Consider the following 72089-nt stretch of genomic DNA (forward strand, 5'->3'; position numbering starts at 1 on the left):
AGAGTCTGCTGCTCCCCTGAAAGCCTCCAGCCACCGATAGACACGTCTTCCCTCCTGAGCCGTGCTGGAGCGAACACACCACAGAACATCTGTTCGCAAACAGCCCTGATGGAGCTGTACTGACACCGAACGCGCACTCGCCGCCCGCACCTCACCACCCAATTCCCCGGCCGGGGCCAGATGGCGGCCCGCGCAAGCCGCTCCCTCCTCTCCTCATCCAGGACAAATCGTGAGGAAGAATGGCCTGCAGGTACCGCCCCAGGCAGGCCTGTGCCACTCACCGCCGACCACCCTCTGGTGGCTTCCAATGTTCCCTCCTGTCAAAAGACAAATTGTCCAACAGACTGCTCTTTTATGAATTCACCCCGCGGTCCATTTCTCAAAAGAGGTTAAGGAAAATCCTTGGCCTGAGCTGCTCAACTTTGAGACAGAACTCTTGTTCTCTGAAAAGTTAAAGAGGCCTGGAGACGGAGCAAAGCGAGGAGTCCCGGAGCTACTGCTACTTTCCCCACAGCGGATGACGGTTAATCCAACACCTCGCTGCCGTCCGCTGTGCTTGACCTCTGACTTATGTGCACCGCTGCCATCACAAATAGGAACCAAGGTGAGGAAGACGAGAGAGCATATTTTATTTGGGGGGGGGGGGGGGGGGGGGGGGGGGGTGTAATTTACCGTCAGCTTAAAACAGCAAAGCTTATTACTGGAAAATAGAGACACAGACTATTCCCATCTCCTGGCGAGTGTTTATTTAGTGTCAGTCTGGAAAAGCTAAAATTTGAACAGGATAAACACAAATGACTGAGGTTAACCACCAACACTGCTTCGGTTTCTTCCACTGTGCGATAGCGCACACACACACACACACACACACTGACATAGACATCAATCATCAACCGAAATCATCTCATCATCATGAAACCCAGTCGCTCTGTTCTGTGATTCAGCAGCTGCCGATATGCTCTCTCTCTCTCTCTCTCTCTCTCTCTCTCTCTCTCTCTCTCTCTCTCTCTCTCTCTCTCTCTCTCTCTCTCTCTTTCTCTCTCTCTCTCTCTCTCTCTTTCTGGCTACTCTCATGTGTTTGTGGCTTGTTTTCTACGTGCCGGAGCTCACTGGGAGAGCGGGCTGGACTATTTCAGCTCCGCAGTCATCTTTTTTTAACACACACACACAGGTGACCCGGTTAGGGATGCCACCACAGATCACAGATAAGTGTGATTAATCTCCCCTGACAGTCTTATGGCACCTTTTACACAGCGTTTCATCTTGAGGCTGCACAGGAGAGATGTGTGGGAAACAATATATCTCTAATGACGGTAAGAATAACTGCAATATCTGCTCATTTAGGGCTATTTTTGGGGGGTTACCTCAGCTTTTGCTGCAGTTGTAGTTACCGCTAATATCCCTGCTGGATATTCTGAGAGAGCTGAGGATCAAATAGATGAGATGTTTTTTCATGGTGCAAATTGGGCTTTACATGTATGTACAACTGCTTGGGTGTTTACATTATGCAGGTTTTTAATAGGTCACAAGGTAGGTCAGAACGAGGAAAACCAGTAATGCTTTGTCATGCTGTCACAGTAGCATCCTGTATTCTCCTGACAGTTTGGTACAATTCAAAATAAACATTATCTTGCCTTCACTCTTCATTTATGGAACAGGAATCAGGCCTGGAAATACGCCTAACATTGTCATTGAAGCGTATCATAACCCGGCAACATCTCAGTGCTCAATGCAATGGTAATGCTACTACTAATACCAAGTACTTATAAGGTTTGTTCACCCAAAACATATTTCCCACTTACCCCTTGTGGTTTGTAGTTGTGGAGATAGTTCTCAGGGTTTTATTTGTTCAGATTGCTGAGATTATTGCTGGGAATGAATGGTAGTTAATGTGTGTTGCTTCAAAGCATCAAAAGATGACCCCCAAACAACAATGACCCGGTTAACTCTGGACCTGAACCTGAACAATCAATGAGAAAGTGTCCTTAGCAACAGGGACATTGTTTCTACAATGAACTCTCATTGGTGCATTAAGTCATTTTAAAAGCTTTTTGTGCCAAAAGCTAAATCCCTGCTTTATTAAAGTGGCGGCAGAAGTCTCAAAACGTTGCCAAATAAAACCGTTACTGTCTCTATATGTCCAGATAATACCAGGAGTAAATATGTCTTTTTATGGATGAGCTGAACTGAGCTGAGCTAGTTTGTCCTCATCCATTGCAACAATTGCGATTGTGGCGCTGAGCCAAAAAGACCATTCGTTCCTACTGAAAATATAAGGGTGACAAATAAGAGTTGGATTATTTAAAAAAGGTGCAGTAATTCCCTAAAACTGCTGGGCAGTGTAGTTTTTACCAAACCCCACTGAAGCAGGACTAAACAGTCCATTTAAAAACCTCACCACACTTATCCTTTAAGTCAGATTTTCTACACTGTACCTGTGTTAATATTGCTTACGACCATTTCTATACTGTTTTTACAGTTTATGATCCAAATTTTTTTTAACTAGAAAAAGGATGGAGGAGGATTAATGAGTTGAAGTTAAAGCAGAAATAAACTTCCAGTTTCCCTGTCTCAAAAAATGCACCGTGAATGAGTAATCTCAACATATTTATTAAACATGTCCATATCCTGACGGAAGCGTACACAAACATCTTGAGACGCCACCTTTGCCAAGATTACAATTCAAACGCTAAATCACTGGCGTATTGCTGGTGCGGAGATATTCAGATGACAACTTGCATATGTGGGGGAAAACCCAACATCAGCTGATTACATTCTGTGAATCATCTCAGCTGCGTTGCGTTCTGAGAATGTTTGTGAGCGAACGATACGAGGGAATCGACCCGTCAGCCATGTTCTGGCAACCGCATAATCAAATGTTGCCTCTACGCGTTCAAACACTTCTCTCTAAGCTCCATCCGGAGCACAGCCTCTTGACCCCTGCCAGCTGCCGGGAAACATTTGAACTAATATTTACAGCACTTAAGAAGTTCCATAAACATCAAATATCAAGGCCAGCACTGTCGGAGAACCTCCGAAGTGCTCTTAATGAGACGATGCGACTAAATACGGTCGGCTGTAGCTTCACTGGGATGACTCGCCGATTTTGGGACAGCCTCAAATCGACACACGAAGCCTTTCTTCTCTGCTGTTCAAGCATGTTTACAGTAAAACCAGGGCCCTCCAGACACGCCACGCAAGAGCACACTTGACCGTGCGACGCGCTCTCGGAAACTGAGGTAGAAAACATCTTGAACTGAGCCGGCCCCCACGGCGGAAGATCCCCACACCAAATTGCAGTGGTGTTATTCGTCGAGATTGCACTTAATTAAAGCCGTGCTTCATGGAAGAAGAGGTTTGGGGTATTTCTCAAAGCACTCACGAGCCTAATGGTGCAAAGAACTTCTTACCTGATGAGGGCATTCCTACCACAGGTATGTTGTCCCGACTGCCAGCGGCACTGCCGGGCCAAACAGCAATTTAGCACTCTACTTACAAGTGTTTACCCTGCACTTTGGCACTGCGACTTTTTTAATGCACCATGCTGTTTTTTTCTTTTTTTAATATTCAGCGTGTATTTACATTTAGAGGGTGAATTTGAACACTTGCAAATGGTACGACGGGCTCGTACGGCTTCAGCTTGAGCCCCTCCGGGGCCACAGTGTGAGCTCGTCCCTGCAGAGCTGTGGCTGGAGCCCACTCGCTGTCAAGAGTGGAGCCAGTTGGCGCTGCAGGGAGGGCAGGGATAAAGGGAGGGTGTGGGTTGGAGGGGCTGGAGGAGGACGAGGAGGAGGAGGGAAGGGGCTCCTTTGCCTTCAATCCCACATGATCTCACTGGTCCTGGAGAGTATATCAGGCAAAAGCAGTGTGATCATTAAATGCCCGTGCTGCAAATCTTTTTAATTATTCTCCTTCCTCCCTAGCCTTTTTAATGAGAGGAGTATCCACAGATAATGCGGGTAATTGGACAATGGGATTCACTCATTCAATTATTGACCACTGAATCTGCTCAAGAGTTGATGGGCAATTCTCATCGTCGGCTCTGGCTGCGGGGCTCAGCGTTCAGCATCCTGGTATAAAACCAAAGAATGCTCCTTCTGCTGGATTGTATGTCGCTTAAATACGTTTTTTTGGGCTCCATCCAAAAAGCTTATTACATTATAATTTGTTTGAACCTTGAAAAGGGTTAGATCTAAATACTGTGCGGCAGGCCTATCCATAAAATCTCGCTAAGTAACCTCTGGTATGCGACGCTGGCCTTTGCACTTAAACCACACATGCCACTTTCAGTGGGAGAAGCGTACGTTGAGTGACCGGCTTTTGTTTGAAATCCATTGAAATCGGAGATGAGAGTGTACTAGTGATATTAATGGCCTGCTCTGAATCTGGCGGAACAATCAAGCTGCATTCAGAGTGTCCACTGGAATGACATTATATGTTCACGATGAGAGGTGCGGGTCATGAAAGGAATAGCGCGATGTTATGGAAATTGTGCTTTTCTCGCTCTCTTTCTGAGGAATAGATGAGAGGATGGATCCCACTCCCATGTACGGGAAGCTACAGCCTGGAGAGGGTTAGCTTAGCTTAGCATACAGACTAGCGAAAATTCATCATCTGTGCTCCACATGTAATATAGTTTGTTTTTGGTTATTTCTATTGTAGCAAAATGGGAGAACAAAATGCGCAACCCTGTTGTACAATGACAGTAAATGACGACGATGTGGTTTTTCATTTGTGATGAGTATCATTCATGTTTGTTTACCACGGAGCTCATTTTCTGCAATAATCCAAAAATCCAACAGAAAACAATAGTGTTGGCTTATTGTCGAGTGAACCGGTGTGACGCTAACTTCGGGTTTGGCCGCCAAAAATGTATCATCCATGCAGAACTCTCTCCCTTTAAGTTGCCCGGTGACAGTGTAAAAGGAAATATATCTCAGCCAACTATCTCGTCTTTTGGGTTTTCTTTGCACACCACACAAACAGCTCTGATGTAGACCTACACAGTAACTTCTTTACACAGGCATTTATGGTTTAGTTGACATGGGAATAAAAGTAGCAAAGAGTAAACACTGTTTCCCTGCTTTAAAAAAAAAAAAAAGGCGACTACTTCCCCCTCATCTGGACCCCTGCTTAATGCTCAATTGAATAAAAAAAAAAAAGCCAGTCTCTGAATAAAGGACTCCTCCAGTTTGAGTGAATTTCATACCTGAAGGCAAAATCTACAAACCACGGCGAAAAAAACCCCCAGAGAGTGGGAGAATTCCCCCACTGATCATCCAATTTGGATGAAAGCAGTGTGTGTGTGTGTGGAATAGAACAGAAAAACAGGGAGAGGAAGGAGAAGGAAAAAAACCCCAGAATATCTCACAGGGATCCTCCATCACCCTGCTTCTTTGCAGCGGCCCACATTGATCCAGCACATTAATCACGAGCAGACAAACAGCATGTTGTGTCTGTTGGTAATTGTGACTCTCAACCATACTTAGCCTATAGCTACTCTCAACATGAGCTGATAAACCACTCTATTACTACAGCACAATGTAGGACACGTTCCGTCAATGGTAGCTGGAGAGCAAAGCGCTTCCTGCAGCAATATCACAAAAGGCAGTTTATCTGCGCTCAGTAATGGAATAAAACGCGTTCTACGGAGGAGGAGAAGCCAAAGATAGTTTTTCTCAGTGGCATTGCTCAATTAGAAGAAGCTGCTGGAAACATATTTTTACACCGGGAGGAAGAGGCTTTCCAGCATGACACCCGTGTCAAACCCTCCCCCCCCCCCACACACACACACACACACACACACACACACACACACACACACACACACCACACACACACACCTCGCTTGTGAAATTCACACCTCCAGCTAGAGTCATTATCATAATTGTTACCAAATACTGTAACTCCCAAGTTTTAATTGCAATGCCATTAATTTCCAATCTGAATGATTCCCTTGCACAGACAATTTCATTTCCAAATTGACATACCCACTCAAATGATTTCATATAAACACACTGATAAAAAATAATAACATCTCAAGGGCCAAATTGCAAGAAAGAGAGAGAGGGGGGGGGGGGGTGGGGGGGGAGGATGATTTCAATATGGTTTAGAGGCAGGGAAACTGTATCAAGAACTAGTCACGGTTACTCCTCCAAGGCTTTAAAACAAATATGCCCTTCAACTGATGCGTTATCGTCGTCTCCGCACTGCAAATAAACTCTGCCTTGCCTCATTTCTTTTCAAGATAAAAGACCAGTCGTTTGGGCATAATGGTCAGGGCCGACAAAATGAAATAATAAACCATTCATTAAATCAAGCACACAAGTGGTAACTTTTCTAATAAAAGATTCTGAAAGTTTAATTAATAGCAGTCGTTAGCGCTCGTTTTAGAACTTATCGATTTAAACATAACAATATGTTAAAATAATGTATCCTGCAACTGTCATCGCCCTGCCTCGGCGGGGGCCTTCTGCTCGCACCGCATTGTAATCAACAGATTGTTAGACATGCATTTTCTGGGCCAGTGACAAAGCCTGACGTATGGGGTCGAAGGGAGCGCTCGCAATCCATCCACTGCGGCAATTTATTATCTTATTTTAATTGTATACACAAACATTGAGGTGATTTAGGTGACACGGTGGAAAGATGAAATCCGTTTATATTAAAAGGGTTGCTCACCCCTGGAGCCCGCTGCCAGCAACACCTTTCAATGACTGCTTTTAACAACATGGTTATTGTTTTATTGATCAGGGTTTTATTGCAGATTTGACACCCATGTTATGTGTTAATCGAAGCGCACATAATTTCTTGACACATATTTTACGAGATTATGACTGCAATTAATTTAATAACTATTATTTTTGCGGTGATTTCAGTCTTAACGAGGTTTGTGGGAGAGTGCTTCCATTCGTCTTGGCCGTGTTGTCACTCATGCACTCTCCGGCGCGGTGGGGCAGTGCGTGACCTTAATGGAAGCCGCGGAAATGGCCAATCGAGCTATAGAGTCCGCACTCCCCGGCTCGTCGCGGAGCCACCTTCTTTTGTTCTAGGAAGTGATATCACTATTAAGGAAGCCATTCATAGCCATATAATTCCTCCTTTCTACACTTAAACGCTCTGAGCTTATGGGAAAATTATACAACTCAGCCTTTTGCTCAAAAGTACTTTGAGGATGTGTCATTTTTCAGGCAGTGTACATTTAACCTGGGAGGGGGAAAAAAAAAAAAATAACCATTTTCTGCAGAGTGAAGAAGGATTAATATCTTTTCTTAAAACACAAATTATGCAACATTGCCTTCACACACGGTAAATCAGGAAAACATGGGACGCCTGCTGACGGTTCAAGCAGGACAGAGGGACAGGGGACATAACAGCGTGTCAAGCCGGGATGAAGCTCACACATCGATAAAGGCAGACACGGAACGAGGGGGGGGGGGGGGGGGGGGCACTGTTGGTCAATAGCCTCCATCTGTGTCCCCTCTCATCTCTGAGAAGAGCACATCTGCTGAACGCGGCACAATTTATCTATCAGAAGAATTATTAATTAATAGTTCATCTCGTCCTGTATAATTGAGGACAGATCTGGAACGCCATTAGCCGTGATAATAAAGAGAGCGATACCTCCCGCCCACCTGAGCACACTGGGAAAAGCCTCCGCCGCTCCGGTTCTTTGTGGCCTTGTCAGCAAATGTATTCTTTTGCACTGAGCAGTAGTTAACAACTTATAGGTTTGTCAAACCAATTTCATTCTTTTTTAAATCTTCATAGCAATTATCTTTTTGCATAATCAGTTTCAAGACCTTGGGGGTCTACTGGGTCTTGTAACGTCTTTAAAATAATTGTTCAGATAGTAATTTGAAGTTTTGTGGAAATTGCTTAATAATCAGATCCCAAAGTCAATATTTGGCTGAGGAACTAAGTTGTAGATGGAGAAGACTTCATGGGGCTCCGACAGAAAAGAGGACCAGCTAAAAATAAAATGACATCAGAAGTTGGCGCCGGCTCAACATAAAAGCGTGCTTGTGCGCTCGGATGTGCGTTCACATTACACTGTGGCCCGTGTGTGTGTGTGTGTGTGTGTGTGTGTGTGTGTGTGTGTGTGTGTGTGCGTGACAGGGAGCTGTGCTGCACAGGTGCACATCCAGGTTGCCGGAGACAATGTGCAGATAAAGTAGACCCATTTGGTTTTAATTTTCCATTTTTAAAATGCCATCAAAAGAAACACAAAGTCAGAAAGATATCATTGGGAATAAAGCTATATTATCATGAAATATTAACAGCTGTTGTGGACCTAACACAGCGGTTATCTACTTTGAGCATTTGAAAGATATCCAACTTAAAAGGGGGAGGGGGGGGGGGGGCACACAGATTTTATGTTTGTCCCAATTACCCTTGTAATGAGATGTATCCGAGTCTGTAGTAATGACAGTAATGAGAAAGATAAAATGACAATGTGTAAAAACAGAGCCGGCATATCAATGACTAGCCAGACAGGAGCTCTCCGTCTGATGCAGGCCTGCGCTGGGACAAAGGGAGCACAAGATCCACCATCCCCAACAGCAAGGACAAATAAAAGAAAATACAGGTCTGACACGGTGCTCCCCTTGACTCCTAAAGTATATATGAATCACTACCCTTATTATCACTCTGACACAGCAAGGAGCTTCGCTTTATGAATGCTACTTAAGGAGCATCTCATAATGTGCACTGACTAAACCCAATCATAATCCGTCTTGCCCAAGAACAACAAGACAATGCTTTACAGAAAAACGTCTGATGTCATATCATCATTACACTAATAGCAAAAAGCCCGGGCTACTCTTAGCCCCACCCAATTAGTCATTTTAAACTGCTTATTGGTGAGAAAGCGTCAATGATCAATTCAAGCATTTAGCCCGTGGAGCAGGGCTGGAGTCAGTGCCAACATTGATTATCTGAAGGAGCAAATTGGTCCGTAATAATGGGTATTTCTCACGATGCCTGTGTGAAGCCGCGAGGCCGTTCATTTTGTGCAAATAGTTTCAGCATAAAGAGCAAAGTAAAGCTCAGGTATATCTATTATTACGCAAGTTATTCGTCTTGTGCCACTTAATACTCCAAATATTACACATATTTAGGATGCGTGTAATCATCTTGAATGTAATACTTTTGGGAAATAACAGTTGTCCTTTCAGGCGTAATTTTCTGCATTTGCTCATTGTTGGATGTGTTAGTTAGCCATGCCAACTCAGAGTCGATGTGTCAACTTCTTCTGCTGCCTCCAAGTGGCAGAACTAATTCCGCTTCATGGAATCTATTAATTTCATCCGACACTGAAATAAGGCTGAGTAACAAACCTCTCTCGTTTGTTATTGTTGACTGACCTAAACGTGTCAGTACAGGCTGTTCTCATAGCTATGATGCACTATCATTGGTATAATCATTTGGTCTGTAAGCCACGTCATCATGAGCCACGGGGCAGGTGACGTAGTACAAAGCGACTACGTCTGTGCAGGGAGGATGGGTGGGTCAGGAAACACCAGACTTTCACCCAGGAGACCGTTGTTTATGTCCTGTGTGAAAATTTGGTCTTAGCACACATTATAAAGGAAAGAAAAATAGTAAAAAAAAAATCTTGTATAGCTCCTTGTGTGAACATTTAACAGCTTCTTTTGTTCTAGAAAAAACTTCTGAATTTCTAGATAATACATATAAATATCTAATAACTGTTATTTGTTTTTTGTATCAGTACCAAAACCTTCGGTAACATCGACACAAAAGATACCCAGCCCTACTGTAAACGGATCACCTATAAGTCATACTGCTACTATAGAGCCATGCCACGCTAGCTTATTTACAATATAATAAAGAATATTCTAATTATATTATAAGTTACGAATGTAACAAAGCTCATTACTCAAAAGATTTAACCGGACACTTTTTTTAGAGTTTGATCATTGTTGACACCCAGTGTGATACAATAGGACCCCAGACATTAACAAACCCTCTCAGCTATGCAAATTAAATACAGAATATTGACTGTGTAAAATGAAATAGATTGCCTGAAACCAGTATAGGAGCTCTGAAATCAGAGCAATACAGCCTAAATGTTAATAGAAAAAAAAAAAATCTATTTAGCCTTGAATAACTTCAAGGCTTTTTACGAACACCCCATGGATCATCGGGGTGTCCCAGGTGGGACTGTTGCCTTAGGAAATACTCACTTCCTCCACTGTGGAGAGAATCCCCAGTTGGTTTAAGTCATATACTGTTAGACGCCAAAGAATCCAATTTACCCCATTCCCATACTTCTTTGATTTCCTTTGCTTTGTAAGGTCATTTATCTGCAATCTTAATTTGGAAACTGTGATTTCTTCCCTTTGTGACAAGCCCTCCCTCCCCCTGCCTCAGCTGTCATGAAGGTAGGCAGGTGTCCTTAAAGATGTTGAAAACATTGAATATAACATGACATCTTCAATTAGAGCAGAATTATGTTGAAAAGGAATTATTGTGTTCTTAATGGGTTGAGCAGAAGCACTCCCCAGAGCACACAAGGTGAGCTCTGCTGCAGCACTTTAAGTGGATCAGAACAAACTGCTCCGCGGCAAAGTCTGTGGTAGTTAATGCAGACCGCGATTAACTGCTGAAACGTATACTCCAGGAGATCTCGCCAAATGTGTTCCACCGAAGTAGAGCAGTCGGTCCATCCGGAAGGGATTCGTTGATTTCATATTTCATCCCCTCTCATGGCCGGCTCAGTTTCTCAGAGGTGATTTTTCAGGATTATCGCCTAATCCTGTCAGGAAATAGCCATCGGAGGCAATTCCCGTCTCTTTTTCCTAAACATTTACCACAAGCTTGATGTGAAAACAGATGGTTTTAGTCAGGTAACGCAAAGAATCCCTGGAAATGTTATCCAGAAAGAATTTTTTTATATCAACTTTAGACCATTGATGATCAAAACTGAGACATTAGACGATCAGTTGAGCACAATAAACATCTATTTGATGACTGACATTTACTTTCTAATGTATTGAATATGTCTTAATATCATCAGTTTGTTTTTATTGAAAATAATGCAAAAATATTGGGAAAATCTTCAGGTAACGTTGTCTAAACAGATGTCCAGAGTTTTATAATTAGAAATATGTAATGTACTTATGAAGTGATTATTATTATGATTTAGTAATAACTGTAGTCTCGTTATTTAACATATATCAAATACTCCAAATGTTTGTTTCCCCACGCCTCAAACGTTAGACTTGCCTTTTATCTGTCCGAGGACAATGACATCTGAAGTCGGTCCACCAGGGTTAACCGTTGTAAAAGGAGACAGTGAATATGACATCAAGAGTCGTCTTCTCTTTGTCTTCGCCAGCCTCAAGGTGACATGGGAGTCTGCTCTCATCACCACAGCCAACCATGACACTTATTCTCTGTGGAACTCATTAAGGGGCAAAGGGGGACCTCTGCACCGGCAGCATGTTCAACAAACGAAGACATTTTACTAAAACCAGAAAAAAAAAAGAGAAAAAAAAAAGAGTCACAATTTCCATTTAGTTCCACGAGACACCTGCCACAACCACACACACACACACACACACACACACACACACACACACACACACACACACACACGCACGGAGTAAATGTTAAGCTGTCCTTCCAAGGTGATCCGGACAAGGCAGCATGAGAGGAACAATACTTCCTGTAAGACTTTCGCTCGGTTGAATAGTGGAAGTTTCAGGTGGGAGACATATTGGGTGTTCTTGAGGCATGTGTGTGAATACAAGTTGAACATTTAATGTCAAATGGCCAATTTCAGCAGAAGAAAATACTATTAATACCGTATTAATGGTAGCTGTGAAATGTTTTCAATCATTTTAAATGAAAATTATGTCAGATGTGGCTGTTTAACATTTCCTTCAACCTTTAAGAATACGACCCAAAAATGTATCTTTCTGTTCCCAGCTGATTATTTGCTTTAGCGTGACGCTACATGCTAACACTTTAGCATTATGTTGATCAGACTGCTAGCATTAGCGCAAGTATTCTTTACCAATAAAGCTGCTAATAATTGCAAAACATGAAACATTGTAGAATACAGTATTTTAATTCAATATAGCTGATGTTATTTTTATTCTTTTTCAAAGTTTTGCACAAAATGTTAGTTGTATAAACTAAACAAGCAACTTGCTGGAAGTTCAAAACGTTACGCTATATTATATTGAAAAATGAATGAGGAAAGATTTACCTAAAACTGCCACATTTGTCCTTAAAATATACAGTTTTTTTAAACATAGGAGATGCTAACATGTTAGCTTTGAGCAGTATATAGTGAGGACACATGCAGGATGTTTGAATGCATACAAATGACTTAACTTGATTTATGTGCATTACCAAGATTAAGGGATTGCTTTACTGTAATTATGGCATTTCTGGGGATCACATTGACCTAACTTTAACCTAAACCACAGAGTTTTATGATAGTCCCATTGTCCCAAAGGAGCTGTGGTAGCCTTGAGGCTAACTGGAAATGTTGTTGGCATTTTCATGTGAATGACTTTATAAGTCCTCGCAAACGCAAGCTATATTTCTTACTGCATATATCTAGTATAGTCCTCAAATATTTTGTGGCCACGCTGGTTTTCACTCAGAACTTTCACCTTCTGACTTTTGTAGCACATAAGGGATACACATGCAAAGAGGAATCCAAAATCCGATGACCCAGCACCGCTAATGCAGTACTCTGCCACGGTGTGGTTCTAACCAAATGATCATCGGTTAATACTTGTGGTCGCTCCACTCATCGAGTGGCGCAAGATCCCAAAGAATCGGTAAATTCCTCGCTAAGGGAAATGAATGTGGAGAAGCTGGAGCTGGATGTGTAGCTGTTTACAACTGTAAATAATGGAAGTGGACTGTAAGTGCAGCGAAGGGGGTCAGAAAGCTGTCACTGAGACGTAGTGTAATGTGTACCTGAACTTGATCTCAGGCTGTCACTTCACTCTACATTAGGGAAAGCTCTAATGGGGTGGAGTGTCAGCCGCTGTGACTTTTCTGCAGACGGCGGATCGTTCCGCAGAGAGCACATTTCCACGGGCGCCAAATTAACCGCGCAACCCGCTGAACCTCCCCCGACGGCGTGATTGACGTTGACCAATGACACGAAGAAAAAAGAAAAAAAAACCTGCCGCGTCAGGGAGAGACGACAAGACCGCAGAGTGGGAACACGGTGTTGTCGCGTCGCCACTTTGAGGAGCACAAGACCACGATCTTGGTCTGTCTTTTCTCCCTCGCGTTGTATCGCCGTCACGCCATGAAGAAAATGAAAAAGAGGAGGAGGAGGAGGAAAGAAAGAGCTAGAAACTCTCTTCTCTTCAGGAGTTATGTTTGCACTGAGTGCAGCATAGTGGGAGCTCGGTAGACAAATACTCTCACATCTTAATTTTTCAATTAGCATGGCTCTTGTTCTCTAAACATATGCAAACACAGCGGGGCGTCTATTAAAATGCAACTCTAGCGTTGAGCCTAATTAGAGTAAATTGGTTGGCTTGTATTCGGAGAAATTTGAATGCAGCTCGCTACCCGTGTTTCACCGCGTGTTTCGCCCCAACAAACAAACTGGCACTGGCTGCCTCATGCATATGTTCAGCACAATCACAGCCTTGAGGGAGTGAAACCTTGAGTGTGTGTGCACGAGTGAGTGCGCATCTAAATGTGCACCGTGTTGCCTTTTCTTTACAATAATCGGAATCTGACAAATATGTTTAATATACTCTGGAAAACAGGGACTTTTCCATCTCCCATACATATTATCCCATGTCATCGCATTACTATAACATCACAAAATGTCTTTATAGTGTGTCCTGATTTCTTAATAATACATTTGTGTAGGGAATTGCAGTTTTAATGTGAAATTTCCTTTTATTATGTGATGATCTGCACTTGCCCTTGGCTTCATTATCACTTCATAGAGGGAAATGTCTCAGACTAATAAAATGTTGCTGACTTTGTCCTGGCGATGTTGTGATAGGAGCGGATCTACAGTGTTTTTGCCAACGTCATTGGAACATTGGAGAGGCTTACAGTAAAGCAGGCAGCAGGCCAAATGGACCCTGTGCAATGTAAAGGATAATTTGTCCTGGATGCTCTCCGCTTAGCCGGGGTAAACAGCTGCCTCCACAGCCAGCCAGGACGGAGAAGACTATGTCGCAGCCCGTTGCCTGAGAACCCAATCCCGAGAGCAGACGGGCGCATGAAGCCACGGAGCCGTGGTTTACTCCGCGTTTGACGCTAACTCCCGTTGGCCTCGGCTGTGCGCAGACACACATTTTTGGCTCGAGATAATCAGGTTTGTCATAAGAGGTGCATTTTTTATTTGTGATGCAATGGACCAGATGGCAGATGAAATGACTCTGAGAGCCGACGTGAAAGACAAAGGGAGAGTAAACACTGGCGAGGAGAGCTCCGCGTGGGTGAGAGGAGGTAAGTTAATGGGACTCAAAAGCTGAGCATCAGCATTGAGTCATGGTGTTTCTTGTAAATCTCCGTTGTGATAACGCGCAGAGACGTCGGGGTCGTCCCTCCTGTTCCTGGTGCGGAAGCAATTTTCCCAGGTCTTCTTACTGCTTGTGTTGTGCGGGATACTTGAGAAAGAATTTTTTTTTTTTTGAAAGTTGCACAATTTCCCCAGCAAATCACATGTTTTGCAGCGATGAAACGAATGGATTTTTGTCAGGCGCTTGCTTACATACGCTCGTTAGATTGTGTGGATGTTTTCTGTTCCGTGGTTCTGATGTGCTGCAAATCCAAGTGTGAGTTTTGATTTAAAATATGAAGTGAAATCAGATCCGATAACCGTGGTGTCTAATGAGTGAGCGTGGCTCAGGGAAACACTGGAACAAAACCTAAAAAAAAAAAAAAAAAAAAGCTTAGTATGCCTGCAGGCCTTATTTCTCTATCAGCTAATGGTCATGGGCACGGACCAGCTGCACTTCTTACTTAATTCATTTGATAACCCGAGGAGCATCACGTGGCCTCTCAGCTCAAACATACGTGCAGACGGCACTGAATTGATTCAAACACTGACCCCTGCCTTCATCACTGAGAAATGACAAAAATTCCAATGAGAGGTAAAAGGAAAACCTCAAGCTGACGAAAAGGTGAAAACACACGAGACTAATTTTGAACTTTGTTATCTCGTACGTATTAGAAAACAGCTAATAAAATCGCAAAAAAAACCAAAAAACGGCCAATACAGACGTGAGCAACGTCCATTTTTGTATCTCTCTTTCAACAATTTAGGCAAGACAAATACAGCTTATTCGACTTTCAAAAATGTGTCCAGAGTGTGAATAAATCATCGGGCATTAAATGTTAAATAAAAACAGAGAAAGGGACGTTGAATAATTCATTTTGAATAGGTGGTGAAAAAGTAAACAGTCTGCAGCCGGCGCATTAATTCATTAATATCTACTTTAATCAAATTTTAACAAACAGATCTACTCCTGCACACTAATATTTCACAGCCTAACTTTGGCTAAATTTGTCTCTTCAGGAACGGAATGTACGGTTTGTGGTGTGAACGGTGTAGCTTTTATATATTCACTAAGTACGTATAACAGACGTACTTCTCATCAGCTGTTTCAGAAGCTATAGCACTGCTGAGGTGCTGGACCTCACGTTTAGACACATCATGAGGCTTCACTTCACTTCCACTGAGCGGCGTCTACAGTGTGTGGTGTCTATTAGTGTAAGCCTGTTCTCAAAGATCAGGAGGTAATGGACAGTTGTCAATCAATAATTTCCAAGCAATAAATCTTCCTTACTGATTCTGAAACTTCTAAGAGTATCCCCTCCTACTTAGGCCAGTTTGCAGGGTAAACAAATTAGGACTGAAATTCTTAGTCAACTGACGCTCAACTCGATTTTGACGACTAATCTATTATTTTATATATTTCGACAAATTTGTAAAAACTTGAGTTTCTCCACAAAGAAATATGCAAATGAGCAACTTTAAATGTTGTGCTTACCAGAAATGTGTTCATCAATCGTTCAGAATGAAAACGCTACGTAAAGAGGAGGTTCAGCTACGTTGCTCAGAATATACAAGCAGGCAGGAATGTAGCGGAAATACATAATCACTGCCTCACAACACCACGAATGAGAGAAACTGAAATCTGTAATCTTTAATTGGAATGTGTCTATACATTTTTTTAAAAGCTTCACGTCTGGCCGAACATTGCCCCTTAGCTCTGATATAAGCACAACATACTAATGAGGCTTGTTGTGATCTATTAAGTATTGTGTCGTAGTGTATCAAATTGTATATTATATCGTTTTGTATAATTTTTAGTTTTTTAGTTAAGTTTAGTTCTATTGTTTTGCATTGAACTTGTCATTTGCAAGTGCCTTCATCTTTTTGTGTATGTATGTTTCCTGTCGTATTATATTGTGTTGTGTCGCATAGTGTCGTATTGTATTGTGTTGTGTCGTGTCATGTTGTATCTTGTCGTATCATGTTGTATCTTATTGTGTCATGTTGTATCTTGTCGTATCGTGTCTTGTTGTGTCGTATCGTATCGTGTCGTATTATGTTGTATGTTGTCGTGTTGTATTATGTCGTGTCGTATCGTGTCGTATCGTGTCGTATCGTGTAGTATTGTGTTGTATCTTGTCGTGTCGTATCGTGTAGTATTGTGTTGTATCTTGTCGTGTTGTATCATGTAGTATCGTGTTGTATCTTGTCGTGTTGTATCATGTAGTATCGTGTTGTATCTTGTCGTGTTGTATCATGTAGTATCGTGTTGTATCTTGTCGTGTCGTGTAGTATTGTGTTGTATCTTGTCGTGTCGTGACGTATCGTATCGTTTTGTTGTGTCGTATTATGTTGTATCTTGTCGTGTCGTGTAGTATTGTGTTGTATCTTGTCGTGTCGTATCGTGTAGTATTGTGTTGTATCTTGTCGTGTTGTATCATGTAGTATCGTGTTGTATCTTGTCGTGTTGTATCATGTAGTATCGTGTTGTATCTTGTCGTGTCGTGTAGTATTGTGTTGTATCTTGTCGTGTCGTGACGTATCGTATCGTTTTGTTGTGTCGTATTATGTTGTATCTTGTCGTGTCGTGTAGTATTGTGTTGTATCTTGTCGTGTCGTGTAGTATTGTGTTGTATCTTGTCGTGTCGTGTAGTATTGTGTTGTATCTTGTCGTGTCGTGTAGTATTGTGTTGTATCTTGTCGTGTCGTGTAGTATCGTGTTGTATCTTGTCGTGTCGTGTAGTATTGTGTTGTATCTTGTCGTGTCGTGTAGTATTGTGTTGTATCTTGTCGTGTCGTGTAGTATCGTGTTGTATCTTGTCGTGTCGTGTAGTATTGTGTTGTATCTTGTCGTGTCGTGTAGTATTGTGTTGTATCTTGTCGTGTCGTGTAGTATTGTGTTGTATCTTGTCGTGTCGTGACGTATCGTATCGTTTTGTTGTGTCGTATTATGTTGTATCTTGTCGTGTCGTGACGTATCGTATCGTTTTGTTGTGTCGTATTATGTTGTATGTTGTCGTGTCGTATCGTGTAGTATTGTTTTGTGTTGTATCTTGTCGTATCGTATTATGTCGTGTCGTATCGTGTAGTACCGTGTAGTATTGTGTTGTATCTTGTCGTATCGTGTCGTGTTGTATCGTATCGTATCGTATGCTGTCTTGTTGCATTGTGTTGTATCTTGTCGTATCGTGTCGTGTCGTATCGTATCGTATCGTATCGTATGCTGTCTTGTTGCATTGTCTTGCATCATGGTGTTTCGTATCGTATTTATCACATTATATGGTCGTGTCGTATCGTACCCTGTTGTTTCATATTGTATCACCTCCTATTGTCTTGTGTCGTATCATATTGTAACGTTTAGTTGATGATCTAAACTTCAAATCAAAGTGAAAATCTGACCAGATAAACCAGTGCATTGCATCAGCCTTTAGACCTCTGCGCTCTTTCTGGCAGTGTAGTGCTTATATTTTCAATCAAATTGTACCTGATGTTTCTTTAATTATTTAACATTTGTTTTCTTGGACAGAAAGGATGCAAAGCGAGGCTAAAGTCAGCGACTGGAGGCTCGGTGCCTCTGCAGACACTGAGACTGGGGAGACTGGTAGAGACACAGACACTCAGCAGCCGAGAGAGTGTGGCAGCTCTTCCTCCCCTCTGTTCTCTTTGAAAACGTACCTGAGGAGGTCTTCCTCCACCACAGACTCTCTGTCTTCTACTCAGCAGAGCAACATGGGAGGTCAGTGACGCCAGCACTTCCTCACGCCCATCTGACGCCCTCACACACAGCCGCTGACATGATCAACGGAACAAATCTTGCGTCGAGTCCTCGGTAAAACTGTGATGGAATGAACTTTTTCATCCAAACATAGCTTTGATGAAATAAACGATGACTAATATGCAGAATAATAACGCCACAGACAGAATAGAAAATCTGACAAATTGCAAGCTGTATGCCTCACCATGCTTTGAGAATGCTTAAATACAGTCCATATAATCAATTATGAAAATGTGTGAATAATTTAGAAACTGAAACTACAGCAAAAAAAGATAAAGACTAATGCAAAAAAAAAAAGAAAAAGCGCCCAACAAAGTAGACTCGCTACTATAGATGCAGCAGCATAAGTGATGACACCAAAGACTGTTTATGTTCTCATGCATTTTTATCAAATTAAATATTAAATTAAGGAAAGTATTATACATCAAAGAATTAGTTTCTTTCCAAGAAATGAGAAAACATTTGTCAATATCATATCTGTGCATTAAATATGGAGTTGGAGTTGCAATGTGGTTAGTCTAGCTTAGCATAAAAGGTGGACACGGGGGGGAAACAGCCTGGCTCCTTTAAAAGTTCAGAAATACATCTACCTACCACTAAAAAGTTCACCGATTAATACTCTGCTGGTTTATCGATACAGAGTCAAATCACTATTTATTGACAAACAACTTAGTGCACGCTTATCTTAATACAAATTTAGCATATTCTCATATTTGGGTTGAAGCTAATTTGGGTAATTTACTTGCAGATAGCGCCACCGTGTGGCCATTTCTAAATCACTCATTACTTGTTTTAACGCAAACCGCGACAGAATTTCGTCTGATCGTCAGAAACATTTGCTACATATCATGTGCCAATTACCCTGAAAAAGGTTAACGGCAGTTTGCCAATAGGTGGTGCTACAGTCGCATTGTGAATTTAAATCGCAAAATATTCTTAAAATAAATTACTACTATAATTATTGTAATTATAACTTGAAATTTAGCATAATTCATCCTCATACAAATCCCTCATAATCGCACAAAATATATTCTATATATTTTCTTTTGCCAGCTGTAGTTTGATCGTGCAGATAAAAAATAAAAATGTATAGAATAGTGCAGCCTTGTAGGAGGAGCCGCTTCACTAAAGTCTTTGCAACACAAGCCATACGGACTTTCCCCCGACATGTCGTCGGTGAGTAACTGTTCATGGTCAGTGTCATTTGATGATCTCATGCTTCATAGCACCCACGGGGGCACCATTTGGCAAAGGCTGCTGGGAAGACACACAGCACATTGTTTCGCTGCAACCACAGGGCAACTTAGAAATGCTCCTGGCAACGTATACAGCAGAGACTTCAGGTAATTGATTATATCTCCAAACAGCTTTCTTGCTTGTCTGTCTCTGTGAGGGATCAAGGCATGATTTCCTAAATTATGCATGTGTAAAGGAAGCAAAGGCTTTTAAAATGTTAGAGGTACAAGTGAAGAGCACCTCGGATGATTTACGTCCCAAGATATGGTTTAAACACAATTCATCACACATCATCTCAAATAGGTCATTGCAAACGTGTGAAGAGGAGAGGCCCCTATTTCTATTTTGAAGACAAACAAAAGCTACAATATTTATTGAAACCATATTTTTCCAATGTCCCATACCTGACTGTGTGTGTCTCCCTCAGTTGACTGTGCAGGAATTGTCCTGAACTGTCTCTTCTGCCGGTTCTACGACATGATCGTCATGCTACGCGGCTCCTGCGAGAGAGTCGCCAATCACTGCTTTCCCAACTACAAACAAGTCGTCAGCGCAATGGAGTCCACGCCCGGCAGCAACGATGACTCCTGGGACTGCGGCCTGTTCAGTTCCTGTCACGACGCAGGCGACTGCCTGGAGTTGGCTATGGAGATGTCTGAATTATGCTATCACTAGATCACCGATCACGATAAGAAACTGGTTGGATAATCAAAAGATCGGACTGTTCACCATGTGTGAAGTGGAGGATTTCTAAGACAATCAAATTGAAGCTGTAACATGCACCATTTGTGATATTAAAATACCAATAAATGTATACATTACCCATCTGTGTATGCATGTGACCTTGTGTTTATATGTCTCCTGAATGAAATAGACCCCAAAGTCAGTATTCTTAAAGAATGGGTCGTTGATAACTGATCCGCATCCCAAACTGCCCCCTTGTAAATAAACATTTCTTCATCTCTGACCTCGTTCTTGGTTGTTACACATCGTGACTGCAACGATCGCCGTCTTATGCTGTAGATGCTGAATGAATGAATGCCTTAACAGCGAGGACTAATGGAGTGTCTTGAATTTCAAATCGTACACCACCGACTCACCATGCAGCGAGGGAGCACCGTCCTCGCAAACAATGCACTGGCCTAGAGGCCTGCGCTGCTCTGTTGATGCACTCGCTGACACACCAACAAGCACTCCAGCTTCGACATGATAGTCTTTCTGAAGGATGGAGCAAAAAAAAAAAAGAATTCTTGAAGCCTGTCCCCTGTTGAGCCTGCCTATTTCAGATCAAGTGCCACTGGAAACACAGGAGGCTGTTGGATATGGCATTTGTAGGACACTCGTCCTTGCCGCTCCCCTCGACCTCTCTTCTCAAAGACAGTGCTCTCAAGTGGTAGATCACTGTTTGGATCACTTCAGTCTGAAATATGTCCTTGTCACATAATGGGAAATGGACACAGGAGCCCGGCTGCTATGTCGCTGGGAGAACAGCACACAGGACAACATTGTACTTAAGCGTCATTTGTTTCCCAGAGAGGTCAGCGTGAGAGCCGAGGCGCACAACACCGAGTTACTGGATCATCTTCCATTACCAAACATTTGTTTTCTGCCATTACATGTAAAGACCGCGAGAGTAACCTCGCTCTACAAACAAGGAGGTTATTATTGTGCGGTTGTACAGGAGCGCTGCCGTCTCCTGTTGTCATGGCTATACAGCGGGATAATGGCGAAAGCATGTTGTACGGATCTGATCTGCACGGGGAATTTGATAATCCACCATTACGCGTAAAGCAGATATTCCGTGGTCCATCATTTCAGCTCTGTAGCTCAGAAATAGTTTATTCTTGAGTGAACTATTAGTGTACACACTCACTGGGCCCTAGAGAGTCAATGGAAGAAAGGGTTGTGTTATCGGCATCAGCGCTGCTTCACTTTTGATTTCCCTGTAATTCTGAGGCCTTAATTATCTATTTACCCAATAGCATGTAGCATGTCAGATCTGTTAACAATGTGTGCGTTTTCGTGAAGAACGTTCATGCCAGTGTCGTATCGAAATCAATTTGCGGAAGCTAGAAAGTTGCTGCAGATATTGAAGGTTATCTGTCACAATAAATATATGTCCTTGGGGGGGGGGGGTGTTGTACTCACAGCTGGGAATTCATGAATATGACATGTATGGCTTTTTTTAATTAAAGGTCCAGTGTGTAGCAGCAATAAGTATGTTTTCATTAGTGTATAATCACCAGAAGCTTGTTTTCGTTACCTTAGAATGAGCTGCGTCTATCCACATGGGGAGCGGGTTCACTGCCGTGTTTCTACGGTGGGTTCACGTTTATTATTTATTATAACAAGGGAGAAGTTTCAGTTGGTCGCAATGTGCTACCTTTCCACTAGATGCCACTAAATCCTACACACTGGCCCTTCAACATTAGGAAATCAAAAATGTGTATTCTTGTGCAACTATAAAATTGTTATATGTATATATATATATATATATATATATATATTGTATAATGTTTAAAATGGAACAATAACTACCAAATTATTGACAAAGAGCTTGTTGTCACTTAAACATATTAAGCTAGCATACTCTTAATCATGTGAACTTGTTCAGGGCGTTAAGCTCAAGTAGAACCCTGTATAATTAGCTCAACAGGTAAATATATATTGGCAAACGATACCAGTAAACATCATGTGCTCACTAATGACAGTCGGTGCAACGATCACCACTTGTTTGTAATGTCAGGCTTCAAAAAGAAGCAAAATGCTCCATTGCATCAAACCTCTGTAGTCTCAAAACATCTGCAAAGCTCCTGTCAGTGAAACACAACCTATACAGTCTAAATAAAAACCAACATATTGTGAGCTTCAAAAAGCTGTTATTTGCCGCAGGGCTGACATTCACTGTCAGTGGACAAGGACACACAACCTGTTATGAGAAACACAAAACCCAGAATCTTCTGGTACTTTGACAGTACTGTTTGTTCCCCAGTATTATTACATTTAAGAAAGTCTCCAATCCAAGATGTCTGTAACTAACTGTTGAACATGTTAGATCTGTGATAGCATGAGAAATGGATTCTCTTTGTTTGATAAAATGTTCAGTTTCCACCACTGACAGCAGCACGTGTAGGATTAAAGGTAAACAATGGTCTTAATTATGCGACATTACTTTTCTTCATAACTGTGTCCTGTATGCTCAAGTGGTAACCATGAATATGTGTATATATTTTAACATTCTGATGACATGACATATAAGTAAATATTATCTTTTTACTAGCATGTGCAGAATGTTCTAATAGAGGATGAAAGTTGTTTGTATTCAAACCAGGCCGGAGCAGCTGCAGAGATAAAAAAAAAACCAAATCCTCCGTCTCATAATTACAAAACTTTGATCAGTTGTGTTGAAAGTTTCAGTTTAGTCACACACCACAAACAGGGATCGGTCTGTATTCATCAGGAAATGCTCAGCAACTCTGAGCTGAGGCCGTTTCAGCTTTTGTTATTTTATGAAAACCAGATTTAAACATTTTGTTCAAACTCTCTTGGAATCAGTTGCTCTTAAAGGGGAAATCTAAGGGTTTAGATACAAACATGATATATATTTATATGTCTCTACTGAAGAACTGTTCTAGATGGAATCAGTCCTCTTGCAGTGTTCGGCTCTAAACTGTGACTAGACCTCCTGAAAGCTGCACAGAAGCTCAGACACGACTGCACAGACCACAAAAAAAAAAAAAAAATGTAGATACTGCACATGCTGTGCAAAATTGTACGTTGCGGGTTACATCTACAGGGAACACCGCTTGCGACCAATTTTCTCATTACCTGCTGCAGCACAATTACAAAGCTGAGTGCTCGAGCTGATACTGCTCCATAAAACCTATCGGGGGTCCTTTGTGGTTTTTCGAACATAAAGTGCGTCTGCATAAACAGATGCCAGTTTTAAAGCGAAAACATCTGCACGTCTTAAACTCGCTGGATCTCTTTCAAATTACCTGATGGCGTTTTTTTTTTTTTTTTAGTTTTTTTTAATAACGTCTAAATGGCCTGTCTTTCACTGGCCCGGGCTCAGATGCGGCCCCATCACGGGCCGGGGCGGATGTGGACAAGGTCAGGTGGTTTTCACTGCCGCACAACACCCGCGTGCACCTTAACGGCTGCTCGGCGGATAGCGTTAAGCCATTAGCTTGTGCGCTAGTTTGCGGCTTAACTCAAAACACTTGTGCAGAGGGTCAAAAGAGAAACTGTAATACTGAAATGATTAGATGTGTTGTTGCTGGCGAGCACACTTCAAAACGCTGCTCCTCCGCCGTGTTGTGTTTGGTGACACAAGACTCGCATTAACAAAGTGATCTAATCGCGCGCCGCTTCGCCGTGTTTACATGCATCTCTGCTCGCTAATCGGATATGAGGTTTCTTCAGAGTTCAGGCCCTGATCGCTTCATTAGTGTGAGGCTGCTCTTCCTTCACAGCACACAGCACTAATTCCGTCTCCCTTCAGACACAGCGCTGCAGCCCAGAGTGGCCTCCCGAGGAAGCAGCCCCATTAAATATTAATGCCATGTGTTTAGAGAATTTTTATTTCAAACAGCGGGTTTGTCAGCATCTTACGTAGCGTTCCTCAAGATTAAGTCCATGTGGAAAATGGGGTCCCGAAGCTTCGCGTAAGCATTGCGCCTTCAGAATAATTTACGCCTGTTTTTTTTCTAATGGTCTTTCTGTGTTAATATTGCCAACATTTTCAACGTGATTTTTCCTTAAGCAAATGGAGCATTTCTAAGTGGCTGAGAGTAGCGCTCTCTGTACCTTTGCAGCGCGCAATGTAGCTGTCACAAGGTGAAGACTGTTTGGGTGCATTCAGCTCCACGTCACTTCAAATATGTGTTTCTCGTAAGCCCCGATTTGGAGTCTCACCCAACACTGTCAGAGCCAAAATGACATTTATCTGTTATAATTATGACATTAGAAGACAGTAACCATTACAAAACACACAGTCAACTCCATGCCATTTACATTCATTGCTGGACTACCACGCTACATCAGCGGGATATGTCTAAATTTATTAAAAATCTATCAAGAAAATTGTCATTCGTCCTAATTTTTTTGTCATTTTGTTCTATTGTCCTAGTTTACATGCCAATTTCACAATTAGCCCCTCAAATGAACCTGACCTCACTCTCATATAGGGAAGTGGTGTGTGTGAGCATCATCCTCAATTAGGTCAGGGGCGTTATAATAGTACAGTGGAAAACGAACACTCCCCACAACATCCTCCAGGAATTGCGGCTGACACCACTGACTCTCTTGAATCTATATTTGGGCCACGCGCGTGGATGTGTGTCACCCAAGACTACCCGCCTAATCTCCGCTCGAAAAAAAGTAAAGTGAGTTGTGTGCCCATGGGCGGAGACTGTCAACGCACAAAGGGAGCTCCCAGCAGGCACCGCAAAAAAAAAAAAAAAAAAAACAGGCCTTGGGCGGGTTTTTATGATACCTTTCAATCAGCGGATGATTCCCAGCTGAAATGACAGGTGATTTGACTCAGCCTCCAATTAATGACCTAATTTTAACAATTAAGAGCAGAGGAGGAAGGGGGAAAACCCCAGGAAAAAGACAGCATGCAGGGCCGGCGGGGGAGATTTTTTGATGCCTTGATAGGACAAGGCGATCTCGCTGGGTCGAACGTGACCGGAGCCCATCGCCTCGGCTCAGGTGACGTCTCTCCCTCCTTTAACCGAGCGGCGTCCTGCAGCGAGAGCACACATTGGTGGACGACGGAGGTGGGTGTGGCTCGGATAGGGTGGAAGGGGTGACAAGAGGGTGGCATGGGGATGATGGAGTGCATCAAGCTGTGTGTGCCCCCTCCCCTTCCACCCTCTTCTGCCAGCACCCCCCACAGCAGAGAGGAAATTAAAGAGCTGTGTAGCAGGAGGAGAGGAGGGGAGGAGGGTGGTGATTTAGAGCGTGGCGCAGGGGGATGGGGACCCGGCGCATTGGAGTTAATTACTGAATAATGAGGAACAATTTATTGTGTTCTTGTTAGAGACATCAAATTGAATGCTGAATGCTTCCTATAGAGAAGAGCGGGCCTCCCTCACTCCTTGTGCATCGGTTAAGATGTGGAGTTTAACTCGGAGTCGTTAAAGGGTCCCCCCCCCACGCCTTGCTTTTCCTCACCTTATAAAGTGGGGGGTGTTGTAGGTCTTCCGGGCTGATGATGAGGGTACTTATCACATCAACCTTACGTCCACTCTCCCCCAGGCCCTCTGTGTTCAAACCTAATGAGAGCTACACTGACTCAGGATAAGCTGTAACTGACCCCCGACTACACCTGGGCAGCTCTCCATTCGCTCAGTTCATTTACAGGGATAACGGTGGCAGATTTAACGCTCAACATTCATACAAATTTCTGAACCAATGGCTTCTTGATTTTAGACAAAGGAAGAGAAAAGAGGGTTTATTATTCTATAGCAGGAAACAGTTGATTTTACTGCCGATGAAAACTGTCGCTGGCAGACTTTAGTGAGCTAGCTAATAACTGTAAGCTAAGGAAAACCCCTGAGTTGTTTGAAAATGCAGTAACTGGCTGACCTTTTAATGTTTCCGGTTTACTTGATGCTAAAAAGATGATGCTAAAGCTACATGTGTAGCGGACCCCAGCCGGACAATGGTGAAGCGAACTGATGTTTCCTGAGGCCTTGTTTATGCTCAACCTTCATCCTTATTTTGATTAACACAAATTTACCTTTTTCTCCTTCACAACCAATCTCCACAAAACACCGTAAGAGCTACGGAACAGATAAAACATAAATGAGCTCTTACGAGATTAAACATTCCTTAAATTACATTTAAATATACATGGGAGCATTAATTAAACATTTTCTCTCATATATACTTTTCAAAAGCACATGTAAAAACCAAAATCTAGCATTATCTTAAAATTACAGCTTGGTCATTTAGCTATCCCTGTTAAGCTAACATTAGCATCTAGTTGAAACAGTAATACATCAAACACACAATAAACACCCAATACCTTGTTCTCGTTCCAGCTTGGTGCTTAACCGTTAATTAATAAACTCTTATTGCAGAGGAATTATATCTTATAACACTTTTCTTTTCGTCTGCACCGTCAATTATCTTACTTATCCAAATCCGAAGTCAAGTTACTATACTCTGACGAGATTTGGATCTGCTTCCGGTTTCGCCAGAAGGACTTAAAAAGGGCACTTACAAAATAAAAGCTAGCAGGAAGTGATAAACTTAGGTAACAAAGGAAAAGGTTTGTAGAAAATATTCACCTTACTAACAGAATCTCTTAAGAGTCATTTACAACATGTCCTAGGCATGCAATCAACCCCATGACCATGCAGACAATGATCCATGTAGAAGACATGGACATCTTATTCCATTTCAACATAAACCTGTTTGGCTGCTTAATATAAACTGGTTCACATTTTCACACAATTAATAATACCCTGGAAGAGCTTTTAGGAGGAGGATTAACCATTGTGTTTGGCAAACGTAACTATATCTCGGGTAATGTTGGCCGTGGTTGCTGGAGTGTTAACATCCCCAAATCATATAAAGAGCATGCAGGACGAAGCTGCTAGTGTTAAACTCATGCTAAAGGCTAAACTCTGATAGAATAGCTTTCCCTGGCTCAGCGAGGACTATACTACACAGTGGATATGCTGGTTGTAAACTGGGCCTTTTCTGTTTAAGTAACCTGTGGCACCACAAAATTACGTAGTCCTATAACAATATGCCAATTCTTGGCCTTGGGAGTGATCCTGGGTTATACTTACAGCGATAACAAGCTAGTTAGCTGGTCATGCTAACGACTGCAGCTCATGTTGCAGCAGATAAAGATAGATAGATGTATACTTTATTCATCCCCAAGGGAAAACATTTTTGTAGCGGCAGCAAACAAAGTTACACAGTTAAATAAAAATATTAAGTATGGAAAATGCACACTATATACAATACAATAAAATAACAGTGCACAACCTATTAAATAAACCCATTCTTTCCACTTCAGCTTCTGTGTTTTTGATTTTCTGCTCTTGCTACAGCCCTATGCTGGCTACCTCGGCGAGTGGGGAAATTCCAAACTTGACAGGCCTGATGTGATTTATTTTGGTTGACTATTTGGACAAAAGGTGATAAGATCAGGGTTAAGCAAAAAGGAATAAAAAATAAAAAAAATAATTCACCATTCCACTGGTATAAATCATCCAACTGCAAAGTCATTCTTACTCCAAAGACACTTTCACTGTGTCAACCTCAGAGCATGCTCACAACCGCTATGAAACCCACATGCCTACAGTACAGATTACTCATGCAAGGGACAGTTCTTTAAGAATGCTTTCATGCTGCAGGAATTTCCTGCCAATAATTCTTTCATCGTCACTGTAAACATAACACTTCCGCTATGATATTTACTGCGCTCCTTGTGAAAGAGTGCCTTGAGTATAACTTCATTTATCTGGCAGGAAAGCAGAAAAAAAAAAAGGAACACAGAACGCAACTTGACTTTATTCTCCACCAGAAAAAGACCAACTCTCTCCTCTCCAAACAGCAAAGTGTCAGACTTGCTATCAGTCCTTAGCCGAGTGTGAAGTATCCCAACTCTTTGATGTGTTAAATATGAAATCTGACCATAGAACAAAGCAGCTGTCAGCAACCAGCACGTGTCAAAAGCAATCCACGCCAATTACTATTGAGTTTCTGTCGTGCATGCATCTGCTGTGCAGACGCTGAGGTGTGTTACAGTATCGCAGTGCTAACAAAGACTTCAGACAGTCTTCAAAAATAAACATCACAAGCTTCACTTGTCTTCATCAAAAGGGCTGATGATGATCCTCTGCAAATAGGTTCTTTGCAGATGATGTCGCACATCTTTCCTGATGGAGGGCAGGCAACTGGAGGCAGGTTCAATACTGCAGTAATAATGCCTATGGTTTATGCTGTTCACGGCTGTTCCAACTGATCAAATCTGGAAAAAAACAATGACTACTTCTGAGTCCAGGAAATAGTTGTACACAAAGATGAGAAGTACAAAAACTCACAGAGAAACAGCAACAGAAATAGATAAAAAATCTGAAGTCTGAAGGAGCGGAGTCATTTTTGCGAACTGCATAGCTAGCTAAAACTGACAAAAAACACAGACCATGGTGGTACACCAGATGAAGACGTACAAGAGTCGAGAGGCTTACAGCTATTTCGTGGGCGGTTGGGTCTACCGCCTCTGAACCAAAGTAGCATTGAACGACTGCGGTCTTGTTTTTGCCCGGATAGCTAGCATCGCTAAAAACAAATATCCCGGTAAATAGCTAGCGTTGACTAACTAGCTAGCTAGCTAAAACTGCCAAACACTACCTACAGAACAAACACCACAGGGTGATAATATCCCAGATGTGTCTGGCTATGTTTCCGGCAATATCACCACCATGGTCTGTGTTTTTTGTCTTTGTTTTTGTCATTTCTTTTGTGCAGGAGAAAGCTAGTTAGCTATCTACCGGGAGTTTTGTTTTTAGCGATGGTAGCTATCCGGGCAAAAACAAGATGGCCGTTGTTCAACGCTACTTTGGTTCCGAGGTCGCGGATCCAACTGCTCACAAAATAGCTGTTAGCCTTTAGACTCTTGTACGCCTCCACCTGGCAAACCGTGTAGTAGGAGGTCTGGAGGACGAGGTAATTTGTCATGTCAATCGCCTCCACATCGGGCAAATCAACAAAAAGTATTGGGATCCAATATCTATTGCGATCACTGCAGGTTCAACCAAACCTTTTATGTATTCACTTTGCTTCATTTCCAATTTGCGCCTCCCATCTGAATTTCGCACCTCTCAACAGTCACGTGATCGCAAACAAGCTATACAGTCCCAGATGCACCTTTTGTCCGGGCGGGAAAAGCTTCGTCGATCTGCCCCGACACTGCACTGTGACCTACAGAATACGACTTTAACTTTGTCAAAGGCCCCCCCCCCAGCATTAACAGCAACACAATCACTGGATCACAAATCACACACTGTAAGTTATGAGAGTTGCATGCTGTGTCTCTGGTGACATTGAGAGGGGGGGATGCGAGAAGGTGCTTGCCGAGTGTGTAGCCATGCTGTGTTGCCCAAATAGATAGGTTCCATCTGAGAGCGACGCAGCCTTCGGAGTGATCCCGCTAGACAGATGAGTGCTACTTGAATGTTAATGAGGGCTCCTTTAGACACGCATAAATTAAATGATTAGATGTCTGCAATCATGCAAGGTCCTTAGGTGTCCCCTATTTATTGCATTTGAAATGCAGCGGCCCTTTATTTACGACGCGTCTCCCCCGCACAGGCTTCGCCACCTGAGCAGCCCAACGCTTTCAAAAGACGAGTTTTTTAATGACCCGCAAATGAATCACTCTGGCAGAATCGTAAGAGAAGCGGAGCCCTCCCCCCTTTCTTTTTTTTTTTTGTTGAAAACAAAAAAAAAAGGAGGGGGAAATTGTGCCATCCACTGAAAAAGCTCGCAGGTGTCTGGAATGAAAGCCGAGCTATGCGGGGTGGGGGGGGGGGGAATGCAGTGAAACATATTTGTTTCAGAGATGCTGCTCAGTGAAAGATACTCTGTCGAGCCTCGGAGAGGGCCTCGGAGGACGGCTCGGTCTCCGATGGCAGCCACCTAACAATGAATCTTCCTCCTCCCCGGGTTCACACGCTCTTCATTGTCGTTTTTCTAGTTGCAACAACAGCTATTTTCATCTTCATGATTGCATTAATTACAGCATAACTCACGTCTCTCGGCTCCAGTAGTGCTTTCCCCGTAGAGAACAGCGTGTCAGGGCTCCAACAAAGGAAGGCAACAGTACATATACTCAGTTGGCACTTCATTAATCAACATACGAAATCAGAGCGGCTTGACACTTATCTAGGCTTCACAATGACTCTACGACTGTATTGTGTTTTCTTTAAATGATGTTCATTCCGTTCTATTCTGAAGGTTTTAATGAGGTTTTGGGCTGCATTCTCATTGTTGGAATGATCAGAAGAGATGCAGCCACATGTGTCCAAATAGCTCAGTATGGAGACATAAAGCTTCATGATGGACAGGCAGAAAGTGACTGCTTTTCTATTGAATCATCATCATGCACATTTTAAAGACTTCTCAGGGTCCCAAGAGAAGACCCTTAGGTGCACTGGCAGCAATAATGAGAAGCACCTAAGTAACAGTGATCCACTCTCGGGCCAAAGTGAGGACTTTTTTTGTGTTTTTGTGTTGAGAGGGAGAAGAGAAATTTCTCTTAAGATTCTCGCCTTTCTATCCCCCCTCTCTATTTATTAGGGTAATGAATTTCCGACTGCAGTGCCAGTTCCACTGAGCCTGCTTCTCGGCCTAATTCTCTGTAACATTTCCTCATTGCCGCTGGGGAACATTATATGAAGGCAGGGCTTACAATACCATCAATATGCCCAAGACGACAATCGGACGTCTCATAGATATTAATGGAAGTGCAAATTAAATCAAAGTTGGAGTGCAGCTATCGGGGCTATGATCAATGCCTTTTGCACAGTCAGATTTAATATGGGGTTTGTAATTTGAGTATCCAAACAAAATGTGCATCTTAATGGAAAAGATGAAAGTAATCCCACATGGGGAGGAAATAACACATTAGCTGCATTGTAATTAGAGAACTCGGAGTGCAATGTTTCCCCGGCTCAGTATTAACGGTGAATAAAAGCCTGATACATTTACAACGTGGATACAGGGTGTGGACATTTGGATTGTTTTTTGGACACCTCTTGAGATGTCATAGGAGGCATCTTTGAAAATAAAACCAATCATAATCATGTTTGGTAAAAGCATGAGTATCATATCTCATACAAACAGTGAAATAAAGGGAGGGAAGAAAAGATAATGCAGCAGGAACACATCTGTGTTATTGCAGTCACGGCAAATAATGAAAGAAAAACACATCAGGTATGTTTTGATTTAATTATTACAAATCCTGCATTTTAAAGCCAAGAAACTAGAAGGGAACACAACTAAAGTATGTTGAAAAAAAGTTCTTAATAAAGCCTGATTGTGCAAGTCACCTCACAGGCATTCAAAGGGAATACGATATAGCCTAATAATGCAGCTTGACAAAGTCCTCACACTTGTATTTATTGGCAATCCATCCGAGTACACACAGCAGCCAGTTAACGTGACCCCATGTGAAGGCAGCACGTAGCATGAGGAGAGCAAACAGCAAAACAGCTTTTTCAATGAATAACACATGAGATAACAAACATCGGTAGACAATGATCCAGTGCCTTCAGCGAGTCAAGTGCAACACACGTACACACACACGCACACACAATCACATGAGAACACAAAAGGCTTATCTAACTTGATGCAACCTCTCATGATCACAATGAAACAGCAGTCAATAGTTGGTGCTTTTGCACGGAGAATTAACTTAAATAAATAGACGTGAACTTTGAATTCATTTGTTTTGCCTTTGTTTGTGATTTCAGTCTTGGAAGAACAATTAGAGTTGGGTTAAATTTTTTTTGGGGGGGGGGGGGGGGGGGGCTGAGAGTTACATGGGAAGATAAATATCAGTGTTTTGTCTCTACGTCAAAGATGAAGCTGGTTCAAGCACCTAGTTAGCTTAGCTTAGCAGTAAGACTGCTAAGCTAAGTAAAACAGTAAGACTGGAAGATTGTTTAAGCACCATCCACCTAGTCAAATTCCTTGTATGTTGCACATACAAGGAATTTGACTAGGTGGATGGTGCTTAAACAATCAACGCAGTGCATAATACATGATTTAAAAATAAAAACATTGAAATTTACAATAAAATATAAAAATATGTATTAAAACAAGAATATTATTAAAGTGGTGAAATAATAGGGAAAAGAGTGCAAGGGTGCAGATATAAACTTCGTAAATATGAGAACAAGTTGTCCTCAAAAGAGTATAATGTTCTAGTCGGACCACAATATCATGCTTGGCATCGCTAGAAACTATAAATTCCGAGCTTTCTAATGTACCTGAACGCACCTCGCCTCACAACACACAGGGGTCGCTGTCGACGTGGAAACGAGGGCGTGGAACATAAATCTATGTTCTTGTGAATGTATTTCAACAATGAGTATGTCATTACGGCAAATTATAGTTACTCACATGTCTGCAAAGATTATATCCACCAGAAGACACAGATATGCTGGGATAGGAGCAGGCGAAAACCGCGGTGTTGACAAGTGAAATCAATGCGGAAGTGGCTTGATCTTGCATTCTCTCTTCTGACCACCAGGGGGCGACTCCTCTGTTTGCAAAAAGAAGTCCGATTGTATAGTCTATGTATAAGCCTATGAGAATTTTAAATGAAAAGTAGAGTTTATGGTCTCAATCGCTAGTTTCAAGTCTTCTTCAAAACAGTTCAATTAGTAAATTATGGTCCAATTTAGATTAAAATAAACCTTAAAGCAGGGTATCCTTTCAGGCGGGTTACCTTGTGATTGACAGGTCGCTACCGTTACCAGTGCCGTGTATGGTGAATCTACGTCACTCCTTAGCACTCCAAATATGGTCACTTCCGTTCATTGGTTAAACAAAAAAAAAGTTCAAAATCCAAGATGGCGACGGCCGAAATGCCGACGTTGAGGCTTCAAAAACGGCAGTTAACATACCAATGGGTGCCATCACGACGACTATGTCCACTTCTTATATACAGGAGTCAGACGCCATGTTGGCTGAAACTATTGTAGCTGGCTCCTAGTAGCCACTAGATGGCGACAGACAAACTAGCTTATTGTCTTAGTCTCATACATATGAATTTGTGGATACATCATAGAGCACTGTGGGCCTTTGCATTCTCAATTAATCTGTCTGTATAGCATGGAGCTCTTGCATTTTAGTGTATTTCCACCAAATTTATAGTTCCAGTTGGAATCATAGCGTAGTAGAAGACATTCGGTTGTGTCATTACCTTTGGTATCTTGATTTTTATGGGGATATTGCCTCTGAAATTGAGATTTTATACTGAGTGAGAATAAGAATCTTATTGTTTCCTTCATTGCGTCTCCATTTCCTCTGGAATGGTAATATAGTTTAGTTTGCTTACAACTCATTCCCAGTCCTTAGCTTCTTACCTTTCAAAGGAGACCAGATAAATGCAGATAAGCCTTATGGCTGAGGAGCTATTCGTTTTTTTTCCCAAGTTTGAGTTTTGTTTTGAAGCAAAATAACGATCACATTTTCCATGAGGTAATTAGTCAAATTGAATCATTATGGGCCATTGAGTTAGACATTCACACAGCACCACCAGCCCTTATTAGAAGATAAACGTTGACATTGTCCTCTTGCTGTTGCACAGTCCCACCTCAAGATGATAGCATCAGGAGGCTCAACTCAATTTATAAGGGGGTAACATTTCATCCTCAAACATCTAACTGAGTGGGTATGTAACGGGACGCCATAATCCATCAATAAAAGTGTATTGATATTGTCAAATGTTAATATGTCATCCATAAACCCCTGGGTCCTCTTGTCACCGGGACACAGCCTGCTCAGCAACACACATTGCCTCATCGTGTTGTCCGCCATCGACCCGGGTCTCCCTCTGCTGTAAAATGTTGCTTGCCGTGACAGAGCCGAGCATTAATCAAAGTTGATTTCAAGTGTGAGGGCGCAAGAACCCTTTTTTTTTTTTTCTTTTTTTTCCTGCCGGAGAACTGTTTAGCACAACAGCGCTTTGTACAACAGGGTCCCGCTCAGCAGTGTAATGGTAGCAAAAGGAGGTCATAAATAATGGATTCAAGATCACTTACACTTCATGAAGCAGGCCACTGTACGGCATTCGAGGGGCTATCACATTTTGCTGCTGAAATTATAGATACGGTCCTTTTAGCTGCAATTGTAAAGAAAAACAAGGCCTCCAAGTGGGCTGTGAAAGACTTTAATATGGAGCAAAACATGACAGCGAAAAACAACAGTTTAGCCGCTGAATGATGACTGTGAAAAGTGGACTGTGGGTAAAAGCTGCTTTTGGTCTCAACTGTGTGTTTTTTGCATCCCTTCTGGTAGACTCGTGGATGCAACAATCCCCTTTATTTGCAGCAACTGTCAAAACGAATGAAAAACCCCTTCAGGCTGTTAACTGGGATCTATTTGTCTTCGGTAAAGATTTGGTCCGTAGATGCAAATAGATTTTGTAATTTATCATTTGTAATTTATCATTTATAGTGTTACAGATTCATATTTGCACTTCATTGTCTCTAAAGGCTCCTCCAATCTCCTCTTGAAAAATTATTAGGATTACATTTTTAATGCATTTGAAATGCAACTGTCCACTATCAAACCACTTTTAATTGAAAACACAAGTATTTATTCAGCATTTCTTCGACTGTCTCACACTTTGAGCTGTTTGCACACTAGAATTGGAGAGGTGTGCTTATTTCATGTCACGCACGTAAGACAAGAGTTCACCGTTATTACCTTTAGATGATAGCAAATAATGTGATAACCTCTCGTTGTAACATTGTGTCCTTGTGTCAGTGCTGTGGCTGCCTGTCTTTATACTGCCCCTCAGTGGCAAGATAGGCGAATGGCCCAAAAAAAATAAAAATAAAAAAAGGACAATTTGCCTTTGTGCGAACACATTCTGCAAGACCTTGCATGCACACACTGCGGCAAACTTTGATATTTCGCCATTAAGTATGAGGATAAGAATCCCAATAATTTCTAATGTGCCAATGCAGCTGGAGATAAATAGCACGGAGCAGAGGAGATGATCAGATCTCACTCCATATCTTAATGGGATCCTCTCACACGCCATTCCCATTAATGACCAATCCCTCAATTATGTAAATCAGCGAACGGTCACTAACAGTGAGAAGTTGAAGTTGCTCACATAAACAGCAACAGTGTCACATTGCAGAGGGCGCTAATTGGCCGCTACTTTTCGTATAATTGCAGCGTCTGGGGCCACGTCCTCGGCCGACCTCTCTTTTAAGTATTGTTTTTCAGCGCACAAACAGTTAATGGAGCAATTAAGATGGCGCTCACAAGCACCACTTGTGGGGGACCATTTGACAAGAAAGAGCTGGAGAGAGGCGGACTGGGATGCTGTAAATCCTGCGCGTGGTACACAAGAGTCTTGGAGCAGAGGGAGCGGTGAGTCAAGGTGCGCGATACAACTCACCGGCATCCTTCTCCAATGGCGGTCATCAGTGAACCAATCATTCTGGTGTGATTTACAAGGTGTTGGTACCAACATATACTGTGTAACGGGCAGCAAACACTGCAGCTTATACGTTTCCATTGATCTGGTCAGTCAAAAAAATCCACTTAGAGTTCATGTACGCATGCAAAGAAGTCATGTTTTTGTGCGTCATAATACAAAATGACCATATCCTGAAACAGTGCTATGAAAACAAACTCAATAGACTTCTTCTTTCAGTGGCGTTTAAGACAACAGTAACAGTCACATGTATCACATTTGTTGTGTTTCAGCAGCATTTGAAGTATGAAATAACATCAAGATAACAGACAGCAAAAGTTGTGGCACATTTCAAGGCACAGTAACAGTTTTCCTTCTTTTTTTTTTCCATAGAGATTTTTTCAGAGATTTTTTGGTCTTTTCCATTGTGTGACAAGAAAACTGGCAGCTGTTGTCCCTCTTTGTAGGATTTAACATGATACAGTGTTCATGTGAGGACACACGTGGCAGCAAACTGAACCGATAAGAGAGGCGAAGACAACCATGGGACCTTATTCTGGAAAAAAAAGATATGTCTGGTAGTCAACGGCGAGAGACAAGTCATTGTTCGGTCCCTTTTGAATTGTGCCATGAAATACTCATATGATGTTTGTCAGATTAAAAGACACTTTTGCACGTCAAGAAAGTCTTATTTTGTTATTAAACTGTTGAAGTGTAAGTGACGTCTCTCGCTGAAGCTACAACGCCTGTGCGTTTGGTACCGGGTCGTACTCACACAAACGACGGGTCTTGTTCGTTCTTTTGCTTCCCGGCTGCTACAAAGAGTGGCTGGATAAAACACGTCAGGTAAGATAACAATACTTTTTTTTTTTTTGCAGGGACATAGCCAAGTTACCTAGCTAGTAAAGGCCATGCTGATGCTGAGAGATCACTGATCGGTTTCACGAAAATCGAATTGATACGACAAATCTAAGGTGTTCTTGTCAACTTGTCTTTCGTCATTATTTTCCGAAATAAGGTCCCATTTGGGGACACCGGAAGGGGCGGGACTTTGCCTCTCTACGCAGGACAAAAAGCTACCAGTTATCTCATCACACTACAAAACAGATTTTAACTCTCAAAAAGTTCAACAGATTTAAGCTAGGACTGATGTGAATGTATCAAAAGGAGATAATGTGAATGCCACCTATTTCGGAGACTAATCCCCAGGAGAGCAAAGAGGAAAAGAAAAAAACAACAACTTTTCATCTCTTCATCTACCCCCTTCTACCACAGACTTTGCCCACCGTCTATGACTAAGTTATGCCCTGTCATGTAGTCGGAGGCGTCAGATGCCAAGTAGACCACTGCAGCTTGCAGGTCTGTCACTTGAGCCAGTCTACCAGCAGGGATATCTGACAGCCAGCGCTGCACCAGAGGCCTCAGACTCTCCGAGTGGATGAGAGGGGTGTCAACAATCCCCCTGAAAAGAGAGACGGAGAAAGAGGATGGGAGGGGAGGAGATGGGGGGGGGGAGAGAGAGAAAAAACACAATGAAATCAGAAGGCATCACAGCTCGGAGCCAGGAGTGACAGCGTTGTTTCAGAGCCACCACTTTGGTGACAAAAATAAACCCAATTATCCTTCGAAGAAAGGGCATGGCATGGCATCTCTGATGGTGTTTACCGTGGGACTGCTGGCACATCTCAGGAAGAGCCCACGGGTGTGAGGGGGACTTCTGGCATAATTTGCTCAAGGCCTTTCGGTTAAGCACTTATTACGCGCGACTCATGATTGAAATGTGGTTCAGCGACTCTGATGTTGAGACAGTATTTATGTGGGATTTATAGGAAAACAGGCGTTTGTGTTTTGCGGTCGCACTGGTGTCGAATTCACCGATCCTCGCGACAAATCCAGTTCCCTCCGCTCTCCTACAATGGAAAGGTATCACAGGGCTCACGTTGGAATAAATATGTCAACACGCCCGCCTGCGCCTAATACGAGACGACTTCTGACTCCCTACACAATTGACGTGACAGTGACTAAAAGCCACGCGGCCCGAATCATTGTTCGTCGCATCCTGGCGCCTTGATATGGAATTCCTACATTTGGCTAAATTAGCACTTCCAAGGAGCGTGTGACACCTTGGTTAACATATTCCACCTCAATTATATTTCTCTTCAGCTGCCCTGTTATCTGGAACCTTTGCTGGCAATCAGAGGTACTGTTTTCCCTCAGCCAATTTTGTAGATAATGCAGCTTATCACCGCTGCGGCTAAAGTTGCCAATGGAATCGGGCTCCAGTCAACCTCGTGAGCGCTAATTGTGTCCCCCTTTTTCTTCTTCTTTTTTTTTTATGCATATTTACCGACTGTCACTTCAAAGAAATCAGCGGCCCATTGAGACGACCGGTTAGCGAGGGGGAGAGAGAGAATTGCTTCTGTGCAAATTAAAATTAGCAAACAAGCTGCTGATAAATAAAATGGGAGCGCAGGGGGGGGGGGGGGGGGGCTTTGTTCTGGGGCTGTGACTGGGCCTGGCTCGCCCAGTGCCACCGGACGGATTTGCTCAGGGACGGCTGGGGCTAAGGGATGCTCCACTTAACACACGCACACGCACACGCACACACACACACACACACACACACACACACACACACACACACACACACACACACACACGCAGCCCTTCCTGTGTTCTCCTCCTTTCTTCCCCCTCCTCTTGCTCAGCTTCACAGACAAATAGATACAAACAAGGCGCTATTGTTGCGCCGACACTCGGAGTGAGGTTGCAAATTTGATTCCCTAATTGAATAGAACAATTAGAGCAAGTGTTTGGTTTGATTCATCCCTCAAGACGTCATCTAATTAAGCGCGGATGCATTGTTTGAGGACTTAAATTAGTGCATCGTTTCTCAAATGGGGCTCTTCATATGAAAGCAAAACGCACTAATCGCCACTTTGCCTTGATGCAGCTCAATCCCTTGCAACACTCAAAAAAGGTGTTTTTTGGCACAAGAGAAGAAGAAGGCCGAGAATAGACGACACTCACGGTGAGATGCAGTTGACGCGCACTCCTCTGTCATTCCATTCGGTGCCCAGAGTCTGAGTCAGTTTGACCACTCCAGCCTTGGACGTGTTGTAGGAAAGCTGCTTCTGCGGATGGGGGACTGTGGAAAAAAGGAAAATCAGTTACCCTAAACGGACACAACACAGCGTTTTATAAAGATGACATTCATTAACAATGGTGTGCACTTTCACAATTCTCAGGTGGTCATTTAAAAAGACCTCTCATTTTTAGGAGTAATTTATTTATAACAGAGAGGGGAAAAAAAAAGAAAAAAAGAAGCTTTCTTGCAAAAGCTGACAACATATACATTTTATGTTGCAGCTCCTGCGGTTTCTTGTGGTTACCACATAAAAAGCTCTTCCATTAGCTGCTGGGGACTCTTGAGGACGAAGCCATGTAAAATTAATTGCTTGTAATGTCCAGTTATGCTGTGTTCTCGGCAACAAAAGACAGGGAGCCATTTGTTTGCCTTGACCATCACAGATGCTGCACACTGCATGGGATAACGGGACAGGGGCTCATTTTCCGCTGGTTGATTAATCATCGCAAGGAGGGCTCCAAGTTACATACAACTTTAGTAGTTAACCTCGTCACCCGCCGATCTGACTGCCAAATGGCTTCAGTGTGAGGCCGGGATGATAAATACCGGCCAGCTGCGGAGAGGCAGGGACCGGTCCTGGGGAGACAAAAAAAAAAAAGGCCGCAGCATCCCGCGTACATCGCTCGGATGAAGAAGGGGAGAAAAATGTGCGGGGTGGATATAAAAGTTGGGGGAGAAATGGGATGTAAAAAAAAAAAAAAAAAAAAAAAAATGGGTGGGGCAACAGCACCGTAGCTGAGAGAGCACGCTTTGAGTGGGATTGTGCAGAGTGTGGGCGAGATAGCGGAGGATGGGAAGGTTGGGCCGGGCTGGATAAGGGTAGGCTAGGACCTCAGAGGAGCAGGCGAGGAGGAGCGGAGCCCAGGGCTTACACGCAGATTGAAGGTGAAATCCGACTTATCAGGACAGGAAACACAGCTCAAAATGCCTAACAGCACTAATCCTCGCTCAAGACCTGATGATACGGCCCCAAAATACCATTCAGAAAATGCCTTCATCCTTTAAATAAACCTGCATTGATGTTTTTCGCACGTCTTAAAGAGCAGTAATCCCCAGAGAAGGGAAAAGGGAGGTAGAGGGAGAGCATTCTCCAAAGCCCTCTTTAACATTCACCCTGCTGCTTATTGCCCATTTCAAGTGGGAGAAAACATGCTCTCCATCAGGCACGCCTTTACATTTGAAATTCCTCCGGAGTTCAAATGATGCACTCTTTTCCCAGAATGGCGTGGCTGTTGTAATGTACGCTGCTGTGAAGCCGAGATCTGCGGGTAAGAGTCACACAATCCCTCTGTAAGGTCATCACGCAGCCGAGTGTGATCGTATCAACTTGGATATTTCCTGTCTGGGTGTCTTTGAGCTGCTGGCCGTTATTCAGATAAAAAAAAAAAAAAAAAAATGGTTGATGGTCGGGATTGTGTGTGTAGGGGGTGTTAGTGGGCGCACACACACACACACACACACACACACACACACACACACACACACACACACACACACACACACACACACACACACACACACACACACACACACACACACACACACACACACATTCTATTCAGCAGATGGACAAAAAGCTGTCATTGTGCATTTTAATTGGGCATTTACGGCTGCTTTTTTTTGGGCTTCCACTTGGCTAGAACAGGTCCCATCTGATTACACATTATGACAATATTATAACAGATGTCCAGACCAATAAAGTAAATTCCTGAAGGACTGTACGTAATGTGAGTAATTGATCATTTCTTTTAACGCCGGCCCTCTATTTACCAGCATGCCCCTGCAGTCGGGACCGGCGGCCCATATGGCGCGGCGGTTTACTGGCGATTTGACTATACTGCTGATGAAGTGTTGCTGTTCCTCTGGAGGAACCTGTTGGATAGGGGGGGGGGGGGGGGGGGACAGACATTATACGAGGCTTTTTGCTAGGGCTCTCACTAAACTCTGAAAGTGTCTTCCGCTGTTCAAACAAGGCTGCAGGCACAGGAACCCGCCCCTCCCAAGTTGGACCTCAGGTTGCCTTCCACATCCTCCAGACAGCTCCGCAGAGAGGGGATGTTTATTATGATGCAAAAGCGCCTCGCCGACACGCAATCACCGACACTTTCCTGCTACGCTTACCGTACGCGGGGCCGGATGCATCGCTATACAACAGTTTAACTGGGGTAAAAGTTGCAAAGGAGAAGAGCCGGTTAATCCTGTTTGAAAAGTATTGAATATATATCTTTTTTTTCCCCTTATTCCAACCACCGTAATGGTCCAAAGTCAGTTCTGACGACTTTATGTCTGAGGATAAAAACTATTTCATGTGATGTGTACTCTCTCACATAGCTCTGCACAGCACAAATGTATTTAACTCTCCCTTCCTCCCCTTCCTCCCCCTCCCCCTCCCCCCCCTTTCCTCCTCCCCCTCCTCCTCTCGACCCAACTCTCCACGCCAAATGGAGAGATTAAAAGCAGACATGGAGGGGCTCCAGAGAGAAGGTGGGGGAATAGAATCATCACTCACCTATTAGACTGGCCATGGAGGCTGTGTTGATAATCTTGCCGTATCCTTGCTTCAACATCACTCGACCTGCTGCCTAAGGCGAGGATTCGGGGGGGAAGAGGCACATTAAACACCTTATTATGGCACTGATATGCTGCCATAAGCCGGAGCATGGATCAACACAAAAACATGTAGTTTATCCTCAGACAGAAATAGTGGTTAAACAACATTTGGGTGGCAGGGCGTATTTTATATATGTATATATATATATAAAAATACACACACACACACACACACACACACACACACACACACACACACACACACACTCACACACACTTAGTTTAGGATTTATTTTAGTCACAACAGAGCAGCTAAAGCTGATTGGATCATAAGTAATTAGGTCATACTCCGACTAGTTCTGACAGAAACAAACGTAATCATTTTGGTTCTTTAGGCATTAGTTTCTCTCGCAAATTGATGGCAAATATAAACATATGAATATTTAGGATTGAAATTCAATCAAATTCTCCATTTTTTATTTTAAATACAGCATGCATAAATGTAATTGTGTAAATATGAAAACACATGGAGCTCTGTGGCCTTGCATCATTTGCACCTGCTGAGCAGTGTGTTGATGTCCAATGAAAAACATGCATCTCCAAAAAAAAAAAATTGGTGATTTTGACGTTTTTGGATAAAGCAAAAGGATTAATTGTTCCTTTGTGAGTTAAGAAAATTCTGCTGCTTCCAAAACTATAAATACCATTTAAAAACCTATTGTACTACAGAGAAGCACATTGTGTTTTTTCTCAACTTGTGGTTTAATAACTTTCTCATAACAAAGTTGATGTGATCTATAGAAAAACAAATGCCTCTATCTCACACACACACACACACACACACACACACACACACACACACACACACACACACACACACACACACACACTTTTCTACATCTGCTTCATATGTTGCTGTGTGTTAAAGACCAAAGTTAAGTCTGATTCTGCACAATTATTCCAGCATAAGCAAAAGATATCCTGAGTGTCTCATTGTTTTATTGAATTGCAACATCGAGCGTCGGTCCATAACATTCAAAAGCTCTTTTTAATAATACTATGATTTTTTTCTCATCTGTCTGATATTTGTTTGGTGCACATTTGCATCTAATTTTACAGCAGCATGTGACTTGCGTGAAGACACCATTTTAGGAGTTAACCCATGAAAATAAATGAAATGCAACAGGGAATGAAGCTGGTGATACACACCTGACAGCACATGAAAGTCCCCCTCAGGTTGACGTTGAAGGTTCGGTCCCACTCCTCCAGACTGGTGTCTTCACTGGCCGAGTTCATGTTGATGCCGGCGTTGTTGCAGGCGACGTGGATCGCCCCCCATTTGGAGACGATGCTGTCGATCATCCTCTGAACATCATCCGGTTTGCCAATGTCAGCTGTGATCGAGATGGCAATGATGCCTGTATCCAAAAACATGAAATACTGTTTACATCTTGTAGCATTACGCATGATACAAGCAGCTTCTATCCATGGACATTTAAGAGGTTCATTTTAGAAATTACAAGTTATGAAAAATACAATTTAAGATGGTTTTGCTTTATTTATTTTGTGCGTAGAACATGCCATTCTTAAAGAGGAAATTAAAAGGGGAAAAATGACACGTATATGGGTTCAGAGGAACATGTTTAACCTAACACATATTTTATGCTTTAGTATGCTGCCACCTGCTGGCCAAACTGGAGCACACTCACAGTTTATGACATTTGGCAAGTGAACAAACCCAGTTTGCGTGAATTCACGTCCTGATTGAAGATGTGCTGGTGTTCTACCAGTTATTGCTCGAGTGCTGAGAGGACCATTTGTCCATCTGTCGCTGCAGATGGACCGCTTTCACCAGTTTAACGTGAAAATAATTAGAATGACTCATTTAGACTCAGGAGTCTTGAGGTTGACAGTTTTCTACTTTCTGCATTCCTGTTTAGTTACATGTAAGACATTATGTAAATTATGACCAGATGTAGGATCTTTGAATGTGCATCATACACAACCGAATCTACACTAATAACTAAATGATTACAAGATACACTCCCTGATTTAGTTGTAGTGTCAATTACATCTAGAAGCAGAGAGCTGTGTCCATTTGCCACAAATCACGTTTTTGTTTTTGTTGATTAAAAAGTTTCTGAAATTCAAAACAAAAAAAAAGTATTTAAAATTTGAGAAAAGTACTTTTTTATTGTTAATTTAAGATTGTAAAAATTGCAATAACTTCAAAAGGGCACTGTGAGAAGTATGTTTTGAAAAATAATATTTCAATTACAGGAAAATTAAACTTCAAAAAGGAAGCTAAAGCTTAGTACTCATGTAGTTTTCTTTATGCAACGCTAGAAAAAGAGAACTACACAGTAGAATCCACACCAAATGAACTAGAGAGTATTTTACTGGGAGCAGACAACTTGCAAGTAGAGCTGTAACTTTAAGGACGTTAATTGATTAATCGATCTATTTTGATAGTTGATTAATTGTTTAGGTAATTTCTTTTTATGGCCAAAATGACAAATATTGTTGCTTTCCAACATTTTAAAAGTGAGAATGTTCCGCTTTTGCTTATCTTGAGAATGACCGTGAACGGAATATCTTTGAGCTTCAGGACTGAGAATCAATCATCATTATTTTATCATGTTTTACATATAAAGATTAATCAAGAAAACAATCAGCAGATTAAATACATTTAGTTGCGACCCTATTATTAGTTTCCTCAAATCAAGAAGTAAATGTGCGGTCATGCCAAAATGAGTGCAACTGTGTGACAAGTCTACTGAAAACCTTGACCCCATTGCAGGGCCTAGCGTGTTGTAAAGCCTCCGCTTAGTCTATGTGAAGAGAGTTACTGAGTCTAAAGAGCTGCAGCTCGTACTTAAAGGGAGCAGTGTGCAAGATTTAGTGGCATCTAGTGGTGAGGTTGTAGATTACCGAAGCCCCCTGAACTGAATGCCCCTCCGCTCACCCCTCCCTTCCCAAGCAGGATGGAGGTTGCCTTCAGGTTGCGTACAAATTTTGTGAAGGGCCCTTCAGCCAGAGTTTGGTTTGTCCTGGACTTTTGTAGAAACATGGCGGACTCCGTATATATACACACACACACACACACACACGGGCCCTTTGTTGCGTCAACACCCCCTTACCTTTGAGGAGGAGCTCCTCGGTCACCGCCTGGGCTTTATCTCGGTCCAGGTCTACCACGGCCACCTTCGCGCCGGCCTCCCCCAGGGCGTGGGCGAATGCGCGGCCTATGCCCTGCCCAGCACCCGTCACGTAGGCCACCTGTCCATCGAGACGCATCCGATCGAGGATGGGGCGCCCCGTGACCCCGCGGAAAACTTCGTCGTCTGTTATTTTACTCTATATAAAACATAAACAAGATAAGCGGACGCGATCTGCGAGAATGAGGCTGATCAGAGAAAATCCTCAGTGGAGGTGGGACGATCCCACATCTGTACTGTTGGGTCATGGGGGTTAGATCACTGGGGTTATCTAAACAGTACCTGTGTCCTTGAGCACTCGGAGGCCACAGATACCCGGCGGATAACGCTGATGCCATCTCGAAGAGGGATAATGACCTTTAAAACAAGAGGGACACTGTTACAATACCTCCAAAAACAGTGACTAAAGACACACACAGCAGCATGTTTGAATCGTACCTGCTCCACGCGCGGATCGTCACAGACGAACTGGTTGAATTTTCTGAGCGCCAGTCCGTTGCTATCCGTCGTGTCTTTAAGATAAACTTTGGCTTTGAACAGCGAGTTATCGACACATATGACCCCTCGCAATTTCAGCAGACTGTTGTCCAGAATAAAGTTGTAGTAGTTGATGTAATTGTCCTTGTCAGCGTCAATGAAGACCATGTCAAACTGCTCACCTGCGGCAGCCAATTCCTGGAAGAGACAGAGAGTTATTACAAAACTGGCCGTGTGAAAACCAGTCTGTTAACTTATTAACACCAAAATAAAAAAAGGAAAGAAGAAGAGTCAGTGTTAACCCTTGCCTGCTCTCATTATGCAAAGCACCCAACATACCACACAGTACCTACAATTGTGTGAAAAAGGGTAAAGTGCTAAATAAATCTATTATTTCATTTTTTGCAAAATGCTCCACTTTGTTTTCCGGAGCATCTTTAAAAGATGGACAGGTTCCCTCACCTTTAGGGTTTCCATGGCGGAGCCAGTCCTGACAGTGATCTTCCTGCCATGTGGAGACTTGTCAAAAATGGGCTGAGCGAAGTCTTTGAGGTACGGCTCCAACTCGCAGGCGACTAAGCAGCCGTCGTCGGGAAGCCCTTCAGCCATCGACAGCGCACCGTAGCCGGTGAACATCCCGATCTCCAGAACCCTCTTAGCTTGACTCATGTGGATCAGCATCTTCAGGGTCTGGCCTGGTCAAAAAAAACCAAAAAAAACACCCGAGAGCAAGTTATCACAATACTGTAAACCACTGAATGTACAGTTGTGGTCAAAAGTTTACATACACTTGTAAAGAACATAATGTCATGGCTCTCTTGAGTTTCCAGTTATTTCTACAACTCTGATTTTTCTCTGATAGAGTGATTGGAACAGATACTTCTTTGTCACAAAAAACATTCATGAAGTTTGGTTCTATCATGACTTTATTATGGATTAACAGAAAAAGTGACAAAATCTGCTGGGTCAAAAATATACATACAGCAACATGAATTAGCAATTTTGGTGACTTAGAAAGTTGTGTCAATGAAATGAGCTTCATAGCATGGCCTCTTAACTTCTTGTGAGTGATTATGAGTGACTACAGCTGGTGACTTCTCTGAGGCCATTAAATAGGGCTCATTGGATACAAACGCCCACAAACGCTACAATGGGAAAGTCAAAGGAGCTCAGCATGGATCTGAAAAAGCAAATCATTGACTTGAACAAGTCAGGAAAGTCACTTGGAGCCATTTCAAAGCAGCTGCAGGTCCCAAGAGCAACAGTGCAAACAATTGTTTGTAAGTATAAAGTGCATGGCACTGTTTCGTCACTGCCACGATCAGGAAGAAAACGCAAGCTATCACCTGCTGCTGAGAGAAAATTGGTCAGGAGGGTGAAGAGTCAACCGAGAACCACCAAAAAGCAGATCTGCCAAGAATTAGAAGCTGCTGGAACACAGGTGTCAGTGTCCACAGTCAAGCGTGTTTTGCATCTCCATGGACTGAGAGGCTGCCGTGCAAGAAGGAAGCCCTCGCTCCAAAAGCGGCACCTTAAGGCTCGACTGAAGTTTGCTGCTGATCACATGGACAAAGATAAGACCTTCTGGAGGAAAGTTCTGTGGTCAGACGAAACAAAAATCGAGCTGTTTGGCCACAATGCCCAGCAATATGTTTGGAGGAGAAAAGGTGAGGCCTTTAACCCCAAGAACACCATGCCTACCGTCAAGCACGGTGGTGGTAGTATTATGCTGTGGGGCTGTTTTGCTGCCAATGGAACTGGTGCTTTACAGAGAGTAAATGGGATAATGAAGAAGGAGGATTACCTTCAAATTCTTCAAGATAACCTAAAATCATCAGCCCGAAGGTTGGGTCTTGGGCGCAGTTGGGTGTTCCAACAGGACAATGACCCCAAACACACATCAAAAGTGGTAATGGAATGGCTAAATCAGGCTAGAATTAGGGTTTTAGAATGGCCTTCCCAAAGTCCTGACTTAAATCCCATTGAGAACATGTGGACAATGCTGAAGAAACAAGTCCATGTCAGAAAGCCATCAAATTTAACTGAACTGCACCAATTCTGTCAAGAGGAGTGGTCAAAGATTCAACGAGAAGCTTGCCAGAAGCTTGTGGATGGCTACCAAAAGCGCCTAATTGAAGTGAAAATGGCCAAGGGACATGTAACCAAATATTAGCACTGCTGTATGTATATTTTTGACCCAGCAGATTTGATCACTTTTTCTGTTAACCCATAATAAAGTCATGAAAGAACCAAACTTCATGAATGTTTTTTGTGACAAAGAGTGATTGGAACAGATACTTCTATCAGAGAAAAATCAGAGTTGTAGAAATAACTGGAAACTCAAGAGAGCCATGACATTATGTTCTTTACAAGTGTATGTAAACTTTTGACCACAACTGTAATAGCGACGTAGCAGCACGCATGCAAATGTCCAACCTTCAACATGTCCAGTGATGCACTCCTTAGGAAGGCGGAATAGAGTTTTGCCCTCCTTGTGCACTTGATCCCAGTCATGGGAGATGGTTTTTCTACAATTAAGAGTGAAAGACAATATCAACAAATGTTATCTCACACCGTAGTCCTTTTGAGCTGCAGAGGAGCATGTGCATGGAAGCCAAAACATACTTATAGAGCTCTGCCAGAGGCTCGCTTTCCCGTGTGCTCATTTTCTCCAGGTAGTCATCCAGGCCGCTGGCTATGTCCAGAGCCTTCTGCAGCTGGCTTGTCAACTCCTCCGACACGTTGCCGCTTGCTTTGGCTACCTCCTTGGCTCTTGCCAGGAGATCCACGAGGATTTCCACTGGGGTGTCGGGAACTTTGAGTGGGGTTAACATAGTGTGATTTTAGTACTACTACATTTTAGTACTACTCTTTACTGCTCCAGGAAATAAGATGTAAGGGGTGTGGTACTATAAATCATAATAACATAAATCAATTTCTCAATTGTCTCACGAGTTGTTTAGTCTGTGAATGAAATACCTAAACGTGACATCATCAAATAGACAAATTATATCAATGAGAACAAAAATCATAATATTTTAACCTACATTATTCCAAACACGATTTAAAATAGTATGCATCTTAATAGTGAGCGCATATTCAACCCCACTAAATTATGCGCACACAGAGACATTTTTATGTATTTATTTTACATCATTCTAAACATTTTTTTTTCCAGCGTTTTCTTATGACCACGAGCTACAGAACTACAGACAGCGAGGTTGCTGTGGAAGGCAACTGTCTGCCGGGTGTTTAACACTTGGTCTGACACATGAGGCGCAGATTCACACGGGACTCCGCTGGAGTTTGGTTCCTCGAGTCATGAAACTCGTTACGCTCGTATGATATTTACTCTGAACCCCCGTTGCAGCCATAATTAATAAACAAGGTTCCTTACCTTTTTCGGCGAGCATGGTGCGCGTTTGTGGGCGTGACGAATTCGGCAGCTGTCACCCACAGTGGAAGCAGCTCGAGACGTGGCGGCAGACTTTCTGTTATATCACTACAACTATGCAAATTGTTGAGATGAGGGGGCGCGGCCAGTGTCTTGCACAACGGGCGAAAAAACGAAAATGAGCCAAAAAGCACGTGAGAGAGCCACGGTTACAAAATGTGTCCCCCCAGTTCTCTAGGGGTGAAGGTTGAGTTCAAAATACGACCCCTTTTCCTAATTTTGAATAACAACGTGTTGGGGTCCTAGGGTCCGGTCAAAAGAAACCCAATTGCTGCCTGTGCAGTTATAATAGATACAATAGAATACATAGATACATGATTGCTGTGGGTTCTAATTTAAAGTATCAGGGGGGTTAGGGAGAAGGAGACAGATGCAGCAGACACACATTTCCTCATTGGCTCAGTTTTAGTTGTACACAATATGCATGTTATATATCTTTCTGAAAATTATAATATTTGTTTGTTCTAATAATGCTTTGAGAACAAATACATTCACATTTTTGCTATGATGACTGTTTTCTTACAGTAGTTTATTCTGTCCATAGCACTTTGTATCTTACATGTGTCGGTAGGATGAGGGTTGAATGGTGCAAGAAGCACGGAAATAATTTTAAACCAAACTTTCAAAATTATAAAAAAAATTTAAGAAAATGAAGTTCACCGACAACGGTTGAACAGTTTACAAGCACTGTGTGTGTTTATGAAATAAAGATGTTGCATGCACACCGTTTCATTTTCATGATTTTTTTTGCAAGAAACAACTGTACAGCGTTCAATATCAGACGGTCAGCCGCAGCAGAAGTTTACCACCAGCAGGCTAACAAGCAGTTTTTGGAAAGGCAGCAAGCACGGATTAAAAACCTGCAGGCCTGAGCTGGGTACAAACACACCGACACTGGAACAACTTAGAAGCAATTTTGAAGAAAACTATAATTTCCTTGCATGATGGTGCATGATGTTGCTTGTCAACTGTAGTGGCACTCCTACATCAACTGTGTAAAACGTCTGGTGAAACGAAATGTGTTGGAATGTAGGCTAAAAGGTTTGACCTACTTAAAGGGAAACTTAGCAGATTTTCAAGAGGCTTTGCATCATTTCAACGTGGGTGTTATGTTCAAATGGACAATGTTCGGCTTCACTACGTGTTACCTAAACAGGCTTAATTGCTGAAAATTGTCAATTAAAGAATTTTGTCTCTCAAGAGCAGCTAACTGTTGCATGTTATTCAAATCACAAATCAAAACCCACCTCTACAGAACTGCTTTTAATGTGTGACGAATGTGTGTTCTATGTTTTTAGTGTTTAGCTTTTTTTATGATGATTTCAATGTTTGTAAAGTGTCTTTGAGAATTTTGAATATATAAATAAAATGTATTATTATTATAATTATTATGTAGCCAAAAGCTGAATTAATAATTGATTGATTTGTTTGGCTACTATGGAGCAGTGGAACAAGCTGTAAACATTTAAAAAAAATTTGCCTTAAAAATGATGTAACACATGTTAGTTGCTTATTTAAACATGGGCAACATTAGCTTTCACGAGGAGTCATGTTTCTGTATGACAAACGATAATCTCTTTTAAAATAGCCATAAATGCTCCGTATAACCAATGGGGACAGCGGTCAGTGATACTTCTCTGTCGGTTTCTCACTATGAGCAACCCATTTCACACACAGTCATTTGATCTACTGTTATAAACTGTATTGTGCAACATCAGCCATTAGCCAACATTAGACGGTATCTAAAATATTCTAAAACATTTCTGACAAGGGAGATGTGAAGAGTCTAGGTATGATAAGGAAATAGACAATGGCATCAAATGGTGACCTTATCTCACCATACTGGGTCAACGAAAGCTGTTTTATAATCTCTGGCTTCTCTTTTCATCCGTATTGTTTTACAACATTGAGCTGAAGACCGTACTGTATGCTGGCACCAGCTGTGTAAAGCTAAAAACTGCATCATTTAAATATACAAGATGTGAGATTGGGAGCATTTCTAACGCCTCTCAACATGGCAAACGGATAACACTGCTCAGGTACACATTACTATATCTTTACAGAGCAAATTGTTGTTATTAATGCGCTGAATGTTGTATAATGTTCTGTTAAAGCGATTTGATACTAAGATCATTTAACTTTTTCCAAAAAGATTTTTTACACGATGACACTTGTTCAGCAGGTTGATTATTAGAGACGGCTGCAGAGCTCAGGCATGTAGCCAAGATCAGACAATTCTGCAGATAAAGAAAAGTTCATCCATGTTTTTTTTATTGCAAAGCACTTTATTCTGGTGTTAACAAGCAAAACCTCCAACAACTGCAACTTATACAAAAGAAAACCTGAACCTGAAACGTGTCGTTTATCTGACACGGTCCACCTTTACCTAACTTATCCCTTAATTTCCTGAAAGGACGGCCCCAAACAGGTCATTCAAAAAAACGTTCCTACACTGAATGTTAATTATTATGATTATTATTTACACATATATACATTTGAATAGGAATGCCAGAATTCGCCTCAGGCCTTTTGCAGTTTGTCAACGGTTGACAACCTGCAAGTTGAGGCCTGTCATGGGGATGACTGGGGGGCAAACGCAGTCACCTGTTTTTGGCTGAATTTCAGTAAAGCAGGGTATAGCCCTCCAAAAGTCTGACATAATGAGTGGGTGAAGTAACACCAATGATAGAAATGAGTGATGAAGTTTACTCTACGTTGCGTTTTTTCCCCATTGGCTTATTCTTTCGTCTCCGCCTCCACAATAAATCATCTGATCCACTTCATGTACGTCCAGCTGTTGGTGTTGCGCAACGCGTTTGTTGCTCAATCTCGACCCAGAAAGTCTCATTTGAGATATTTAGGATGAGCTCTAAAATATAATAATATAATTTGTTTTGGTATAAGTTTATATTTTGGAACAAGGCTAGGTTTCCACCTGGTCTTGTTCACTCAGGAGATATTTAAAGCACTACTCCATCAGTTACTGTGTCAAAGTTCAGCTCTTTGGTATTTTTGAGGCTAGGGTTGTTGGTATTTTTGGACAAGGACTGCAAGGCTCTGTCCAATCAGTCAAGTTTGGATTAGCACCGCACTGTCGTCAGTTGCAAGTGGGAATGCGATTCTGCAAAGAAGTGCAGTGGAGAGAGAGGCTGAGACAAAGAGGACAGGAGGAAAAAGAGTAACAACTTTAAATGAAATCACATGAGATAAAATAACGGTTATGTTTTACATACATATCACACACTCATTTTCATGGATGTACTTCATTACTCCAAATTAAAGTTGAAGACATTTTCCCTATGTAAATGTAATATGCAAATATATATATATTTATAGCATGACATTTTCTTGAGCATGTGCACATTTATCTTCATTTTATGAATGGCAAGTTACGTGTGTTATGAGTACTAAATAATCTCACAGTTACACAAAAAAATTGTATAACGATGAACACGTGGAAAGCCTACAGAATGACGATGCCCCTCCCATGGTAAAGGGTTGTCCTCTAAATGCTGTGGTCTATTTAAAGAGTCCTGTAGTATGGATTCCCATTAAGGCTGTGGCTAACTCTGTTCACCCCTGTAAGGTACACTGACCACCACGATAATGGGAAAGGTTCATCTTAAAGAGAATGATACCAAAGAAAAGCAAACTGAGTTTAGTTTACTGCGTGTCAAAAGTGCCTGGAAGTGTAAACTGGGAAAGAAGGTCAATAAAGACACTGCTGACTGTGTGTCTGCTGCAAAAATGTGAGTATAACAGTAGTCTTTAGCATAATTTGATTTAAAAAAAAGTATGATGCAAGTATCCTCTTTTTTGTTTTATATTTATTGGCTTGATAGTACTGCCTGACGCACGGTGACGTAGTTTCATGATTATGAAATGTGGTTGCTCAAACGACAAGCATGGCTCAACGTGTATGACTAATCTATATAGTCTGTAAACTTAAACAAATATGTTATGCAAAATTGCGTGAACATTTTAAATAAAACCTATTTTATGTAATATGGAGTCAGAAAACTGAGGTCAAAGTGTATTGCAGTCTATTCAGGAATCAAGATGTAGAGATTCAAATGTATCGCTTTAGTAGCAATCTTTTATTTCAAGTTTTTATTCGTCACATACTGAACATATCTCTACTTCGAGCTATTGTGATGTTGTAGAGTGGGGTTTGGTGGAAAAGGCAGAGAAGCAGTTACAGTGTTGTTGTGCAACTGAACTACTAAGTTAAGGTTAGGGAAAAGTTGTGGTTGTAGTTAAGGAAAGGAAAGTTGCCTTTGTGGCAACTAATTAATCTGGTAGGAGATAGCCTTTGAGCTGGGGTCTCCAGAGTCAATGTCACAGGCTGTGTAGTACCAATCATCCTTGACCTCTGACCGTGAGAGGTTTTGCACCCATCACTTTTGACACAGTACATCATTCTACACCACTTTCATAATTCTTTTCTTTCAAAAAGCATTCCAGTTCCATTGTCCTATTTTGAGACTTGAGGGTATTTTCACAAGAAGCTAGTTTGTCAATTTGATACGGAAAACTACCAGACGTTAGGGAAACTAAATTAGCTGTCAATCAACTTAACACTTTTAGAACATTAGGGTCACGTGTAGGAGTTGGAGGGAAAACTAGATTTTGCCATGAACCCGCCCAAGTTGTGTTGTGTATGTGACCTAAATACCTTTGCAGGAACTGCAAGAGAGAAGATGGCAATCTACAGATGATGTGTGTTAAAAAATAACGCAAAGGGATTGGGTGGAAATCTATCTATCAGAAATAAAGTAATCTATTATGAAAGCACTGTTGACCTCTCTATTCTGTGAGTTTGAGAGAAGAATATAACTTGTTTATTCTGCTGCTTGCTTCCAGCTAAAACAAGGACATGGAGTCTCGGAGGCGCTGACGTCTGTTTTGTCTTCATAAATTGGAAATAATACATCCTGTGCATCTTTTTCACTATTATAGTAACATCAGTGTGTTGAAGGCTTTTGTATTAAACCCCATTAGTTTGAGCTAATGAACTGGCAATAGAGTGTATGAAGTGCAATACATTGACAAAAACAGAAAAAAGGACTTGAAACCCCCCCCCCCCCCCCCCCCCCATCTACAATAACTGTAACCCATGCCATTATAATGAATATTTTTGTTTATGTGTTTTGTGTGGCAGCTATGAGAGCATCACAGAACAGGGCACCAGTTGGACAGTGGTCACCCCCATCGTCTTTACTTACAAGGTGACTGAGACCCGGCACTTGCTGGACCCAAGCAACAAAACCCTCCTGCTGGGCCACATCACCGACCCGCAGCAGCTGGAAGACATTCAAAAATCAAACAAGCCAATCAAACGCTTCGTGGTCGTTGACCAGGAAGTCTACAAAATCTACGGTACCAAGCTAACTGAATATTTAGAGGCCAACAATGTCATGTACAAGATCTTGTCTCTACCCACCACTGAGGAGAACAAATCCATGAAAATGGCCTTGAAGATCCTGGAGGAGGTCAACAACTTCTCCCTTGACCGCCGCACCGAGCCCATCATTGCCATTGGTGGCGGGGTGTGCCTGGACATAGTGGGCCTGGCTGCCTCACTCTACAGAAGACGCACCCCTTACATCAGGGTCCCAACCACACTGCTCTCCTACATCGATGCCAGCGTGGGAGCAAAGACGGGGGTTAACTTTGCAAATTGCAAGAACAAGCTGGGCGCCTACATTCCACCAGCCGCAGCCTTCCTTGACCTGTCCTTCATACAAACTGTTCCACGACGCCACATCTCCAACGGGCTAGCAGAGATGTTAAAGGTACGGTAAAGTCCCTAAATGTGGAATATTTACCTTAAAGTTGATACAAACTGAAGAATGATAACTCCAGTATCAACGTGATCATCAGCTTATAACATGACGTGCTTCACAACAATGTAAATGCTATTATTACTAACATTATAATTGTGCAAGTGTACAAAGTGGTAGGTTCCTGACTGTATGGGTGTATCCAAGTGCACCTGCTATTTTGGTTCAGGTGAAGAAGTTTCCAACACATTTTCACACCCAACTCGCCAAATACCGGCGCTTGGTCAGTGCCCCTCGGCGTCTGATACCGATTAAACCCACGTTGGAATTTATTTTTGAAAAGTGACTGTATGCATGTAAAAAAGCGGAAATTGACACGTAATCCCTGCCCCATCCAAAACTGGCTTCTAGAGGGTTAACTACAGCATTTTAGTTTTAAGCGTCTAGGGCCACTGATCAAGCGTTGGTATTTGACAGTTTGAGCATGAGAATGTGTTGGCACTTTTACAAATACCATTTACAGAACGTCAACTAATCCATGAGTCACCAAAGGTTTCCAATCACATTGACAGTTGCATCTCTGACGGATGAAGTGAAGTTATTTTTCGTGTTTGATCTGCTCATTGGAGTTTTCTTCGTGCTCTTGCAGATGGCCTTGATGAAACACAGAGGCCTCTTTGAGCTTCTTGAGACACACGGCCGCATGCTGTTGGACACTAAATTCCAGGCGGACAACAGCGTGTACGACCACAACTGCTTACAGGCTGCATCGCAAGCGACTCGTGTAGCCATTGTAACCATGCTGGAGGAGCTGGCCCCAAACCTTTGGGAGGATGACCTGAACAGACTGGTGGACTTTGGCCACCTTATTAGCCCAGCATTAGAAATGGTAATTGATTCCTCATGGCAAACATAGCTAAACACTTTTCATACAGTCTATTATTCATAAAGTATATTGTATCTATAGCATGTATTTGATTCTATGTGAGTCCATAACACTGGTGAGATTGTATAAGGTGTTCATTCCTTTTTGGTGACAAATATCCACATGCTCACATTATCTTTGTCTCTCTCTTTTGAATACAGAAAGTTCTCCCATCTCTGCTGCATGGTGAGGCAGTGAACATTGACATGTCGTACATGGTTTACGTGTCCAAGGAGCGTGGTCTTTTGACGGAGGACGAAAAGCAACGGATCATCAGCTGCATGGTGGGCCTGGAGCTGCCCGTCTGGCACGAGGCGTGCACCATGGAGCTCATACAGAAGTCTCTGCAGGACAGGCTGAAGCATTCCGGAGGCCTGGTCAGAATGCCTCTGCCTGTTGGTCTTGGGGAAGCGGGTAAGGATCACTTAAACTGTTGCTCAAGAGCAACCAGGAAGTCAAAACTCTTGGTGCCTGTGAAGCCTAGAATACAGCACAAGTCAGCGTGTCCTTGCAAAATAGGTAGCGCTGGAAGCTTGGTGACATAGCAACTACTTATGGGGCTACTTATGGCGAACTACTGTGCAGCATGCTAGCTAACGTACAGGCAGTAGCATGCCACAATAGTTTGTCAGCCCGCATTAGCATGCTGCATGTCAAAGTCTCCCCCTCCACAATAGAGACAGAGGTCTTATCCTGTCTTCAACTATGATGGTAATCCCTCACTTTAACTATGAACGTATACTTGCCTAAACATGAAAGAAGTACTGCCGGTGTGTTTTCACCCTAAAGAAAGGCACCAGATTAGCTCGTATTTGTTCTTTTTTGAATGCAAGGACAACCAACTTATGAGCTAGTTCTTATATTATTCAGACTTCATGTAATATATTTATGGTATATTTAAAGCATTTTTCTTTGCTCTCCTTTCTTTCATTGCAGACATTTTTAATGACACATCTTGTGAGATCCTGCACAACGCTTTCATGAAATGGTGTGATGAGCTCAGCGGTTCCTCTGACAGCAACTGACTCTGAACCTACGCATACCACAGCTGCATCCGATCAATCTGTTTTTAGGAGAAAATGTTTACATTTTAGGGAGGTAGCATTCACCTCCTGTATTTTCACTTTATGGCAACAAGGACTACATGTGGGATAACCGTAGTAGCAGTGCTACTGTGTTCAACCCTTATGAGCTAATAGTCATAATGCTGCCGACCGTGGCAATGAATTTCAAAGGGTTGTAAAACAACCCAATGAAATTAGAGTAAGATGTTGTTTTTTTAACTTTTTTTTAACCAGCTAGCAATGTAACAAGCAGTTTATAAACTATTCACTTATTATGTCTCTCAAGTATATTTGTAAGCATCCTCATTAAAGATCTTTTTTCAATTATCAAACCATGTGTACGTGTCTTAGCAGTATAGCAGATTCAAATATTCTTGACATCCTCCCTACTTTCATTTACTTTATTTCAATGGTACATTATTCCAGCTTTTGAACAACAAGGCAAAGGCCACTGCTCACAAATTAACAAGTTAACAAGTTAATCAACTAGGATACACATGTAATTTAGCACCGGGGCTCGTTTAATACAGGGTTTCGTAAGACATCCCTACCTTCAGATAACATAAGACACGAATGTGTGTCCGTTCTGAACTGCTGTAGAAACATGGCGGTACAAGATCGCGGACTCCGTGGAAGACGATCTGCTCTCTATGTAGATTTAAATGGCTTTTTCTAAGCCAACAAAAACACTACGGTTCTTAGTTTCAGGTGATGCACTGATTAAAACATTGTTATGAATATTCCGTTGCTGCCAATTAATCCCCCTAAATGTTACACACTGTTTCTGTCAGCAAGTATTCCTATTCCTGTGCAATACTACAATTATTCTCCCTGTATATATAATATTTTAGCTATTGTGGATTTTTTACTTATTTCATATTCTTTACTGTTTTATTACTTATTTATAATACTTGTTTTGATCTTGTTTTTTTTACTATGTCTCTTGTTTGTACTATCCACTATGCAGCTGTAATCCTGTAAATTTCCCCACTGCGGGACAAATAAAGGATTATCTTATCTTATCTTAAAGCTATACATTTAACATAAAACAGTTCCACAATACTCATCTCAAATTAAATACGGTTGAGGAAGAGGGCACTGATATATTGGATTTCTGATTGAATTCTTATTTATTTTGGAAAATTATTTTCCTCACAAGCTTAAGTTTTCTTAATTTATGAGAAACTTTTGATAATGCTACACTGGTTACAGAAAATGGGCCAAACAGCGGGCTGGTGGTCAGCGCCGGGACCACAACGGTCCCTCCGCCTCACTCCCAGTCACTCCGGATAAGGACAAGCTATCTAATGTTCAGCCCCAGTGACGTGTGTTGTCTCCATAACAACTAACTAATGAAGCTCGTGCGCAAGTTCAGTCAGGAAGACTATACTCTTGCGTGCCTCAACCCATAATTTATTTCCCATACATCTGTCAATCACTCCTCATGCATGCACACTCATTATGTCCTTGCTCTTATTGTTTGGGGCTGTCAATCATGATATCAACTGTCTAGATCAGCTGGTCTCTTCTATCCAATAGCACAACGACACAATTACATCGTTAGCCAGTCATCTTGCTGCTGTCTCTCTTAATTATACACCCGAGGGTCCCCCATTTGGACGCAGAGTACATAAAAACTTAGAGAGTTTTGTGTTAAAAGTAACTGGCAGAGAACCCACGAAGAACGAATATAATGATGTTATAGTTCTGCAGAAACCTCAGCGTCCTGGGAACAACATGAACTAGGTCACTTCTACATGAGACAAACACATCTCCCATCAGCCAAGCAAACAAATAACAAAATATCATAAATCATACTCGATATGACTGGGACAGACCGGAGAAAACAGCTGCTACACTCCGTTAGCAACGTGCTACCTACGAACATGCAGCATGAAAAAGCATGTCCGCCTGACGGAGATTACGGACATAGTTTCCATTTCTCTCTCCGGTAAACCATCGCAGAGATATTCAGCTTCGAACACAAAAAGTCACACAGCTTTCATCGAATATTGTACTCACTTTTGGTCGAATCTCAGCGAAAAAATGAAATATCTCCGTACTTCCACTGCATGTATGTCCAGCTGCTGGTGCTCCGTGTGAATCCGTTCGATTCGTGTCTCTCCGACACTCCTCGGCTTCTTGGGAGGGTTGGAAGCTCAGCAAATCAGATTTCAGAGATGGGACGCTTTTGAGCTTTATTGGCTAATAGTGCTGTCAATCATCTAGCTTTCAATTCCAGGCAATTCTATTGGCTCCTACGGTTCGAAGGATGTCTCAATGGTGAAAATCGGAGAAAGGGGGGCTGAGATACAGCCCTGAACAGAGAGAGTGGGCTGAATCTGAAGCAGTATTTGACCTTAAACTAAACAACTAAAAAGGGCTTAGAAAGAGCTTAAAACACTCAAAAAAGGTCCAATCTTCTGTCTATTGATTCATTGAACATCAGGAGTGATACATAGAAGTGATATAGAGTGTTTTTGAATTAAAAAAATATTTTTTTATTCAAATATTGGAATATTTGATCAGTTTTTTAATTTGATATGCTCTATATTTTATAAATGTTTCACTGTATCTATGTATAACTGTGTATATAGAGCCTATATCAGTTGTTCTAAGAGCTCAGCATATTTAAAGTCTTGGATTTCCATACTTTCCAAAAAACAATATCCTAAAACTGCTGTTTTTCCAGGGCGAGCTTTTGAATTTTCCAAGTTGTGCTGTGTTCCATCCTTATCTTATGTGAACCTGTAACATGTATTCTGATAGTTCCATGATTTTTCTCATCTCAAAAATATCTATAAAAAAAAAAATATATATATATATATTTTTTATTTTTTTTATTTAATTATACACTTAATTAGGTATTTCTTATCTTTATTCTAGCTGAGGCCTGCAAATAGGCCTCGTTTGTAATTAACTTAAATATGAGTGTCTCTCTACCTTCAGTACGTTCATGCTGCTGTTACGCAACCCTCCACCTCCCCATCTCCGCCAAATGTTCACAGATTCATCAGCCTCATCAGCCACCATCACCACCACCACCACCACCTCTGGACAAAGTCAAATGGCCATGGAAAACAGTGTCAATGCCCGTTCTACTCCTAATCTATATCTATGGTCTGGACACACAGATCAAATCTGATCACTTGCAAATAACAGTGTGGACAATCTGTCTTGAAAGTCTGATTTGAGAAAAAAATTGGATGCCTGCAGTCTGAACGTAGAGTTTAGATCCACTGGATTGTGATTCCAGCTGTTTTCTACAAACACCTAAAATGGTGCGCAGCCCCTTAAATCCAGCTAGCTGTCTAACTAGTGTGGATTGAATAACCTTTCAAAAAAGCCTGGCAGCAGAGCTATATATATATATATATATATATATATATATATATATATATATATATATATATATATATACACACACACACACACACACACACACACACACACACACACACACACACAGATTCCAAGTGGATAAGTATTTCTCATTGCAAAGGTGTCTGGTGACAGTGAACCATCCTCCATTTACCCTTCTTAAATTCCCCCTTGGGGAGATGAGATGGAGAAAGTCATATGACTAATAAGGTTGCTACATTTCTTTGCTTTAAACATAAAACGTAATACAACAGTTGTATTGTTCGAACTTACAACAATTCCAAATATGATGCTGTTTAAAGGTAGGAAAGGGAGAAGCTAGAATATGACATTACAACCATTTGCATGCGTCAGAAAGAGGAAGACTTCAATTGCAAAAGTAATTCTAATGATAGGACATTTAGGAAGCCATGACGGCACACTGTTCATATGCATGATTTATGTTGCAATAAAGTCTATATATTAACTTTACCTCCCCTGCAGAGACCATACTCTACATCATCCATCCAGTCGCGGTTCCTGTCCCCTGTGGCGAGTGGCTGCAGCCTGTCTCAGCACACAATGACAGGTCGCCAGACCATGGCTGAAATCTCTGTTGCATTCTTCTAGACTGAATAGTAAGTAAATAATAAAAAAAGCTAAAACATCCGGCGTCTGGAATTTTCTTGCTGAGAAAGCGTGTCCTGTCACAGTGTGATATATATTTTCAAGAATACATTTTATTTACAATGTTTAAATGTGAAGATTAAATACATGACAGCAAAGTAACCAAAACCAATAGTTTGACACTCTTATATGCTGCATTCTGCACAACAAATGTGATATAAATATCAACGGGCAAATAGATCAACGCATCTATCACACATAAAACATTGGCACTATATACAACATATCAGCATCTTGTTTTATTTATTTACAATGTTGGCAAGAGATAACAAACATTAGCAAAAAAATCTCAAATGGTGTCAACCATTTTGGTCCAAACATCAAAAAAGAAGAGTCCCCTCTGTATACATCTCCTCAGCTCTGAGTTATGCAAGACAATGATGAATAGTTGATACATTTTGGGCAAAGGCTGCTGTAAGCCCTTGTTAAAATTCAAACCACATTTTAGTCTATTTATTTTGAAATGTTATTTCACATTCATTATGAAGAAAGTATTATGATGTATACTGTGAGGATATATGTATAGATATAAATATATATAGATATATATAGTGCTTTTGTCATCTGTGGACCCAAAACAATGCTTTCTTTTCTTTTCTTTATTAACTTTTTGTACCCACAGTTTAAAAAATACTGTAGTACATTATCAATATAAGGTCATTGTACCCTATATTTACCCAATATTGTCATAGACTACTTGCGTCTCATTTGCCTTTAGTAATCAAAATGTGTACATGCTGTAAATTACGTTAGAATAGGAAAAGATAAATAATGTATTTGTGATCCGTTATGAATTCAAATTACAAACAAAACAAAATCAGCTCAGTCATAATAATATAATACCTCATATTAACATCAATAATATTTCTGTTTTGATTTGATTTCTTCAGAATACATTAAAAGCATGGGGTAAAAAAAGAATATAAATAAATATATTTAGAAACACTTCCTATTATGCAATAATATTTGGTACTTGATCCTTAAATATTTAAATACCTTTTTGTGTTTTTTAGTTGGTTAGATTGACCGAGTTAGAAATCTAATATTCTGAAAGTATTTGATTTATTTTTTACCATTACAATAAACATTTTGTGCTTAACTACCAATAGATTTTCACATATATATGTTCAGTTCAATACAAAGCATATTTTGGGACAAATATGGAAACCCTAGTTTTACTAAAAAACAATAATAAACAGTGAAGTCATTAAAATGACCAGTCTGTAACAGCAGATTGTCGTCATATTTGACACCTTGCAGCCTAAATATTTGTTTAATATAACTGTCCATCTATACAGCATCAAGATCAAAAGAATAGTAAAGTAAAAATACAGTGTACAATCAAGCTCAGTTACATTTACATACAGTATTTTGAACATCAGAGTTCAGCAATGAATTGGAAAAAAGTATGAGAAAAATATAAGGAACCAAGATAAAAATAGAGTTGATCCACTTAGTCGTGTGGATACCTTTAAAGTCACTTTTAGGTGAGTGCCTCATTGACGGGATGCTATATAGTCAGTATGCTAACAGACATCCTTTTCATCCATACTCGAGCTGGAACTGTGGAGGCTGCTAGCGTTGGAGCCTTCTGGGGACATCGAGGACAGCAGGGGATCACTTGGGGACATCGGCGACAGGGTGTCCCTCACCAAATCCTTCATGTTAGAGGTCCTGGAGGTTCCATAGGGACCAGAGTCCCCGCAGTCTGCAGGAATCTGGTCGAAGGTGATGGTGCCGTTGTTGAGGTCCAGCGTGGTCGGAGGGGACATGTCGGGGCCCGAGCTATGTTGGTAGAGCTCCACGGGGCAGTCGCCGAGGACGGGCTCCTGTTTAATGGCTCGGCCTATCAAATCCGATGTGCAGACAGATGAAGAGGACACCACTGTGAGACCATGAGCGCGGGCCTGGATTTCCAACTCCTAGATGATTATAGAAATAAAGAAAACATGATTTCATGAGCATACTACTTCAGTAGTAGATTTGTATCTGCAACGCTAGCGGCTCTGTGAGTCCTTTGCGCTAAATGCTAACGTCAGCATGCTAACATGCTCACTGAGACAATGCTAACATGCTGTATGTTCACCTTGTTCACCATCTTAGGCTGTATTCAAAATCGCATACTAACATACTACTCACACTAAGTATGATGTAAAATTGAGCATGTAGTGTGCTAGCATGTTAGCTAAGAGCTTACTACAGGTACTCAACTGCCCCACAATGCGTCATGGTAGCTCAAGACTGGATTTCAGATTTTGAGCCAGGCTAATAGCTGTTAATTTGTCACTTTATTAAGTTTTACTATGTTTTCTTAAGAGAAAGTAACCATTTGGATTACCACTATGTGGTCAATTTATCCAGATAACTCCTTTTAGGAAATTTCTTTTCAGAGATGTGAAGGAGCCGCTGGCTGGCCCCTTGAGACGGGCCTTGAGAATACTTCAGTGTGAACAGTCTACTGGTAAAATCATACCTAATCGTTCATTTATTAGGCATTATGCAGTACATACTGATTGCATGCAGTACTTTAGAATGCGATTTTGAACAAAACTTGTGTGTGTTAGCATGCTAACATTAGCACTAAACGTGCATAGGTGATAGTATATTACACAAAATTCTAACAGTTAATCCTGTAAATTACATACTAATCCATCCAATAACTGTTTCAAGATATTTCAAGCAATGTATAATATTTTTATGACAATACATGCAACTAACTGCCACTGCTAACATTAGCCCCTGGTTGATGAATAGAGGAACACAACTGCGCTCAGTTTACTGTACTTTTTGCTCCACCAAAGACAAATGACCCACCTGTATACGAAGCATTAGATGGCGGTTTGCATGCTCCACCTTCCTCTGTCTGCACTCAATCTCCTTGGCTCTCTGCTGCTCCCGCTGTAGCCTCCTGATATAGTCCACTGAGGCTTTGAGAATGGTTCCCTTATTCCAGCGCATGTCTCTGGGGTATACAGGAAACAGAGGTCTACAGTCAGAGTCAGCTGACCGGCTGACCAAAACACCACAGGATTCTATGAAGCCCCTCTGAGCATATGAGTCATTAAACTTCACCGACACTTGGGCGTATGAAGAGGAGGATGTTAAAAATAAAGCTAATGAATAGACAGATAGACAGGTAGCACATACATCAAATACGCACAAATTCATGCAAAGCATATACTCACGGATCGTTTGACTTGGGTATCAAGGTTCCCAGTTCTTTGATGCGATCATTGATGTTGAATCTCCGTCTTCGTTCAACTAGAATTTGTCAAATGGAATAAACAGTAAGTACCTCGTAAACCAGTCTTTGAAAGTTGAATTAAAGCCCATAAAATGAATAAAGAAAAATTGGAAATACAAATAAAAAACCCAAATTAATATTTGCAAAAAAATTTGAAAATAGTATTTCATAGAAAACCTATTTAACTTATTGAAATGTCTGCTATCTCACACTATAAGTTGCAATTTTGCTATAATTACATAACATAACAACTGAGACAATCATTCCGATGTATTGATTGACTCACTTAAGTTGTGGTTGTCTTTTTTCTGTCTCTCCTTAGCAAGAGCACGGACTTCAGCCTCTGTGAAGCAAAGAGAAACACTAATGTTAGTGCTTTGAGAAAACAGCATTGTTTAAATTCAATGGGTAACAAGGCATTAAGTCTACAAAATGAATGGATATATATATTTATAGTAAATCTTTTTTCGTCTACTACAACATTTGACGTTATCCTGGATAATCACAGCCAATAAGAAATAATTTCCATGTGAAATAAAGTTAAAATAATGTTAATTAGCAAGGTAATTACAGTTGATTTGTATTGGTTTCTGAAAATCAGATGGAAAAACAGCTTTTACAGTTTACAAAACATCATCTTTTTCACTTTCTTCATTTTGCTTTGCTTACCTACTGGAAAGCCCTCCTGCCTTTGATAGTTTTCATACATGCTACAGGAATCGGACTTGTCCAGTACTTGCTTCATGCCAGGAGCTGGAGTAATTATTTGGCAAACAGTTAACTTAATAGTATATTGCGCATTTCCAAATTGCACACAATATAGACATTGGCTATGTGTTCATTTCCCCTTTAAACAAATAATTCACAGTATAATACGGTATCAGATCTTAGATAGGTAGAATTAACAAACTTTTCTCAGTGTGCACTTTGATCAGATTTCACTACCAGATCTAATGGGGATTTCCTTGCTTAGAGTCAGATATTAGTCATGGAAAAATGTACTAAATTGATAATGAAATGATTTCACAGTCTGAATGTACAGCACTCATTGTATTGTTCGCTGCTGGATTCAAGCCAAATGACATCTGAGGACAGTAAACCAGCAGTAAACAGAATAAACACTGACAATGCGTGTGAAAGAGATTTGTCAGTAATGTACCTGAGTATTCTCTCTTAATGTTGGATGGACAGGAGTTGCTGACACCGAGGCCGGGGAGTGGAAGTCCTTGGTTGCTGTACACATCGAGAAGGTTTCCAGACACAGGGAGCTACAGAGTATTAAAGACATGACATTAGAGTGCATGCTTTAAAAGCAAAGCTGTGTATTGTATTAAAATTAAATTCAAAGACAGATGCACTACAGAGACTTTACGGTCGTATTTACAATAAGCAGTATATTCTTGTATCTTGAAAATGTACCGGGTTGTTCATTTGGAGTCCCGGGTCCATAAGTCCAAGAACCTCTTCATTGTAACTCGACTCCAAGCTAATAATATCATCAATGACATCATCCATCTGTGGGGCACAAAAGCACATTCCGTTCAATAACCACAGTTTATTTGAGTATCTTGGATGTAATGAAATCAAAGCACAGCGGGCGTACCTCTTTCTCACAGTTGGAGCTGAGGGTGAGCAGGGCCATGGGACTGTTGGGGGCACTGCTGCCGTGCCCGGGCGGCATGCCGTGCTCGGGGGGCTGGCTGGGACACTGGCTGCCGGCTTTGCCACCCAGGGTGGTGGACAGATACTGCCTCACCTGCTGCCGCTGAGACTGCTGGATGTGGTACTTGGTGGGGTTGTCCAGGTGGGACTGCACCTGTACGTGAGCAGGACGTAAACATTACTCCCTGGGACTTTTTCATTCTTTTATCAAGTCTACTCTATGATTTTTATACTTAGGAAAACAAACAACGGGTAATTCATTCAAATAAAACATGAATAAGGACTTTTCTAAATAGGTCATGATATTTTAAGGACACATCAAATCATTTGAATTAATTTATTCATTTCAAAAAATGCTTTGAATGTGATGATGTCATGTTCGATGCTACTGTTTCAAATCCAAATAATAAGCTTCTCTTAGAAAGTAGCCACAAAGAGTCGAGCTGCACTCCAGTAGAACTACTAATCTAATGTATAATGCCGACCAATGAGCCCGAAAACTACATTTTAAAAGCCAACTTTTGCTGGCCGATAGCAGGCTTTTTTTCCCCCTTACATTCCAGTGCAGTTGTGTCACATGATCTATGACCCGTTTAACTTTAAGCAGCATCTAAACAACTAATGCAGCAGTATAAAAACAATTTAGCATTCATTAGCTTTTCTGTTATACTGCTAAATTTCTGTAGCGTTAACTGTTCTGTACTGTGTTTAGCAAGTGTTGATAACTATGTAGAGAGGGACAATAACACAGTCTTTAACAGTACATACTGTCAACATAAATACCATTCCAAAGAACACAAAAAAATTAGATAATAGCTTCATCTTCAGATTCTTTTTATCTATTTTATTTTCTCAAAATAATAGCAAAGACAAAAACCCTCACCTGATAATGGCTGTATTCAAGCATTTCCAACATGTTATTTGAGTAGCAATTGATAAAAAATACTCTACAAACAGTAAATAATCCCTTTATCTTGTTCGCCTACACTGTGGACAGCAAGCTAGCATGTGCAAATCTGAGAGCAGAGGCTCGTCCTGCCTAATTTATCCAACGTTTACGGCTCATTAGTTATGCAAGTTAAGGAATGGAGGAGGACACTGAGACTTATCCTCCCACTGCTATGTTGTTCCAGTTAACTATGAATTTTGTCTTTATAGAGCACATTTGACGTCACCACCTACGGCTCACAAAGGAGTCTTTTTACTGATTGGCCAGTAGCCTGCGACTTGAAGCTTGCTCAAGGCTAACTAACGTTTAATCTTTAGTTCTGCTCATCTGGTATAAAACATTATTTGTTCTGAGCACCGGGAACACAATTGACACCATTGTTTCACAACAAACTAGCCGTATTAAATCATGAATTTATTCAGAATTTTTGGGATTGGGGGTCAATTTAATTTTACCGTCACAGTTGCTATGCAGTCACATTTGCAGGGTAAAGAAGGTGGACGGCTTGATTTTCAAGCTTAATGGTAAGGTATTGGATTTAAGTATTCAGATAAGCGCTCGTCCAGCCTATCCGCTCTCACTGTAGAAAGCATTGGATATCAACCCTAGTATCCCATCGGAAAAAAAGTTATACGGTTCTAAAAATGTCACTGAATGATGTATCAATGCATTTCCAGCAAATATTTAACTAATAAAGGGACTAAAGGAAATATGTGCAGTGTCACATAAATGGTCACATGACCAGAGCTGTTTACTTCCTGGCTGCATCTAAAAGAGAGGATGGCTGCATCAACGCTCCTAAACAGTAGGTTATTAAGTTATGTTAACATAAAGATAAGACGAGGAGTTTTAGCACACCTCATCTTTAAGGTGTCTAGTATTGATATATGCATTTGCATATCTTGGTATACATATACTTTCTCTCATAAAACCGGACACTTTTATTTAACACACCGATAGAAAGCAACAGTGAATCAAATAGCCACTTGTTACAACCGAGGTATGTAGTAGAAGAATTGGACAGTAGAAGATATGAAAAGGTCAGGATGAGAATTAGTACCTCCTAATCTGAGGCCATGGTTGTATGCCGGAGTAACGATAGATCGTGCCCTTCCGGTTGGGAGTGAGTCTCCGCGCTCTAAGGAGCTCAGATATCAGGAGGGAGCTCGGAGTAGAGCCGCTGCTCCTTCATGTCGAAAGCAGCCAGGCGGAGGTGAATAGGGCATCTGATCAGGGAACGCCTGGATGCCTCCCTTTATACGTTTTCCGGGCACTTCTAACTTTTCATAGCATTTGATTTTTCTGGAATTTAGGTCATATTTATGTCATTTGTTAAGTACCAGTAAAAGCACACCTTTCTTATGGCATTGTGTTAAGGCGTAACATTTTTATATTGTTTGCCGTTTGTTATACATACTGTATTGATTTATCCTTTCCCAACACTGGCTCGGAACAGGTCCTTGATGGCTTGTAGCTGCTGCTCATGTCGAGTAATCCTTTTTTTGAGAAGACCCCAGATGACACAAACTGTTGTTGTACATATTGTGTTGTGGTACATTCGCACTCAATGCATGCGATTGAGGCAACATTTGTGCTGAATGCAGGCTGTGGCAAGTGGGGTCAACCACAAACATTTCTTTCATATTCTATTGATTGAGGCTGCGATGTTAAAGTTCACCAAAGTTCAAATCCAGATGATACGAAGATGCAAATTTTCCGTGTCCTTAATGAGGGACAAACGGTAGCAAGTATTCTATAGCTTTCTTATTTCCTAATCACATGAAACAGGAAATAGGAAATGGGAAATACGTTAATGTGAGTAATATGGGAGCAAAAGGAGGTTAATCAAGCATGAACCAAACCAATTATATAATTTCCATTTTGGACATTCAGTTGGTAGTCCTCTCCAGAACCATGGGTCAATGTCTTGGTCAAAGACACACAATCGGCAATAACGTCTGAAACATGTGAACTTTTGATTGAAATTCTCAAATTACTTTTTCTGTCGGCTACAAGTTGCATTTAAGGGAAAAAAGAGACAATGACCATTTCAAAATCGTCCTTAGTTTATAGTCTGTGTTTATTGAAAATATTATGTGGATTTTATTCATAATGACTGATTTTTTGTGTCACAGCTGCATCGAATTACTTGTGTGTATGCTTTTGGGCCACCAAAACAATATTTGTAGCTTTTTAGGCTGTGACTAGCACTCCACAGAGGAATAACATCAACGTCACGCCAAATTCTTTTACAATTTGAACAACGATTTAACTGTTGAGTCTAATGCCACAGTGCTGCGTATTAATAATGCACTCAACTACTTCAAATGTTTTGCTCCGAGGGAAGCATCATTTATTTACACCACCCCCTGAGGCAAATTTGTGATATTGAGCTATATAAATAAAGATTGGCTTGACTTCAATTTACATTTTGTCACCACCAATGATGATGAGAATATGCTGCTATTACAAGCGAAGCGAACACAGCAGAAAATGTTTATGCACTGACTTGAAAGCTTATCTAATCATGAAGTTGAATAGTTACCGATCCCTAGAATCAAACGTTCCTCCAAGGAATTAAGCTGCTTCATCAGCCGAGCAGCTAATTCATGCAAACGCCTGTGTCTGCATCTCGTGTTACGCTGCTTGAGCACAGAGCAAACTCACTCGGAGCTGGAGAGGTGAACACAAACACATGGGAAGTACCCTCTGGCTGGACAGAGCCCTGTACGATAAAAAACAACAGAGAAAGCGCTCTTTGTAAACACATAGTAGAGCTTTTCTTTGTCTCCCCTCCGCAGTGTGGCCTTTTCCTTCAGAAAAAACCTTTGGGTTGAGAAGGAACTATCAACAAGGGATGTATTTCATTTAACCCTACAGCAAGCCGAGCTCTCACGTTATTCATTGTGAGACAGAGGTTTATTACCTTCTCAAGGAGAGCACATGGGTCCATGTTTTAGAAGCCTTAAGGACCAGTAACATTCAAAGAGATAGTCGTCACTCTTTGACCACTGAAGAATCAGATCCATTCATATCTCTACTCTGTTTCTTACGTCCTTGGTAACCAGCTACACTTGGGGGCATTTCTGTGAAAGCAGGATGCTAAAAATTGAGTGTGTGCTAAAAGCTAAGTCTTTGCTTTTAAGTCACAACAAAGTGCAACGCAAATCAGTAAAACGTATATACCACACAATAAATAATATGTGACGGATAACCATAAACCAGGGGCCTCATTACAGTAAAATATCCTGACTGCTTGTCCTACGGAGGCGATTCCTTAACTCATGACTGTGTGCTGTCCAATCTCAGACCTCCTAGTTTAACTTTGGAATTTCTAACTATAACTGCAAATTTGATTCTTCAGTCGGTACTGTAATAATGATAATATTAAACTTTACTCATATAGCACTTTTCATACAGGGGGAGTTGTTCAAAGTGCTTAATAAACAAATTGAACAAACAGGAGAATGAATAAACACAGATTAAAACATGCAAATAACGCAAGATGAAACAAAGCACCAAAACAAAGGAAGGCGTAACAATAAAAAAAAATGTGTAAAAGACTAAAACTAAGGAAGAGTGATTGTAAGTTCAAGGCAATGCTGAATAAATAAGTTTTCAATTGTGGTTTTTAAAATGCTTGCATCTGTTATAGCTTTGGGTAGGGAATTCCATAGTTTTGGCGCATAGTAAAAATGGATGAGCTGCCAATTTTCTTATTTCTGTTTCTGAAAAACAGCAGAGGATCTAAGATGCCATGTCTAATGAATTAGTAATGTATGCCGGTCCAAAACCGTAAAGAGCCTTGTAAACAAGTAAAAGAACTTTAAAATCAGTCCTAAAAGACGCTTTGGGCCAGTGCAGCTTAACTAAAACTGGGGTGATATACTCTCTCTTTCTTGTTCTAGTTAAGATTTATGAATGAATTGTTATTAATTAATTAATCAATTTAATTAATTTGGAACACCAGTGAAGAGAGCATTAGAGTAATCTAATTTGCTTGAAATAAAGGCGTGAACAACTTTTTCGGCATCTTGTTAGATTCGCAATATTTCTCAAATGAAAAGGTCACCTTTTTTCTTGGCGATTTTAAATGTAAGTCAGAGTCAGGAATGATTAACCTGTGGGGCCAAACTGCCAAGTTCAGCAAGAACTCGCTCTCTTTTAGTTTGTGGACCAACTAATAAAAGTGTAGTAGTGCCTGTATCTTTGATTAGAATGTACACTAGCTTGCTATCATGACAAAAAAAGGGATTACTAATTTGTACTGAAAATTCATTGTCTTGGCAGTCCACATATAACTATTAATACACGGTCTGGCAAAGAGTAATCATATGGTTTGAGTAGCCTTTCAATCATTGCATTTTGCATTTAATTCCCAACAAATAAAAAAAATAACAATAGACATTCAATACATAATTGTTGCAGTTTAATACATGTTCTCAAGACAAATAATAAAGGGACAATTGTATTACGTCACAAAACTCACAATGTACTGCATGTTTAGAAGAAAACGAATAAAGTCATAAAATCTTGAATGACCGGCTTAACTGAACTCATGAGGATAACCTCAGACCATTAGCGCCGAGATTGAAAAGTGGCCGATGGTATGCTACTGTTGTTCAGCGGTATGTACCTATCCTTAGAGTGGTATGTCAGTACTTTTCCAATAGCACACTGTTTGCTGAAGGGATGGGTACATACCACTGAACAACAGTAGCATACTACTCTAGGGATGGGTACATACCACTGAACAACAGTGTCATACCATCAGCCACTTTTCAATCTTGGCGTCACTCCCTCAGACACTGAATTGAAATAGCATTAAGAGTGAAACGCTGAATTAAAATAGTATCGAGAACAGTGTAATAGAACTGCATCACAGTCTAGCTTGTTAACAAGTCTTATACACATTTATAGTTAATTTGAACAGCATGAACTCACACATGAATGAAAGAAAGAGAGAGAACACCTTGAAAGAGGACTTGACTGCAGCGACTGGCTGATATCCTCAATCTATGATGACAAGTAACTGTAAAACAAACAAAATAAAAACTTTAGAAACACAATGTTCTGAACTTCTGGAAAGTTCTATGACATCCAGGATAAACACTTAAAAGAGGCTTTGGGTGTGCAACTGTTTTGCATGTTCCTCACATATGTTAACATATCAAGTCTTTACAAAAAGCTAATACAACAATAGCATACAGTTTAAATCAACAGACTTGTCTATGTGATGAGCTGATTACGTTAGGTGAAGAAATGAAGCTAAGACAATGGACCACAATGGACTAACGTTCAACACTAAAATGAGTTTGATCTGGTTTTAATGTTGCTCCTGGGATAACACACACGTAACGTTACCGTTACTGTTAGCATTACCTGTTCATCGTCTTGAACACACGTTGGCGATTTGTGGTCCGCTCTCCGTTTTGATAATCATCCCATTTGTGGTCCTACAGTCGGTTCAACAACAACACAAGTAAACACAAGTTAGGTTACTAACGTTACATCTTAACACTGTAATTGGTGATTAACTTTATTTATGTTAACTTAACTTGCTATGCTGTTAGCTAGTTAACCTTTTTAAGGCTACTTGATCTCGAGCTAGCTAATGTTACAGAGCTAACGTTAGCTCCACCAATATTAGCAACCTAATGTAATGAAACAGACCAAGTGAAACATTATCTTTGATGTTAACAGTTCAACAATCATAAAGACAGAACAATACTGGAGACTTTGAATTTCGGGTGATAAGCTGAAGTTACCTGATCTCCACATGGCTGTGCTCAGAAGGGCTGAGCTCCAAAGTCACGTTCACGAGCAGTCGGTCACGTCTTGTCA

The 72089-nt window shown here is 41.4% G+C and overlaps 3 protein-coding genes and 1 long non-coding RNA gene across 4 annotated transcripts in view; 1 reads left to right on the forward strand and 3 right to left on the reverse strand.

The window, feature by feature from the left end:
* Positions 1 to 35935: 35935 nt before the first annotated feature.
* Positions 35936 to 48706, reverse strand: zgc:113054 (uncharacterized protein LOC541322 homolog). Its single transcript, XM_068708023.1, has 11 exons — positions 48515 to 48706; positions 47743 to 47932; positions 47554 to 47645; positions 45580 to 45812; positions 45079 to 45315; positions 44923 to 44997; positions 44563 to 44779; positions 42632 to 42840; positions 41382 to 41454; positions 38755 to 38872; positions 35936 to 37186 (listed from the first exon to the last, which is right to left on the reverse strand). The coding sequence occupies exons 1-11, from the start codon at positions 48528 to 48530 to the stop codon at positions 36991 to 36993; spliced, it is 1656 nt and encodes a 551-aa protein (XP_068564124.1). The 5' UTR covers positions 48531 to 48706; the 3' UTR covers positions 35936 to 36990.
* Positions 48707 to 51411: 2705 nt separating this feature from the next.
* On the reverse strand, positions 51412 to 54099 carry LOC137870640 (uncharacterized). The gene is made up of 3 exons (XR_011102718.1): positions 54015 to 54099; positions 53797 to 53874; positions 51412 to 51720 (listed from the first exon to the last, which is right to left on the reverse strand). It is a non-coding gene; the product is annotated as an uncharacterized lncRNA (long non-coding RNA).
* Positions 52178 to 56304, forward strand: eevs (2-epi-5-epi-valiolone synthase). Its single transcript, XM_068708024.1, has 5 exons — positions 52178 to 52320; positions 53733 to 54366; positions 55004 to 55243; positions 55441 to 55693; positions 56216 to 56304. Exons 1-5 carry the CDS (start codon positions 52178 to 52180, stop codon positions 56302 to 56304), a joined length of 1359 nt encoding a protein of 452 aa, XP_068564125.1.
* Positions 56305 to 61680: 5376 nt separating this feature from the next.
* mitfa (melanocyte inducing transcription factor a) overlaps positions 61681 to 72089 on the reverse strand; it is a 22676-nt gene continuing 12267 nt past the window's right edge. The window contains 8 exon segments of the mRNA XM_068708026.1: positions 61681 to 62312; positions 63205 to 63352; positions 63576 to 63651; positions 63921 to 63975; positions 64308 to 64392; positions 64790 to 64902; positions 65054 to 65149; positions 65238 to 65450. Coding sequence (XP_068564127.1) covers positions 61917 to 62312; positions 63205 to 63352; positions 63576 to 63651; positions 63921 to 63975; positions 64308 to 64392; positions 64790 to 64902; positions 65054 to 65149; positions 65238 to 65450 — 1182 coding nt within the window. The 3' untranslated portion in view covers positions 61681 to 61916.

This window comes from Cebidichthys violaceus, unplaced genomic scaffold, assembly GCF_023349555.1.
Source record: "Cebidichthys violaceus isolate CVI_PGR_0920_01 unplaced genomic scaffold, fCebVio1.0.p SCAF_130, whole genome shotgun sequence".
NCBI classification, from domain to species: domain Eukaryota; kingdom Metazoa; phylum Chordata; class Actinopteri; order Perciformes; family Stichaeidae; genus Cebidichthys; species Cebidichthys violaceus.

Coding starts and splice junctions, on each gene's coding strand:
- zgc:113054 (XM_068708023.1), bottom strand. Junction 45,813..47,553: donor CATCACTGGACATGTTGAAG/GTTGGACATTTG, acceptor TTTTTTGACCAG/GCCAGACCCTGAAGATGCTG. Junction 38,873..41,381: donor CTCCATGGCCAGTCTAATAG/GTGAGTGATGAT, acceptor TTTTTTCCACAG/TCCCCCATCCGCAGAAGCAG.
- eevs (XM_068708024.1), top strand. CDS start 52,178: ATGGGAAAGGTTCATCTTAAAGAGAATGATACCAAAGAAAAGCAAACT. Junction 52,321..53,732: donor TGTGTGTCTGCTGCAAAAAT/GTGAGTATAACA, acceptor TTTGTGTGGCAG/CTATGAGAGCATCACAGAAC. Junction 55,694..56,215: donor TGTTGGTCTTGGGGAAGCGG/GTAAGGATCACT, acceptor CTTTCATTGCAG/ACATTTTTAATGACACATCT.